Below are 72,089 nucleotides of genomic sequence, written 5' to 3' on the forward strand. Positions count from 1 at the left end.
AATCTTTTACCTAATTTGGACATTACAACTACATCGTTGAACGGGGATGTAATAATCCAATTAAGTTAATTAAAGTTATCATCCTACATATGAATCAAGTAAGGCATCTAAGTACATCCCTGTCCTAGAAGCGAAGCTCAATTCTTTATTTTATAAAAGAATAAAAACCCAAACTTTATTTATTCCCGTGTTCTATCTCCCTATTCCCTCTCCCGAGATCAAAAGGTTAACAATATATATATTCTAAGGATCGCAAATCCTTAAAATAATTAAAATAAGAATAAACAAACAACCAAATATGATAATCAAAAATTAAACGAATTTAATCCAAAATAATAGTAATCATGTTCTTGGCTTTAACCCCGGAAGGAGGGTTTTTAGCCACTAATATTCATAATCATGATCCAAATAATTAAATATATGATATGAAATATTAAAGACTAAAAATAAAATTAAAACCTAATAAACCATGGAGCCGCCTCCGGATAAACTCTCCAAAGCTGTCCAGCCGTGTAACATCGTGTTCAGGTCCATTATATATACTCCAATTTTGTTCCAAAGTTGACCAAATTTATGTCAAATTATGCTAATGTGCTCCAGCTGTATCATGTTTTTATTATAATAAAATAATGATACAAATCCATTTTTGAAATGGAATTGCAAATCCCACAAGTGTCCAATTATGAACCCACGTGCTTCCTCCTTATTTGACTTAACTTGTAGAAGTTGCACTGTGTCGGCACCTCTTCATTTTGCTTTAAAGGGATTATCAACGCGACACGTCGATAAACGCATTGGTTACATCGACGTAGCGCGTTGACTTCGCGTTGTCTCACTAAAATTTGCATTTAAAATTTTGATTAAGTGTAGAATATCCTATTCTTTACCCATGCCTTTTGTAGTGTATTTTCAATAAATTTTTGAGTCTTTTTATCATCAATATATCACCGTATTTAATTTATCAAGCCTCCTACAATATCATACACCAAATATTAAACATCAAAACAACACAATATTCTCAACATCAAATCAAAACAAGAGCTAGGATAAGGCAAATTCGCAATGATCTTTCACTCATTATCCCGACTCTTTACTTAGTCAAATTATATTTTGCACATTACAAATAAGTTATTCCACTCATAATTACACATTTAAAATATTTGGAATAAATTAAACACATTAAAATCCACCGAGATCAACTAGACGCACACCTAGCTCAAGCTAGTAAAACTAGTTTTTCGGGTTGACTCTAAATTACTCCATTAAGCGCAAAATTGTTTGAAAAATACCTTGGACATTGTAATCACACACTTGGACACTTAAATGCTTATTTTTATTAATATGAACACGTTTAAGCACACAAATTGTTCTCAAACCAAGGCAAAATAATCTATAATAATGATACAAAAGTATATAAAATCACCTCAGATCAGACCGACATACCGGGGACTGAGCTTTCCCTTCTTAATGAACCTCTTTACTCCCTTCATGGGAAAGATTTTTAAGAACACAAGATCACCGACCTCAAACTTGAGATCCTTTCTCCTCACATCTGCATATGACTTTTGTCGACTCTGGGATGCCCTAAGCCTTTCTTTGATCAACTGAACCTTCTCTAAGACATCAAACACTAAGTCAGGACCTGCTACTGCGGCCTTACACACCTCGAACCAACCAATTAGAGATATACATCTCCTACCATAAAGAGCCTCAAATTGAGCAATCTGAGTACTGGAATGATAGTTGTTATTATATGCGAATTCAATCAAAGGCAAATGGTCATCCCAACTACCTTTAAAATAAAAAACGCATGCTCTTAATATATCTTCTAGAGTCTAGATGGTCCTTTTTGGTTGGCCATCTGTTTGAGGGTAAAAGGCTGTACTGAGGTGAACTTGGGTACCAAGACCCTTTTGGAATGCTTTTCAAAAATAAGAGGTAAATTGGGTACCTCTATTTAAGATGATAGACATTGGAACACCATGTAACCTGACCAACTCTTTGATATAGAGTTTGGCGTAGTCCTCGACTGAATAAGAGGTATGAACTAGCAAGAAATGAGCAGATTTGATCATCCTGTCTACGACAACCTAAATCGAATCATGCTGATGAAGAGTATGAGGCAAACCCATCACAAAGTCCATGTTCACTTATTCCCATTCCCATGTGGGAATACTAAACTCCTGCACGGACCCACTAGGCTTCTGGTGCTCAATCATAACCTTCTGACACGTAGAGCACTTAGCTACAAAATCTACGATATCCCTCTTCATCCCACTCCACCAATAGATCTCCCGCAAATCGTAATACATCTTAGTGGAATCTGGATGAATAGAGTATCACACACCAGGCGCTTCTACAATATTCGGTTCCTCAATTTATCTACACCTGGCACACATAACGACCCTGACAACGCAACACACCATCTCCCCCCTTGGAAGAAAACCTATACTTTCTGATCTCTGACTGACTCTTTCAGCTTAACTAGATTGGGATCTCTGACCTTCTTTTTCTTTACTTTAGAAACTGGAGATGATTCTAAACTATTCTGAACCCACACACTACCTTTTGTTTAACCAACTAAGTGGATACCTAGTCGGGCAAGCTGATGAACTTCCTGAGCTAACTTCTTCTTATCATTCTCAACTTGAGTAACATTACCCATAGATAATCTACTGAGAGCATCAGCCCCTACATTGGCCTTTCCTGGATGGCATAGAACACTCATGTCATAATCTTTCAATAACACTAACCATCTTCTCTGACATAAATTCAAATCTTTCTGAGAAAAGACATACTGCAAGCTTTTTTTATATGTGAACACATTAACATGCACTCCATACAAATAATGCCTCCAAATCTTTAAGGCAAACACCACAGCTGCTAACTCAAGATCATGGGTAGGGTAATTTTTTTTAAGAGGCTTAAGCTGTCTAGAGGCATAGGCTATGACCTTTCCTCTCTACATGAGAACACAACCCAAGACTACTCTTGATGTATCACAGTACATATAACTCGTCTAAATCATCTGGTAGAGTCAAAATTAGGGTTGTAGTAAGTTGAGTCTTCAACTCCTGAAAACTCGTCTCACATAAATTTGACCACTGAAACTTGACTTTCTTCTGAGTCAATCTGGACAGAGGGATGCAATAGGCGAAAACACTTCAATAAACTGACGGTAATAGCCAGCTAAACCCAAGAAGCTCCTGATATCTAATGGAGAAATGGGTCTAGGCCAGTTTCTCACCGCTTTGGTCTTTTGAGGATCAACTCTAATTCCATCACCAAAAATAATATAACCAAGGAATGCTACTGACCTTAGCCAAAATTCGCACTTACTGAATTAGGCAAACAACTGGTGAGTTCTGAGAGTCTGAAGTACATTTCTGAGGTGATCTGCACGATCATTCTTGCTACGGGAATAAACAAGAATGTCATCGATCAAGACTATAATGAACATGTCCAGATATTGCTTGAACAAGTGATTCACTAAGTCCATGAAAGTTGTTGGGGCATTTGTAAGACCAAAGGGCATGACTAGAAACTCGAAGTGACCATACCGGGTTTGAAAAATTATTTTTAAAATGTCACATTCCCTAACTCTGAGCTGATGATAGCCTGATCTGAGGTCTATCTTAGAAAAGTAACTGGCACCCTGAGGTTAGCCAAACAAGTCATCTATTCTAGGAAGTGGGTATTTATTTTTTACCATGACTTTGTTCAACTAACGGTAATCTATACATATTCTGAGGGAACTGCCTTTCTTACGCACGAATAAGACTGGTGTACCCCATGGGAAAATACTAGGTCCTATGAACCCCTTGTCTAAAAGGTCCTTTAACTGCTCTTTTAACTCTTTAAGTTCAACTGGTCTCATTTTGTATGGCGGAATAGATATAGGCTGTGCCTGCAAGAAGGTCTATTCCGAAGTCAATTTCCTTTTTGGGAGGAACTCTAGGAAGATCTTCAGAAAACAAATCTAAGAATTCATTTACTATTGGAACTGACTCAAGACTGAGAGTCTCTGAACTAGAGTCTTTGACCCGTACAAGATGATAGATACATCCCTTGGATATCATTTTTCTCGCTCTAAGGTATAAAATCAACTGAGCTTTAAGCGTTGTAGTACTACCCTTCCATTCAAGGACTGGTTTATTTGGAAACTGAAAATAAACAATTCTATTTCTACAATCAACTTAGGCATAGCATGAATAAAGCCAATCCATGTCGAGAATGACATCAAAATCTTTCATTACTAATTCTACTAAGTCTGCTAAAGTGACTTTCTGAGATATCATAACTGGATAGTTTCTGTATACCCACCGGGCTATGATAGACTGACCCACTAGGGTAGAGACTGAGAAAGATTCTGCTAAGATTTCTAGTTTGACTTTGAAATTGACAGCTATGTAAGGAGTTATAAAAGATAGAGAAGCTCCTGGATCTAATAAGGTATACATATGTAAATGAAAGATATGTAATGTACTAGTAACCATATCAGGAGAACTTTCCTGATCTTGTCTAGACTGTAGTGAAAAAAGCCTATTTGGGTGTTGCCCACTGGTGGTACTGGAGGTAGCACCCTGCTGATTCAGGCGATCGGACTAAGCTGATGAATAATTGTACTGACCCTAAGAACCTGACTGAGGATAATCTCTGATTCTATAGCCTAGCTTGCCACACCCAAAACAAATATCACTGCCAGCTCTACAGACACCTTGTTGATTTCTTTCACACTTCTGGCAAAGAGGATTCGTTCGAGCACTGTTGATACTACCCTGAGATTTAGATCCTGGTGCCCTATCTTTGTTACCATTTATGAACTTAGGTACTAGAGCACTGGCTGAGGACAGAGCTAGAAGCAATGATTTTAGGCAGAACTGGGAACGGTTATCGCCCTCTGACTTAGGCTGAGTGAAATTGAAGCTACCTATCCCAGATCTTTTGTTCTCCCTCTTTCTCTTCTTATTCTTAGCCTCTTCTATCTACTAAGCATGAACCATGAGCCTTGAATGTCTATCTACTTAATTAGTATCACAGTTCTGCACTCATTAATCACACTCTCTAACACCCCAGATATGAACTTACTCATTCTAGACCTATTATCTGCTACTACATGGGGAGCATATCTGGCTATCTGGCTAAACTTAAGGGAATACTCTTTCATACTCATACTGCCTTGCTTGAGATTGATGAACTCTAACACTTTGTCTTCTCTCAGCTCTAAAGGAAAGAATCTATCAAGAAAAGCAGTGGCAAACTCTTCCCACTCTATGGGCTCTTCATCTGTACCCCTGTCTACCTTTCACTACTTAAACCACGTATGAGCTACATCTTGTAGCTGGTAGGCAGATAACTCAGCACTCTCATTGGAAATCACCCCCATGACATTTGTGACTTTCTGAACCTGATCGAGGAACTTTTGTAGATCCTTTTCAGACTTAGATCCTGAGAATAGGGGAGGATTCATTCGAGTGAAGTCCCAAATCCTGACTGCAGCAGTATTTGCCATTGGGTTGGTCTGAACAATAGCTAGTTGTTCATTCTTAGCTACTATAGAATTGGATAGAGTGGTAAAAGAAACTCTGAATTCTACATGGGAGACATGCTCATCCTGAGGATCTGTCTGAACGGGCTGAGGTGCTGACTGGTTTTCGATCTTTCTTTCGTTAGTATTTTTGAGAGGCATGTTTTGTAAACAGAAGGAAGGAATGAATTAGATTGAGAGTTTATCTTGAGCTCATGCTCATTCACACAACATGAATACTGAAAGAAGGGAAACTTTTTTTAAAACATCTCAGTCTCTTGTCCATAAGTATGGCGTTCTACATACACATTCACAAGACTCTACTGGACGCGGATTTCAGACTCCCTAGGACTCTGTTGAAGTTTAGGCTCTGATACTAAGTTTGTAACGCCCCGAGTCTGTACCCCGAATGCCACACGGTACTTACAACCCCAAAGGACCACAAGCTAATCCATGACTGGTACTTACTGTGAGCACTTTATAATAATACTGAAATAATATAGAAATTAGGATGAAATTCCATAAGGTTCATATTCTGAATACTGATAAATATAATAACTGAATAATAATATCTACAAGACTGAATACTGTCGAAACTAGTCTAGTCTGATAAGCCTCTAACTGAACTGTCTGAAAGTAGAGCTGATGGGATAGGCCCCCAACTAACTTCGAATACTAAAATACTGAAGCTACTGAAATACTAAAATAAAAGCATATCCTTGATAGATGAGGACTCACTACTGAATCTTCTGCTACTAACTGAATCTGTCTAAGCACGATCGAGAACCTGAGCATCCGAACCTATGATATGAGACATCATAGCGCAAAAAAAAGTATGTGTCAATACGTAGAATGTACTGGTACGCTAGATGAGGTAAGGATGAATACAATGGTTCATAAGCATGAACAGTAACTGATTGAATTATATAGAGTAACTAAATAAGAGTACATGAATAACTGAAACTATTGTAAAATACTGAGTATGCAATACTGGGTATATACATGTATACAAGCTGAGTACTGATTATTGATATTGTGTAACTAATATCTGTGATTATTGATAACTAAATTACTGATACTGAGTGAATATGTCTGACAATCCTGGTTCAGTAGAACTAAACTGAGTTCTATACTGAGACTGAAATTGAGACTGTGGGAGGTAGTTATCTAACCGACATGCCCCTCTCTGAACTGATTGGGGTCCAACCTATAACCCCAGTTGGAAGGGTGTCTGTACCATGACACAGATAAACACAAGTTGCTGAGTCACCCTCATTTGGAAGGTGCTCTGAATGAGAATGATGATAGCCTCATCTGGTAGGTAGGACACCTCATCAACCCTCAACTGGAAGGTTGATGTCTCAACCTACGCTGGCTACATAGTTTTAGAATGCAAGGACTGCTTCTAAGGATCACACCTTCTACTGGCAGGTGAGTCCCCATCCTTAGGTTCACTCGGTGTTGAATCCTACTCTCAATTGGATAGACACTAATTACTATACTGAGCTGAACTAGACTGATACTAAGTTTCATTGAGTTTTGTAACTAACTGAGTTCACTGAGTTCTATAACTGCCTGAATACTTATTGTTTTGGGACATAACTGAGACTATTCTATAACTACTGTAGCTCTAGGTAAACATCTAGATTATCGGGTATTAGATACCCCCAGAACTCGATAGAATGAAAGTAAAGCATAGCATGATCTTGAAAAGTAAAACAATGTCTAGTTGTTCATAATGCATTCACAGAGATATTTTATTAAACACTTGTAGGGCATAAGGTTGTACATATGCTAGAATGTCATGATTTCACCATTTAATTCACATGGACATTACATGAAACACATGGGAAGCACAACTTAATGCATATATTCATGCACAATATGTAAACATTGTAACTACAACACCCAAACTTTCTAATTCAAGGATTTTAACATGAAAATTACAAAATTCAATATACATGCTATTTTAATTTCATGAAATCTACAATTAATCAAGGATTGAAACTCAATTAAGGTCATGAACATGAATATAATCTAATTTCAAGCATGTAAATCATGAATCAATAATCTTGTAGTTTTAAAAATGGATTCTTGGACTCTATGGGTGAAAGGAACCCATAGATGAACACCTAACATATCTGGGAATATTAATTCTTGAAGGTTCTTGGAGGAATTCTTGAGTTTGTTCTTGATTTCTTAAAGCTAGGGTTTTGCCCTTTGAGAGAGAATGTTTTTAATCTTAATAGAAAGTGAGTGAATAATGAGATAATAGGTTATTTAGGGTTTCAATTTCTTGTTTAGATTGATTTGGGCCGTGGAAAAATACCAAATTATCCCTGGAAATAAATTCAATTTTGTCAATGAAAATCCCAAGTTTGGCCTCCACTACGATGCGGTGGCATCGCGGTGAGCCACTGGAATTGGGCTAGCACCTTTCAAAAAGGGACAAACGTGAAATGGACCCTTGGCGTGATGCGGCACTATTGCGGAACCTCACTAGAATTTGACAACTGGGAAAATGACTAGTGGCGTGACGCGGTGGGATCGCAGTGCCATACTGGAAAATGAAAATTATGAACTAGAGCATTGGCGTGACGTGCCATTATTACGGAGCTTCACTGAAAACTGACGATTGCCATTTGGATGGTCTCTACAATGCGCTGATGTGCCAGGTGGCACACTATTTTACAAAAACTGCTACAACTCCTCACCTGGATATCAGATTTGGGCAAATTTTATATCGTTGGAAAGATGACTGAATTTCCTACGCATTGGTAAGATCTAAACTGAAAAATACTGAATATTTTGAAAATTTTTTATATGAATACTTATGTATTGAGAGTTAAATTAAGCTAGGGAAATACGGGGTATTACAAAATGATAAATAAAAGTTTATTGTAATCTAGTGCCATGACCCGAACTAGGGCCTGGACGTGATGGGTATCTGAAGTCCAACGAGGATCGAAGACCACCCCCTTTGCCTAGTCAAATGGAATACAATATATATAGCAGCGAAATTCCAAAAGTAAAATGAAATAGATAAGTATGATTAGAAAAAGGTCTAAGAATCCAACAATCAAACCCAAGTTCACAGTAATCCGTAAAGCCACTAATTATAACTAAATCAATCTAAGTCGGAAAGTGCCCCTGAAGAATAGCCAAAACTAGACCAATGAAAGTATATGACATCAGGATAACAAATCATGAAATGAGGTCTTCCGAAGTATGAAAGTTCACCACTTCAATCTGACTCACGAGCTATCCCACAATCACCTAGTCACTGTGCAGGACAAGTAGAAATATTTTTTATTCCTGCATCGTATGGGTATATGGCGTCTGGAGATGGTTAGTGGAATGGGCACTAGCATGTAATTCAGGGAATAGGGATAAAATAATGCCAAGTAAAACCACAGTAAAATCCACATGCAGGTGTACATACATAATATATATCATATTGGGATAGGGAACAAGGCTTAGCATAAAAGTAAAATATTATCCTAGACTGTGTAGCTTAAACATCATAGTAGTACCTACAGGCTATATGGGCCCCAGTTCTCACCTTCTAGTCGGGCCCTAATGTGTGTAGTTGCACGAATTGAAGAATAATCATAATATATATGCATGGGGGACTCGAACCTCCCAATCATATACTAAAGTGACTTAAGCACCTTGATCATGTGATACGCGGGATCGAACCTCCTGATCATATGATATGGGGGACTCGAACCACCCAGTCATTTAGACCCCCGCATCGGCAAAAACGATTTCCAGTATTGATACCTTTGGGACCTCCATCTTCATGGCCTTGTTACATAATCTCCTTTAAGCCCAATTAAAGAATTTAACACATAAATCATTGAAGGAGTCATTCATTAAGGCATTAACAAGTTGTATCGTTATACCGACTATAGCTTTCAAGCGCACGTCATTTATCCAAATCCAACCATCCACCAAAGGAACTATAACCCAATCAGCCAATGGGACTCCAAAGTTCCAAGTAGGAACTAAACCATTAGCCAATGAGACTCTAACCCAGTCAGCCAATAGAAATCCAAAATTCTAAGTAGGAACCAAATCATCTAGCCAAAAGAGACACTAACCCAGTCAGCCAATAGGACTCCGAAGTTTTCAATTTAAAACTAATTTTACGTTCTATTAACCTTTTATGCAATGCAAGATTTCAAAAAATAGTCCAACAAGGTTGGGTTGAGGTTATACCAATTTCCATATCAAAATCATCAGTTTGGGGGAATCTACACTCCCTATGACAATTAATCATGCCCATGCACCCCAGTTAGTGCAAAACGATCAATTTAAATCATGAATAATGCACAAAAACCATGAAAAAAGCAATTCGATCAAATATGTTCAAGAGCCCTCAACCCACATTCATAATCAATAATTAAATCTCATGAATCACAATTTAAATACATACTTTTGACAAAATAAACTTTTGAGAAAGAGGTACATTCCTTAGACACACAAGAATCTGGAAATAATTTGGAACTTGGAACTCGAAAGATGAACATACGATGAAACCCTTAAGCTTTTCTTACATGTTATGTTTCAGAGTAGATTTGGGGATTGTTAATCTCTTAAAATTAAAAAAGGCTATATAGTGCCTAAGGGTCATACATAAGTGAAAAGAGCCCAATAACCCTCATCCCAAGTAATTAAAATAAAACTGAACAGATTCTGTATAGGGGCGTGGCATGGACCTTATTGCGGAGGCTAACCTTCGTGCCATGAACCCTAACATGGAGATTATCCTCCGTGACAGAGGGATATTATGGAGGCATACTGCCTCAAAACTTTAAAATAGCCCCGAACCCCTTTCAAAAATTTTGAAACTCTATAAGGACTCTTTTTTAACATATTTATACACAATTTAGGTCAAAAATTGATGTTTCAAATACAAAAAGTCCAAAAATAAAATGTTCGAAGTTTTAAGGATGTTACATTACCCCCTTAGGATCATTTATTCCCGGATGATGAGTTAGGACTTATGGCACGAGGATTAGCAAGAATACACTAGAATCAAATTATAAACTTGAAAAGTAACAAAAGAAAAATAAAACTCATACCTTAAACACTATTATCCGGGAAGAAGAATAAGAACAGATACTTGGACTTTATGTCCTCTTCAGCTTCCCAAGTAGCTTCCTCCAAGTTTTGGTTCCTCCATAGAACCTTCATTGAAGCCACATCCTTAGTCCTCAAACGACAGAATTGCCTATCCAAGATCTCAACCAGGACTTCCTCATAAGATAAGGAGTCTGAAACACCCATACTTTCCAAAGGAACAATCAAAGAGGGATCGCTTACACACTTTTTCAACATCAAAATATGAAAGATCAAATGAATGAAACCCAAACTAGAAGGCAAAGCTAATTCATAGGCCACACGACCCACTCTCTTCAAAACCAAATACGGACCCACATAATGGGGGTTGAGCTTCTCCTTCTTCATAAATTGCATTACTCCCTTCATGGGAGACACCTTCAAGAACACCGAATCACCAACGTTGAATTCCAACTCGCTTCGCATTATGTCCGTAAAGGACTTTTGATGACTTTGGGTGGTCTTAAGTTTATCTCTAATCACTTTTACCTTCTTCATAGCTTGATGAACCAAGTTAGGACCAAATAATTCAGCCTCACCAACCTCAAACCAACCAATAGGAGATCTGTACCTCTTACCATACAAAGACTCAAATGGAGCCATACCAATACTAGAGTGATAGTTGTTGCTATAAGAGAATTCGATGAGAGGAAAATGATCAACCTAACTACACCCAAAGTTAATCACACTGCCCGAAGCATATCTTCCAATGTATGAATGGTCCTTTCCGCTTATCTATCCATCTGCTGGTGGAAAGCGGTACTAAGGTTTACCTTAATGCCCTAACTTCTCTGAAACAAACTCCAAAAATGCAATAAGAACTGAGTACCGCAATCAGAAATAATAAAAACTGGAGCATCATGCAATTTCACGATCTCCTGAATGAAAAGCTTAGCATAATCATCAACCGTAGCATAATCATCAGCCGAATAATTAGTCTTCACAGGCAAGAAGTGAGAGAACTTAGTCATCCTATTCACAATGACCTAACTCGAATCAAACTGATTACGAAACCGCGGAAGACCAGTAATGAAGTTCATATTTATTACTTCCCACTTTCATATGGGAAACTCGATTTCTTCAGACAACCCATTGGGCCTCAAGTGTTCCACCTTCACTTATTGACACACTATGAACTTAGCCATAAATTTAGCCACATCTCACTTCATATTATTCCACAAATAAATTCCCTTCAAATCATGGTGCATTTTTATTGAACTAGGATAAATTATATACCGCGACTCATGAGCTTCAGCTAAAATTCTTTCTCATAACCCATCAACATCGGAAATGAATAATCTACCTTGGTACCTAAAGATACCATCACCAGCAATCTTGAAAGCCATGACTTTCTGTTGGCCCACATCATCCTTGATCTACATCAAGACAAGATCCAAAACCTGTTTCTCTTTCAACTAAATGCTAAGAGATGACTTTACCAGTTCTTGCACTATCACTCCTCCATCCTCAAAGTTAAAAAAATAAACTCCAAGATTAACCAACCGGTGAATATCTCTCACCAAATCTCATTTCTCCTCATCCACATGAGATAATATCCCCATAGATAACCTACTAAGAGCATCAACTCCTTTTGGGTGAGCAACTCAAGCCATCTCCTGTGCCTGAGATTCAACTCCTTTTGGGTGAGCATATATTGCAAACTCTTATAGTCAGAAAAGATGTCGACATGAACTACGTACAAATAGTTACGCCTGATCTTCAAAGCAAACATCATAGCCTATAACTCCAAATTATGCGCCGGATAATTCTTCTCAAGAACTTTCAGTTGCCAAGAAGCATAGGCCACAACCTTACGATGCTGCATTAATACACAACCCAGTACCACACGGGATGCATCAAAGTAAATAACAAACCCATCAGTACCCTTAGGAAGGGTCATGATCGGAGAAGAAGTCAACTTGTCTTTCAACTTCTTAAAACTACCCTCACAGGCATCTGACCATAGAAACTTCACTTTCTTCTGAGTTAGCTTTATTAACGGAGCAACAATCAAAGAGAAGCTCTCTACAAACCTCATATAATACCCGGCCAACCCTAAGAAGTTTCAAATATCAATTGGAGTCGTAGGTCTAGGCTACTTCTTCACTGCCTCAACCTTCTGTGGATCCATCATAATCCCTTCACTAGAAAAAAAATGACCCAAAAAAGTCACTGCATTCAACCAAAACTCAAACTTAGAAAACTTTGCATATAACAGCTGATCCTCAAGGGTCTGCAATACTAAACATAGGTGATTGGCATGATCCATCTCGCTCTTGGAATACACTAGAATATCATCTATAAATACAGTGACAAAAAAATCTAAGAACTGATGGAATACTTGATTCATAAGATCCATAAATGCCGTCGCGGGATTGGTCAACCCAAAAGACATGACCAAGAACTCAAATGTCCATACCGGGTACAAAAAATAGTCTTATATCCACCTCCTTAATCTCAACTGATGATAACCCGACCAAATATCAATCTTAGGAAAACACTTAGCACCCTAAAGATGGTAGAATAAATCATCAATTCTACGAAGAGGGTATTTATTCTTCACAGTCACCTTATTTAGATAGCGGTGATCTATACACATCTGAAGGGAACCATCTTTTTTACGCACAACAAGAACATGAGTACCCTATAGAGAAATACTAGGGCAGATAAAACCCTTATCAAAGAGATCTTTTAATTGCTCCTTCAATTTTTTAAACTCAGTTAGAGCTATTTAATAGGGAGGGATAGAGATAGAACAAGTGTTTGAGAGAAGATCAATCCCAAAATCAATTTCTCTATAGGAAAGGACACCAGAAGATCATTACAGAAGACCTCGGGAAATTCATTAACCATAGAAATAATTTGTAACGATGAACCCTCTGAGTTTGAATCTTTAACCCATACCAAATAATAAAGACACCCCTTAGAAATTAACTTCTGGGTTCTAAGATAAGATATGAACCTTCCCTTAGGCATTAGGGAACTTTCTTCCTACTCAATAATCGACTCATTAAAGAATTTAAAAATAACCTTATGGGTCTGACAATCAAAGAAGCATAGCCCGAACGTAGCCAATCCATCTCCAGGATAACATCAAGATTAACCATAGCCAACTCTATCAAGTCTACCAAAGTCTTTCTACCACGGACAAATACCACTAAACCTATATAGACTCTCCTAGCTACGATAGAGTCACCCACCGGGATATACACTTTGGTATCAAAGTTAAAAAGGTAGATACAGGAACATTATTAGCCCAGTAGCAACATCGCCCAAAGGATAGTTCCTCTAAAAATAGCCAAGCTGGCCATATCTGAAACACTTATTCCCCCTCCCCTCATCACAAAGCCTACGGTGCAAATCTCCATAAAATCTATAAGGAAGATAGGATGGAGCTGACTGGGCCTCACTAGCCCAAGACTGGGCATTTTATTCCTTAAACCCAGTGTTTTTCTAAAATCAATAATCACCAGATGGCTTAAGATAAGGAGCATTAACCTTTGAATAGGAACCCAAATTGCCTCACTTCTTCTTAGACCATTTTCCACCATCTCTACAACCCTACTGTTGACCTCTACCCTGATTTGAATACTTAAAATTCTTAATCTACCTCTCTCCTATATCTGTTTGCTTCTTATTTTCCTTTTCAACTTGATGCATATACACCACAAGTCTGTAGATGTCCATATCCTTATTTAGCAAGGTGGCCTTGCTCTTCAAATCAAATCACAGGATAACCCAAAAGCAAATTTTCTTATCCTATCCCTCATGCTAAACATTAACTCCAGAGCATAATAGGATAACTGATGAAATTTCAAGGCATACCCCTTCACAATCATTTTTCCTTACTTTAAATTCACAAACTCCTCAGTTTTTGCCTCCTTCAAGTCCTGAGAAAAGAAGCGATCTAGAAAGGCACTACAAAAGTCATCCCACAATGCCACCTCTGTATCATCATCCCTAGACTGATCCCACTTTTCATACCATTGATATGATATATCCTTCAACTGATAAGTAGCGAACTCCGTACCCTCTATACCAGTAACATGTATTACACGAAAGATCTTCTCTATCTCATCTATGAAACCATGAGGATCCTCCTCAACATTAGTTCCTATAAAAATTGGAGGGTTTAACCTTATAAACTACCCAACTCGAATATCCTCTAAAAAATCAAAGCAGTACCAACAGGACCCGACTGGCATGACTGAGATGTCACTAATTGGTTAATAGATGAATAGAACGTTAGAACTCAGCATTGGTAATATCTCCTGGAGGTGACTGATCAAGGGTGCCGTCAGTAGGGAGAAGGATTTGTGGAGATTGGTAGAACTATATGGGGCAATCAGAAGTAGCAACCCTAGACCGAGTCTGTACCCTATACATAGGATGAGTTCCATCCTTATTATCCTTAGGCGTGACAAACAAGGTTCCACGAGTATCAGATCTTCTGGGAAGAATAATCTGAAAGGCAAACAAATAGGAATTAGAGGAGTTTTCAAGATCTTAGACTCTATAGCTTAAAAATAAAACAACAAAAAAGGGGGAACATTCGTAAATGTCTCGTAGCCTCTCCCTTATAAGAGTGGTATGCTACACACCCATAAAAGAAACTTTACTTGATATGACTTTATGGAAACTCAACTGACCATGAACCTAGACTCTGATACCAATATTATCATAACCTGAATTAGGGTTGAGCCGTGATGGGTATCTCAAGTCCAATAAAGACCGGGGACCACCCCCTTTGCCTAGTTAAACAAAACATATTATACATATAACAAGGGAATTCTAAATGTAAAACAAGAAAAATAAGTATGACTCAAAAGAATTCTAAGAATCTAATAACTAAACCCAAGTCGACAGTAATCCACAAAGCCTTTAATAATAACAAAATAAATCTAAGCGGGACATGCTCCCAACGAATAACCAAAACTAGACCAAAAAAAGTATATGAGCTATCCCACGATCACTTAGACACTGCGTAAGACAAGTAGAAGAATTTTTGGTTCTTGCATTATGTGGGGATACAGCGTTTAGAGATAGTTCGTAGGATGAGCACAAGTATATAACTCAGGAAATAGAGATAAAATAATTCCAAGTAAAACCACAGTAATATCCATATGCATATAGTGTACATACATAATATATATCAAGCTGGGATAGGGAACAGGGCTTAGCATAAAAGTAAAACATTATCTTAGACTGGTAGCTTAACCAGCATAGTACTACCCATGGGCTATATGGGCCTCATTTCTCACTCCCTGATCGGGCCCTAGTGCGTGTAGCCGTACGAATCGGAGAATAATCATAATATACATGCACGGGGTAATCAAACCTCCCAATCATATGTTAAAGGTGACTTAGGCACCCTGATCATGTAATACGAGGGAATTGAACCTCCTGATTATATAAAATGAGGGACTCAAACCACCCGATTATTTAGACCCCTATGTCGGCAAATACGGGTTCCAATATTGATCTCATCGGGACCTTTACCTTCACAGCCTTGCTACACACTCCCCTTTAAGACTAATTAAAGCATTAAACACATAAATTATTCAAGCAGTCATTGATAGATGCATTATCAAGTGGTATTATCTATCAACTATAACTTACAAGCGCATGTCATTTAGCCAAATCAAACTATCCACCAAAGGGACTCTTACCCAATCAGCCAATGGGACTCTAAAGTTCCAAGTAGGAACTAAACCGTTAGCCAATGAGACTCTAACCCAGTCAGCCAATAAGAATCCAAAATTTCAAGTAAGAAACAAATTATCTAACCAAAGGAACTCTAAGCCAGTCAGTCAATAGGACTTCAAAGTTTTCAATTTAATACCAATTTTATGTTACATAAACCTTTTATGCAATACAAGATTTCAAACAATAGTCCAACATGCATATTCTCATATTCAAAGCAAGTTTCACAAGGTAGAGTTGAGGTTATACCAATTGCCATATAAATCATCAATTTAGGGGAATCCACAACCCCTCATGCCAATTAACCATCCCCATGCACCCTCAATTAGCTCAAAACTATAAATTTAAATCATGAATAATGCATAAAAGCCATGGAAAAAACAATTCGATCAAATATGTTCAAGAGCCCTCAACCTACATTCATAATCAGTAATTAAATCACATGAATCATAATTTAAATACATGCTTTTAATAAAATAAAATTTTGGGAAAGAGGTATATGCCTTAGACATACAAGAATTTGGAAGCAATTTGAAACTTGAAACCCAGAAGATAAACATATGATGAAACCCTTAAGGTTTTCTTGGGTTTTGTGCTTTAAAGTGGAATTGGGGATTATTAATCTCTTAAAACTGAAAAAATAGGTTGTATAATGCCTAAGGGTCATACATAGGTGATAATAATCCAATATCCCTCATCCTAAGTAATTAAAATAAAACTGCATAGATTGTATACTGCGGCATGGCACAGACCTTATCGTGGAGGCTAACCTCTGTGCCACAGACCTAAAATACCTTGGCTTTTGACTCACAAAAAAATTTCTAGAAATTTGTATTCTGGACAACATACGACTTAGGGTATAAGTCGTATGATGTGATAGGGGTTAGGGGACTTTAACTCATATGTAAATTAGTGTATTTTATGACACTTTTTGTCTAAGGTACGAATGGACTCCTTACCAGAAGTATGTTAAGGTATGATTCATATGTGGTTAAGTCATATGATGCCTCTAAGTTATTCTAAATAATTCTACTTGGGGTATGGATTATAGGGTACTTCTCGTATGTTAGGATACGAGTTAAACCTTGGTGATCGTATGTAGGTTAGTATAGGGGCCCAAGGTGAGGTCTAAGGTACGAGACAAGGGTACCACTCATACCTGATGGTACGGATTATTGGGTATGGTCGTACCCTCCTGCAAGTTAGTTTTCAATTTTTAAGCTGAGGGTATTCTATACATTTCCCACCCCAAAACCCTTAAGGCCCCACATCTTAAAACATTTCGTGGACTCTCATAACACACTATTAGAAGGTTAAACACTCCAAAAATACTCTCTTGAAGAGTGGGGCTAGGGTTCTTTAAAGGTAGTCATCTCGAGGCTTAAGAGTCAAATTTCTTTCGTGAATCTTTTTGAATAAAACATGTGACTCTTCCCTCATTGTTAGTTCTCAGATATCATGTGTTTTAAAGTGTGATTATTATTCTTAAATAATGTTTTTGAAAATCAAAATTGAGGGTTTTGTTTCATATGGTTGAGTATATCTTGGTTTAAACATATGTTTATGCGTGTTTTTTTATCATGGTTTGCAAATGTGAGTGCTTGGTAACTATGATTTAACAAATGGGTCATGGGTTACCCTAAATTGATGGTTTTTACCTTGATTTTGATCTTGATAATAGCATTCTCTCAAAGTGTTTGTGAAAATGTCTAAGAGAATAAAATAGTCACATGACACTGGTGTTTTAAACTAAGGCTTGGCCTAATGACTATAAATAGTTGGTAATTAGTTTTGTGAAGGACTTGTTGGCCAAGTAATGATTTAAATGGTAACCTTGGTGGTTTAAGTTGTTAAATGGATTTGAGTTCTTAAATATTAACTTTACTTATATCTTTGTTAGATAATGGGTTCGAGTCCCTAAACTGTGAATTGAACAAGTGTCTTTGTTAGATGATGGGCTCGAGTCCCAAAGTCAATTGAATGAATGGCTAATTAATAATGGTAATGGCATGTGGTGTACTTGTAAGTAGTGTTGGTATGACGATACCAACGAAGTGTCTTTGGTAAGTAATTGACTAAATGGTTATGTATGTGGAATGATGATTTTAAATTGGGCTTTAAAGTAGGATGTGTAGCTGGACAGTGAAAGTGGAGTCCAAAGAACTAACACTGGAAACCATATTAGCCGGTGTGGGTATCTTATGATCGGGTGGTTTGAGTCCCTCGAATAAATATATGAATGTGAGGTTTGAGTCCTCCATAATAGATGTAATAGTGCTTAAGTCACCTTGATTATGCCGGGAGGTTCGAGTCCCCCATAAAGGCATATACTGATATAGATATTCTCTGATTTGTGTGGCTACACATACTGGGGCCCTTCTAGCTAGGGAAGAGTTGGTCCTATATAGCCCGCGGGTGCCTTGTTCTATGACGGTCATGCTACATAGCCCAGGTTAAGGTTTTTAAAGTTCATGTTAATCTTGTTCCCTATCTTGACATGGTATATATGTATATGTATGTATTGCATTGGTTACATGTATTGGTTGATTATTTTTTGAACTATTGGCACTATTTTATCTTTATTCTTGAGTTACATGCAAGCCCTCTAACCGCTAAACACAATTTAGGTCAAAAATTGACGTTTCAAACATGAAAATGCCAAAAAAGAAAAATCTCAATGTTTTGAGGGTGTTACATTTAGTCACAAAGAAGCCCCTTTTAGGGGTGGTTAGATGGATTTTTTTAAGAGAAAGTCTATTGTAAGTGACTTCTTCTGTTTATTTTTAAATTTAAAGTAAAGTTTTTGTCTTTGACAAACACTTTTAAAATTAATTATAAAAAAGCTTAAAATGAGAAAATAGACAAAAACATCCTCAATCTATATTTGAATTTTCAACTACACATTTATACTTCATAGGAGTCCTACTACCCCCTAAAACTTTCTAAAATCAAAATTATTACGTCCCTAAAAATCCACAACTACCTTGTTTGGTGAAATTCACTCGCTTGACACGTGTTTACCACGTGTAAATTTTATTAAAAATATTTTTTTATTCCACCATGTGTAAATTTTATTAAAAATATTTTTTTATTATTTCTTTATTTTAATTAATTATTTTTAAAACTCCATGGAAGATCAAAAAGTCAAAATGTGTCGATGGGTGTTGTAAGACCCTGCAAAGTTCCCTCGTAGTCTGAACCTTAGAGCGTGTTAAGTGAAGTGTAATCTGGCCCTAAAAAATTGAGAAGTGACTTCCCAAGTGATTGGTGTTTAAACCATATAAAATTTTCATAAACTTGACTTTTTTTCATGTAGATAATTGAATTACCTTTTAAACGATACCAATTTCGTTCAAATCCGGCATCGGGGTGAGAATAAATGGCCGTTTTACTGAGAGTTGTCAGAATCGCCCAGGTGCAACAGACGATCCGACAGACTGTCGAGTCTGCGATGGACCATCTCTCGGCCTGTCGTAACCAAGGAAGTAACTCCCTTTTCTATCCCAAGTGCGACGTCCAGGACGACAGACCATCAAGGCTGTGACAGACCGTCGCTGAGACCGTTGCCACTGAGGCAGTATGGTTTTATCCTGGCCAATGTACGATAGACAATCTGATGTACCTTCAAGACTATGATGGAACATCGCTTTGACCATCATATCGAGGCAGTGTGTTCTTTTCCGACCAGCGTACGACGAATGATCGACGGACTATCAGGCTAGCGACAGACCATTGCTCCGACCATCGCAGCCCCCGTTCTATATTTTAAGTCATTTTTAAAAGGGACTCTTCGGTCTTTCCACTCTTTTATCAACTAGATATATTTCAAGCGAAGCAAATGACTTCATTCATCATCCAAAACACAAGAGAGCTAGGGTTTCTCCCTCAAGATCAAATCTAAAACCCTTCTCCGAGAAATCCAAGAACTCACCATAGATTCTACAAATTGAGTTGAGATTTGAATTCCCCAAGTTCAAGGGTTCCAAGAACCCTCTCTCAAGAGTAAGAAGAGGTGTTTGAAGCAAGTTTGTTCATCAAATTTCACAATCTAAGGTATGTGGGGTTTTGAACAAGGGTAATCCTTTCACCCTTGTGCCCAAAGTCTTATTTAAACTATAATTTTCTGCAATCTATGCAATTTTACATGATATTGAATTGGGTTTTTCATTCATTGTTATTCATTGCAATATCTTGATGTTTTACATGAATTAAAAGTCAAATAGCATGATTTTGCAAATTTTCTTAAGAAATTGAAGTTGGGTTTATACCCTATGTTGTTACTCCTTGAGAATTTAAGAGTTTAAATGTTCTAGAAATTAAAGTATATGAGTATATTGATATTTTGAGACAAATTGCTGTAACTTCCAGATTTCTACATGAATTATGAATCTATATGCTATCTATTATGCATTATGATGAGTTTTAACTTGAGATTGAATTATGGGTCACTAAACGCTACTTGAGACTTACAATTTTATGAACTATTGTTCTATAAGCACCCATGATTTGAGTATTTTAGATTATTAAGAAATGTTTTGACCTAATGGTCATAGAGTTTTGAAATCCACTCTACCACATGAGATTACAGATTTGATTGTTGGGTTCTTATGAACTATGAGCTTATTTTGAAAGTGGATTTCGATAAGATGAGCGAGATAAATTAAAGAGAGTAGTATTTAGCACCGAGTTGGGTAAGTTACCATGGTTTCTTCTCCAGAACTACGTGCCACCGTAGGTTTGAGATTTTGGGCCTGAGGCCAAGATGATTGGACCGAGGCCGAGATAAGTCATCACTAAGTTGAGGTTATACTCCTTGGAAAGAGTATGACGCCTCTCCCCAACATGAGGTTTCTTCCTTAAGAGGACAAGACGTTGGACTCCATGTAGCTCGCATGGTTTATGTCGGTTAAGAGAACCTCCCAAAAATAAAGTATTTTCCATTGAGATAGAATATTTTCCCTAAAGCTTTGAGATAAGATATTTTCTAAAACGAATGAACTGCTTTGAGTAATTTCCAAAGAAGGAAGTATTTTTCTCTACTAATACGAGTTGATCACCGATTTTCAAACCAAAGTTATATGATTCCGAGTTTCAAGTGTTTGAGTTCAAAAGAGTTATAAGTTCTTGAGCATTAAAGAAGTTTTACTCCCCATGAGATATATGCATGAGTTGAAAGTATTGTTTAAAGTTTCCTTCAGTCTTTGAGTAATGAGAATAAGAGAAGAGTACAGATTTTAAAGCTAAAGTATAATAATTCACGAGATTTGTGTTACATGCTTCGTCATACATGATTTATGACCTTTACATTTTGACTTATTCAAGCCATGTGAGTCATTCCTATTGCATGCATAATTTGACTAAAGAGTATTGATATTATTTTATATAAATGCATAAACCGCCACATACTCAATAAATTCCTAAGTGCTGATCCACATATATGTCTATATGCTACATTGTCTTATAATGTAGGTTCAGGTGCTCAGTCTCAGCCTCGTTAGTGATTCTCGAGTACCTTTGTCTACATTCCAGTGGTGAGTCCTCATGGTTCGAGGGACTATCTTCAGATATTTTAGTATTTGAGTGGTTATGTGATTACTTTCAATGCAGTTTGAGTCAGTTGAGGATCTATCCCAATGGCTCTCTAGTTCATAGAGTAGTAGAGGCTTTGTCAGACTAGCTATCAGATTATGGTTGTGTTGAGATTTCTAGTATTGTGGTCGTTAAGATCGAGTATTATCTTCGTACTTCCTTTTATTTAATATGATAGTACCAGTGTTTTTGTATATTTCTTCTTGAAATGAGTTATTATAAGAAGTGATAGGCTCAAAGGGTAAGTTTGGGGCTACTTGCAGCCCTAAGCATCGTGTGACATCTCGGGAGGTGATTTCAGATCGTTACGAACATGGTATCAAAGTCTAAGGTTTTAAAGTAGTCCTAGGGAGTCTGACAAGCCGCGTTGAGTAGTGTCTTGATCATCAATGTGTAGCGCACCACATCTGTAAGCAATTGGCTATAAGATGTTTTTGGAAAACTTGTTTCTTTCTTTTAGATTCCATTGTTCCTGCAGTTGTCCCTCTTATCTAATAATTCATGCTCTGCTATTTTAGAAAATGCCTCTCCAAAGAGCGAATGCCCATGGAAATAATGATGAACAACCCCTACCTGTTGATCTTTTGAATGAAACTGTGTCTCATGTTTAGTTTCGGGCGGCCTTTCAGGCATTATCCCAAGTAGTCACCGCTAATGTTCGTGCCAATAACTAGGCCGCAGTTGCAAATCAGCAAGGAGGTCATATAGCTGCTTCTAGGATCTGTGATTTTATGCAGATGAATCCACCATAGTTTTATAGGTCCAAGGCAAGTGAGGACCCACAGTTTTACCTTAAGGAGGTAAGAAAAATCATGTAGGTGATGCATGTTTCTGAGGAAGAAAATGTTGAGTTGGCGTCTTACAGGTTGAAGGACATATCTTATGACTGGGTTGTATCATAGAGGAAGGGTAGAGATGAGGATATCGCTTTTATGACTTGGCAGGTGTTCCAAGATGCATTCTTGGACAAGTTCTTTCCACTTGAGATGAGAGAATCAAAGATTGGGGAGTTTATGAACTTGAGGGAGGGATCTATGACTATTAAGTAGTACTGCTTGAAGTTCAACTTGTTGGCCAGGTATGCTCCTGATTTGATTTTTAACACCCGAGCTAGTATGAGTAAATTCGTGACAGGCGTTTCTAGTTTGGTGCTGAAAGAGTGTAAGACTGCGATATTGCATAGAGATATGGATCTGGCTAGGTTGATGATGTATGCATAGCGGATAAAGGCAGATAAGATAAGGGAGAGAGATAGAGTGAGGGGTAACAAAAGGGCTAAATCTGAGCAGCATGAGTATAGTCAGCCTAGGTTCTATGGAGGAAACTGCCCTCAGTTTTAGAGACGTATTCCCATGCCTTCATCAGCTAGTTCTCCCGTGCCTAGAGACAAGCAGGAGTAAGAGAGCAGGTCTTTTATGTCTAGGTCGCAGAACAGTGTTGATAATAGGCCCCGTTATCCTCCTTGTGCTTAGTGTGGTAGAAATCATCCTAGTGAGTGTTTCACGGATTTGAGGGGTTATTTTGGTTGTGGAAAGTAGGGCCACAGACTTAGAGATTATCCGCATGCTAGGCAGGGGACCAGAGATGCCCGACCTCACGCACAGACTACTAGTGCACCAGCTTCTATACCTCATCCCGCCCCTGTTCAGGGTGCTTCATCTAGCACTACTGGCGACCAACGCCAGAATATATTCTATGCCTTACCATTCTGTCAGGAGCAGGAGGACTCTCCCGATGTTGTTACTGGTATGCTCCGCGTATTTTGTTTTGATGTTTATGTGTTGTTGGACCCTGGGTCAAGTCTCTCCTACGTGACCCCACTTGTGGCTGGGAATTTCAAAATGAGTCCCAAAAAAATTCCTGAACCTCTCCTAGTCTCCATACCAGTAGGGGAGTCAATTATTGCTAAATAAGTGTATAGAGACTATCCTATTACTATTCTTTATAGAGTCAAACTTGCTGATTTGATAGAGTTAGACATGGTGGATTTTAACCTTATTATGGGTATAGATTGGCTTTATTCTTGTTATGCATCTATAGACTGTCGTACCCGTGTGGTCAAGTTTCAGTTTCCTGATGAGCCAATTTTTGAGTGGTTCGGGAGTTTGATATCTTCCAAGATTCATTTTATCTTCTATCTCAAAGCCAAAAAGCTAATATCCAAGGGTTCCATCTATCACCTAGTTAGAGTCAAAAACACTAAGTTCGAGGCTCTAATTATTCAGTCAGTCGATAATGTTAAAGCGTTTCCAAATATTTTTTTGAAAGATCTCCCAGGGGTACCTCCTAATAGAGAGATAAAGTTTAGGATTGACCTTTTTCCCAACACTCGTCCCATTTCTATTTTGCTATACCGTATGGCACCTGCAGAGCTTAAGGATTTGAAAGAGCAACTCAAAGATCTTTTATACAAAGGTTTCATAAGGCCCAGTATTTCTTCTTGAGGCACACCTGTTCTATTTGTGCGGAAGAAAGATGGTTCTTTGCATATGTGCATTGACTATCATCAGCTTAACAAGGTCACAGTAAAAATAAGTATCCTCTTTCGAGAATTGATGACCTGTCTGATCAGTTTCAAGGTGCAAGTTATTTCTCCAAGATAGACCTTAGATCCGGCTATCACCAGCTTAAAGTGAGGGAATGTGATATTCCAAAGACAGCCTTTCGAATCAGCTATGGTCACTTTGAGTTTCTAGTCATGTCTTTCGGGCTAACCAATGCCCCAGCAACTTTATGGACCTCATGAATCAAGTGTTCAAGCAATATCTTAATATGTTTGTCATAGTGTTCATAGATGACATCCTTGTCTACTCCTGAAGTGAGCATGATCATGCAGATCACCTTAAAATTGTCTTAGAAACTCAGAGAGGTCACCAGTTTTTTGCTAAATTCAGTAAGTGTGAATTTTGGCTAAGGTCTGTAGCCTTTCTGGGCCATATTATTTCAGCCGAAGGTATTAGAGTTGATCCCCAAAAGACAGAAGCTATAAGAAATTGGCCTAGACCTATCTCTCCATCTGATATTAGAAGTTTCTTGGGTCTAGTAGGCTACTACCGTCGTTTTGTTGAAGGTTTCTCCTCTATTGTATCTCCTATGACCCGGTTGACCCAAAAATAGTTAAGTTACAGTGGTCAAATTCTTGTGAGAAGAGTTTTCAGGAGTTGAAGACTCGACTTACTTCAGCCCCCATGTTGACTTTGCCTGATGGTACAAATGGTTTGGTGGTGTATTTTGATGCCTCTAGAATTGGTTTGGGTTGTGTGCTGATGCAAAGAGGTAAGGTTATAGCCTATGCCTCTAGACAGTTAAAGTCGCATGAGAAGAATTACCCAACCCATTCTCTTAAGTTAGCTGCTATAGACTTTGCTTTGAAAATTTGGAGATACTACTTTTATGGTGTTCATGTTAATGTGTTTACTGATCATAAGAGCCTGCAGTATGTGTTCACTCAGAGGGAGTTGAATCTTAGGCAGAGGAGGTGGTTAGATTTGTTAAAAAACTATCATATGAGTGTGTTGTATCACCTGGGTAAGGTCAATGTAGTGGTGGATACCCTTAGTAGATTGTCTATGGGTAGTGCTGCTTATATAGAGGAAGGTAAGAAAGAGTTAGGTCATGATGTGCATTGTTTGGCTAGATTGGGTGTTAGGTTGCTTGATTCAACTGAGGGAAGTACTTTGGTGCAAAGTAGTTTCGAATCCTCTTTAGTTTTGGAAGTAAAGGAGAAGCAAGATAGAGATCCTAGTTTGGTCAGACTAAAGGAGGCAATTAAGGACCAAAAGGTAGAGGTTTTCTTGCAAAGGGGAGATGGTAGGGTAGATTGTCTGTTCTGTGTGTTGATGATCTGAGGCAGAGAATTATGGCTGAAGTGCATGGCGCGCGATATTCTATTCATCCCGTCACTACCAAGATGTACCGCGACTTGCGGGAAATCTATTGGTGGAATGGTATGAAGAAAGATATAACTTAGTTTGTAGCAAAGTGTGCAACGTGCCAACAGGTTAAGGTAGAGCACCAAAGACTTGGTGGTGTGATGCAAGAGTTTGGTATACCCACTTAGAAGTGGGAGATGGTGAATATAGACTTCGTGACTGGGTTACCTCTTTCACGCCATCATCATGATTCCATTTGGGTTGTCGTAGACAGGCTGACTAAGTCTGCGCACTTATTGCCCACGCATACCTCTTATATAGCTGAGGATAATGCTAGATTATATATCTGGGAGTTAGTCAGGCTGCACGGAGTTCCCTCGTCTATCATTTCAGATAGGTGTACTCAATTTACTTCTTAATTTTGAAGGGCGTTTCAGCAGGGTCTTGGTACCCAAGTTCTTTTGAGTTTCGCTTTTCATCCGCAGACAGATGGTCAGGCTGAGAGGACCATTTAGACCCTAGAAGACATATTTAGGGCGTGTGCCATTGATTTCAAAGGAAGTTGGGATGAGCATTTGCCATTGATAGATTTTACCTATAACATAGTTACCATGCTAGCATCGGGATGGCACCATTTGAGGCCTTGTATAGTAGAAGATGTAGATCACCTACAGGTTGGTTTGAAGTGGGTGAAGCTACCGTGATTGGGCCTGATGCAGTGTTTGAAGCTATGGAGAAAGTTAAGTTGATTAGAGAGAGGTTAAAGACAGCTCAGAGTCGTCAAAAGTCATATGCTGATGTGAGGAGAAGAGATCTTGAATTTGAGGTGGCTGATTTGGTGTACTTGAAGATTTCACCCATGAAAGAGGTGAAGAGGTTTGGTAAAAAGAGAAAGCTTGGTCCCCGTTATGTTGGCCCGTATGAAGTCTTGAGCCATTTTGGTAAAGTAGCCTATGAGGTTGAGTTGCCCGCAGAATTGTCAGCCGTTCATCCTATTTTTCATGTCTCCATGCTTAAAAATCCTATTGGTGATTCTGTTGTAGTAGATCCCTCAAAGAGTGTTGATATTCATAATAGTCTTTCATTCGATGAGATTTCTATTGAGATCCTAGATTTTCTGATCCGTAGACTAAGGAACAAAGAGGTTCCCTTGGTCAAAGTGTTATGGCAGAACTAGTCAGTTGAGGGCGCTACTTGGGAGGCAAAAGCAGACATGCGAGCCAAGTACCCGCATCTCTTTTTAGCGAGTTCAGATCGATCTGAAGGTATTATTCTACCTTAATTCATCCCTTCTAATCTAAAGTTCAGCTATATATCTATTCTTGCATGAGTTCTTACAATTTTCGAGGTATTCAAGAGTTTAGAAAGATTTTGAGCCCGTTTAGCAAATTGCTTCAACTATGTGTACTTTGCTTTCCTGTGTTCCTAGTCTAACTAGTGACATTCGAGGATGAATGTTTTCAAGGGGGAGATATTGTAAGATCCAGCAAAGTTCCCTCTTAATCTGAACCTTAGAGCGTGTCAAGTGAAGTATAATTCCTGCCTTAAAAGATTGAGAAGTGACTTCCCAAGTGATTGGTATTTAAACCATATAGAATTTTCTTAAACTTGACTTTTTGCCACATAGAGAATTAAATTAGCTTTCCAATGATACTAATTTCGTCCAAATCCGGCATCGGGGTGAGAAGTTATGGCCGTTTTACTGAGAGTTGTCGGAATCGCCTAGGTGTGACGGATGATCCGACGGACTGTCAAGTCTACGACGGACCATCGCAACCAAGAAAGTAACTCCCTTTTCTGGCCCAAGTACGACGTCCAAGACGACGGACTGTCAAGGCTGCGACGGATCATCACTGAGACTGTCGCCACTGAGGCAATGTGGTCTCATCCTGGTCAAAGTGCAACGGATGATCCGATGGACCATCAAGTAGCAATGGACTGTTTCTTCGATCATCACATCGAGGCACTGTGTTCTTTTTTCGACCGGCTTGCAACGGATGATCCGACGGACCGTCAGGCTCACGACGGACCGTTGCTCCAACCATCGCAGCCCCCCTTAAGTATTTTAAGTCATTTTTAAAAGGGACTCTTCGGTGTTTCCACTCTTTTATCAACCAGATATATTCCAAGCGAAGCAGATGACTTCATTCATCATCCCAAAAAAAAGAGAGCCATGGTTTCTCCCTCAAGAAATCCAAGAACTCACCATAGATTCTACAAATTGAGTTGAGATTTAAATTCCCCAAGTTCAAGGGTAGCAAGAACCCTCTCTCAAGAGTAAGAAGAGGAGTTTGAAGCAAGCTTGTTTATCCAATTTCACAATCTAAGGTATGTGGGGTTTAGAACAAGGATAATCCTTTCACCCTTGTGCCAAAGGCTTATTTAAACTATAATTTTCTACAATCTATGAGATTTTACATGATATTGAATTAGGGTTTTTCACCCATTGTTATTGATTGCAACATCTTGATGTTTCCCATGAATTGAAAGTCAAATAGCATGATTTTGCATGTTTTCTTAAGAAATTGAAGCTGGGTTTATACCCTATGTTGTTACTCCTTCAGAATTAAAGAGTTTCAATGTTCTAGAAATTGAAGTATATGAGTATGTTGATATTTTGAGACAAATTGTTGTAACTTCCAGATTTCTACATGAATTGTGAATCTATATGCTATCTATTATGCATTATGATGAGTTTTAACTTGAGATTGAATTATGGGTCATTAAGCCCTACTTGAGACTTGCAATTTTATGAACTATTGTGCTATAAGCACCCATGATTTGAGTATTTTGAGATTATTGAGAAATGTTTGACCTAATGGTCATAGAGTTTTGAAATCCACTCTACCACATGAGATTACAGATTTGATTGTTGGGTTCTTATGAACCATGAGCTTATTTTGAAAGTGGATTTCCATAAGATGAGCAAGATAAACTAAAGGGAGTAGTATTTAGTACCGAGTTGGCTAAGTTACCACGGTTTCTTCCCCCAGAACTACGTGCCATTTTAGGTTTGAGATTTTGGGACTGAGGTCGAGATGATTTGGCCCGAGGCCGAGATAAGTGATCACTGAGTTGAGGTTATACTCTTTGGCAAGAGTATGACGCCTCTCCCCAACGTGAGGTTTCTTTCTTAAGAGGACAAGACGTTGGACTTCATGTAGCTCACATGGTTTATGTCGGTTAAGAGAACTTCCCTAAACTTAAATATTTTTCATTGAGATAGAATATTTTCCCTAAAGCTTTGAGATGAGATATTTTCTAAAATGAATGAACTGCTTTGAGTATTTTCTAAGGAAGGAAGTAGTTTTCTCTACTAATACAAGTTGATCACCGATTTTCAAACTAAAGTTATATGATTCCGAGTTTCAAGTGTTTGAGTTCAAAAGAGTTATAAGTTCTTGAGCATTAAAGAAGTTTTACTCCCCATGAGATATATGCATGAGTTGAAAGTATTGTTTAAAGTTTCCTTCAGTCTTTGAGTAATGAGAATAAGAGAAGAGTACAGATTTTAAAGCTAAAGTATAATAATTCACGAGATTTGTGTTACATGCTTCATCATATATGATTTATGAGCTTTACATTTTGAGTAATTCAAGCTAGGTGAGTCATTCCTATTGCAAGCATGATTTGACTAAAGAGTATTGATATTGTTTTATGTAAATGCATACACCCCCACATACTCCACATATACGTCTATGTGCTACATTGTCTTATAATGTAGGTTCAGGTGCTCAGTCCCAGCCTCGTCAGTGATTTTCGAGTACTTTTGTCTATATTTCTCCAGTGGTGAGTTCTCATGGTTCGAGGGCCTATCTTCAAATATTTCAGTATTTGAGTGGTTATGTTATTACTTTCAGTGCAGTTTGAGTTAGTTGGGGATATGTCCCAATGGCTCTCTAGTTCATGGAGTAGTAGAGGCTTTGTCAGACTAGCTATCAGATTGTGGTTGTGTTGAGATTTCCAGTATTGTGGTTGTTAGGATCGAGTATTATTTTCGTACTTCCTTTCATTTGATATGACAGTACCAGTATTTTTGTATATTTCTTCTTAAAATGAGTTATTATGAGAAGTAATAGGCTCAAAGGGTTAGCTTGGGGCTACTTGTAGCCCTAAGCAGCTTGTGACGTTCCAGGAGGTGATTTTGGGTCATTACAGGTGTTTTGTATCTTCAAATTTAAAAATTCTTGATTGAATTGTTGGTTGGTAATTATTTGAAGCATAAAATATTGGGTTGAGTGAGTTTGAAAATATAGCAACGATTTTTGGATATGAAGAATGCCGAAACTCCATGAAAATCAACGACCTTACATATACAATTTTCGAATCTATATTCTTGAATTGGGAGCAACTTGATTGGTTGATGGTTTTAAAAGTATATCATTGTTTGGAGTTTTTATGGGACTAAAAATGAAGCTCGAGGTTGAAAATGTAAAGGCGAAAATCACCGCTAACACTTTTTCAAAAGTTTGAGTTTCAATTTTGACTTTCCACTAATGAGCTTCATTTTTAGTGGATAATATATCAAAAGAACTGAAATGTTGAGGGAAGTTCGTATCTAAAATCTGAAAAGAAGTTTAGATGATTTTGCATCTAATTTTCAGAGAAGTCGTACAAAATAATGAAGCACGGCATCTGCATTTTCATATTTTCAGGAAAATGACAAGTTATGAAAATCAGTCGAGAATATTGTTTGGAACTAAATTTAAGTTTATCCATTAGACTGATTGGCTGAAATTTGAAGAAATCTTGAAAAACACCATATGGAGTTTGAGCTTCAAACCTGAAAGAAATTAGATCACAACACATGTAATTAATAATAAAATTCCAGTGAGTGGTTGGATATTTATATAGAATCACAAATTTTTCTAATATTGAAAATTTATTGACAAAATTAGTTGGGTGTCACTATATTAAACTTATTCAATCTTAAATTTATGATTTGAAAGATTTTGGATCTATAATTTCTAATTTTAGAGAGTGAAATTGTTGAGTAAAATTATTGTCAATGGTTTGTATTGTGTTGATCAACTATGGTGCTGGTGTTTTTACGAAGAATGATGATAAAATTTAGTAGCTGCCATGGATGAGCATTAAATTGCTAGGAAGAAGAAAAAATATTAGAGAAAAAAATAATAAAAGTATAATTTTAAACAATTCAAGCAGTGATAAAATCTTTGTGAAGTTGAAATATGTAGTTAAAAATTTAAATAAGGGAGTTTTTAACTATTTTCTCGCTTAAAAATCAAAAACACTTTTCTATATATTAGAAGAGGTGGTTTCAACATGTGAACTTTTTGTCTTTAAATTTCATATTGAGGGTATTAAGGTCTTTAAAATAAATTCTAAGCTCAATTTAATAATCTTTTGTGCTTTGTTTTTTGAACCTCCCTTAAAAGTTTAAATAAAAGTTCATTCTTTTCTCTTTAATTACCAATAATACCATATAAAAAATATACAATAATGCCATCACATGTGGATATGTGGGCCTATCTTTCATTTATTTTTCATTTTTATTTATATTTTTTTTATGTATAAAATTATTTCAAATATATTATATTTAAGTAAATTGATTAGTAATATGATAATTTATTGTAAAAATTAATTATTGATACAATTAAATAAATTTTATTCTTTATTTAATTTCATACCAAACATATAATTTACTTTTTTTCTTACTTGTTACTACAATTTCACCAAATTTAATTTTTTTTTCCTAATATATAGAAGAGAACATTTCGATATGTCTGCTTATGTTGTCTTCTTCAACTGCTTCAATTGTGATTTTATTATATTTTTCCTAATTAATTATTATAAGTCATTTATATATTAAAAATAATAATATTTAATTTTAAAAAAAATACGACATTTATGACATGTCTATTTCAGTTGTTTCAATCATAATTTTACTTTCTATTACATCATTTTTAATGAATTATTACGAATTATTTATATATTAAAAAATTAATAATATTTAATATAAAAAGTAAAATAAACATTTATGACATGTCTGCTTCAGCTGTTTTAATCGTAATTTTAATAAATATCATCCCTAATTAATTATTATAAGTCATCTAAGTATTTAAAGCAGCTCTCCGTCGATCTGTCGGCTTCAGTTGTTTGCTCTGTGATTTTACTATATCATTCCTAAGTAATTATTATAAATTATTTACATATTAAAAGATTAATAATATCTAATTAAACAATAGAATACACATTTATGACATGTCTGCATCAGCTGCTTTAATCATAATTTTACTAAATATCACCTCTAATTAATTATTATAAGTCATCTAAGCATTAAATAAATAAATAAATAAATAAATAATATTTAATTAAAAAGGTAAAATAGATATAAAATGATAAGTTAACTCTTGATGTTTTAAAATAACTTGACGTCTTAAATGAAATTTCACTTACTTTTTTTTTCACAAGTATCTTTTATAGTAATTTTGTTATATCACTTCTAATTTGTTGTTGTGGGTCATTTAAGACATGTCTATTTCGCTGCTTCAATCGTGATTTTACTATATCACCTCTAATTAATTATTATGGTATCTAAGCATCATGTCACTTAAATTGGAGTAGAAAAAAGTTTTACGCAATAATTAAAAATTTAAATTATTTAGAAAATATAATTGACTATCAGTGACACAAAACTCTGGACAAGGAGAGTAGCGTATATTTTTTAAAAATTACATAAAAAATATTATAAATTACAATAATTAAAAATTTAAAATATCTAAAAATAATTTAATATATTATATATTTTTATAAAATACTTAAAAAATACTATAAATCACAATAATTAACAACTTAAAATAATTAAATATTTGGTTGACTCTCTAAATTGTATCAATTTCACTTAAATTGAAATAGAAGAAAAATATTATAAATCACAACAATTAAAATTTTAAATTATTTTAAAAATACAATTGACTATCAATGCCACAAAAGTTTGAATAGAGAGAGTAACATATGTTATTTAAATTTACATAAAAATATTATAGATTACAATATTAACAACTTAAAATATTTAAAAACATATTAAAAGTATGATTGATTATCTAAATTTAATTTGTGTCATAAAAATTGAGACAAAAAAAATATATATTGAGCTCATGCTAGATCCCGGATGACTCTTAGGATGTATATGCAATCCAAACTTTTTTTTTAGCTTTTGTTTAAATAAATCAAAATTGAAAATACAAGTTCTAATACAGTACATCAAACAGTGCATAAGAAATAATATTAGCATAAATAATACCAATATTATTAATACAAGCATTAGTAATGCAAACATTATTAATACATTCAATCGGCATTATTTTTGTACACTCTAACAAAAGACTCCACGTTTCAATGTAAGGAACATATACAAAAATAAAGTTCAATAAAATATCTACATAAGTATATTTTATCATGTTCTCAAAGTCAAATAATTTAAATTAATATGAAAGATGGTAACTTATAGTTTTCTTTTCTATATAATTTTTGAAACACTTAAAATTTGAATTTAAAATATTTTTTTAGTTTAACTTCAAAGAACAAGGTAACAAATAAAAGAGAAGGAAAAAATGAAAGCAAATGATGTTTATGGCGGCTTAGTAAGGGAATATAATGCGGATTATTAATTGCAATTCACATGTGATGTAATATGTAATGACTAGATAACTTTTTTTCTTTTCCAACACTTATTCTCAAGTCTTATGTATCATTTTTAATCTCAAATTTTCTACTTAATGTAGCAAATCTCAATCATATGATTAAAGATATAAACTTTTAAATGCATCAAATTTTATTATTTATATGAGTAAGTTATACATAATAATCTTGTAAGACTTAACTCCATAAACAATACTACCAAGTTGTTAATATATTTTATAATTCATATTTTATAATTCATAATTCAAATTAATATCAATTTAATTTACTGTACATAATAAAAATATCTTTAACATTAAACCCGTATTGACACAGGCCATGTTCTTCTAATTGAAAAATAACTCATTCAAAATACCTCTTAAATCCTTTCCTGTAAAATAAAACCTCCGTTAAACCGCTCCTCTCTGCTCACTCACTAGCACACAGATCCTCGTGAAAATTGGGCGAACCGAGAAGAAAAAAGAAAGTTCTTGAAGGTCCGATTCTCTGTCTTATATGTGTTTTTTTTCTTTAATCCTCAGTTAACTTCATGCTCGTTCTCTTGGGTTCTGTTAATTCGTTCCTGTTACCTTCATCGATTTTTCTTTTTCCTTCTGTACAAGTTTACAAGTAGTATGTATCTAAATTGTTCATCTTATTAGTTTTAATTTTTGTAGTTCTTGTTTTTATGTCCAAAAAATAAATATATTAAAGAGGAAAATATCATGTTGTTCTTACTAATTATCGTTGTTGTCAGTTTTTTTCATCTGTTTGGAATCGAGGGCCTGTCAGAAACAATCTTTCCTTCTTTTTAACGAAGAGGTAAGGTCTAAGGTCTGCATATACACATTCTTTTCAAAACCCACTTATAGAATTATATTGGGTATGTTGTTCTTCTTGAAATAGAAGAAAGGAAAACCCCCAAATTTTAAAACCCTTAAACACCCATTCTGCCGTAACCCTAGCACATCCAAACCCAAATGTTTGCTTTCTCTTCCCCTTTTGACTACATTTAACTTAATTGTTTGCTGTATCTTCCCCAGTGTAATTTCACACACACACACACACATATACATGTGTATATATATATACACACATACACACACACGAGATAAATTGGTTCTGAACGATTGAGATCATGATTTTTTTGATCATTATTGTCGTGTTTATGCTGTTGTTGTAAATTGATTTGCGTAAATCGGTTGTTTTTGATATATAGTCCCATCTTGGCACAATTATCCTTTTACATGACTCCCTTTAAGTCACGTATATTTTGGTAATGTGTTTTGGGCACAGTTAATTATTGTCAAGTCCTTAATGCCGTTACCGTCGAAACACGTAAGTTTTATTTGTTTCTCTGTTAATGCAAAGTTGTAAGAAGGAGACGAGTAAAATTGAATATGATTAAAATTGCAAGAACACGTGGTTTGAGTATTTATATATATTCCCTTTTTTCAAGCTATGTGATGTAGTCAGATATATAGTTTAAGATAAAAATAAAGGTTCTTTAAGCTTGTATGGCTATATAGCTTTATTAAAAAAGTATTTTTGTGGCTATAAAGTTAAGTGTTTCTAATAAGGAAATGATGTAATGGAAACTGAAATGAAGAGAATATTGAACTAATATCCATGTTATAAAAGATCTTGTGCTGGATAGAGTGTGTAAATCTTTCCATGGTTGGATATTTTGGTTTTCTGTCGTTACTGTTTATTTTCAAGAATAAACTTGTAAGTAGTAATTAGCTCAACTTTTTTTACTTTATTATCTTTATTACTTTTTCTATCATACTTAATATTGTCATCATAGCATCTTTACTCTTGTATTTTTTTTCATACTTGTTCTGAAAAAACAATTTTCTTGGGCTAAGGTTCTATGGGAAATATCTTACAAAGGTGGAGGAAAGGTAAGGGTACACTTCATCCTCTCTAGACCCCACTTATGAAACCCACACAGAGTATGTTATCGTTGTAATTAGCTCAATTTTAATATCATAATTCCATGTTTTCATCATATAAATTCTCGTTCAGGTTTTCTTTCTTGTTTCCAAATACAAACACATTTCAGAAAACAAACGACCTAAAGGAAATGGATGTTGAGAAGAAGATATGGGCAGCATCCGCTATGCTTTTCTTGACTGTGGGTATGGGCTCTCTTGGTCACGCAGCATTGCTTGTTGGCACAGTTGTCGCAACACTACTGGGCGGACTTTTTTAAGTCCGTGATTTTCCTCCAGTACTGAATATTAGGCCTCCCATTGAATGTTTGTAACATTGAATTTAGAAGTTTGCAATGTAAATTGCATTGGATTATAATTTTTAACTTGCGACTAGGATTTTGATCGGTGCTTAGGTTTTTGTCATTTTTGTCTGTTGTTTAATCTGTTTGGAACGACAATGAAAATATGCAGTCATTGGGGGTGTGTTTGGTATGATGGTAAATGTTTTTCATCGAAAATAAGTTGATTTTCTATTTATTTTTTTCATGTTTGGTTGGTGAGTAGAAAATATTTTTTGGAAAATATTTTATGGTGTTTGGTTGGTTAGCAAAAAATATTTTTCAAAAAATATCTTTTAGTATTTGGTTGGTGAGGAAAAAAAAATATTTAAAAAAAAATACTATTAATAGTTAAATTGTATATCACGGCCACTAGCAAATAAACAATCTGTAGGAACTAATTTAAGCATAGCAAATAAAATTAATATCAAGTACTAAAATATTACAAGTCACTAAAATTTAAGCAACTACTAATTATATAATTCAAGCTTTCTAATCAATATTTCCTTAAATACACAAAAGAGAGAAGTTTGATAGCGAATAAACAATATATTATCAAAAATAAAAGTTCATCAATAATAATTGCTTTCAAACTTTGTGAAGCTAAGTTCTTCCAACCCATAGGTGTCACTATTGTTGTTGCTTGAATCGTTCCAAACACACCTTACGAAGATTTTGATTTTTTTTGTCATGAATGCGTTAGCTAAAGTGTCGCTTTGAACCAAATAATTAAAAGCATCATCGAGGAACTCTTCCTCATAACCTTTCATTGCCATAACTTCTTCGTACAACTTTGTCACATCTAGACGACTATCAACCAACCTACCAATTGTCGTTGCCACTTCTCCAAATTTTATTGATATATCACCTACAATATCTTGCACCTCAAAAGAACGTTTTCTTTTGTGACTTGTCTTGACTTGAGAAGCTTCAGTCACTTGCACATTCTTTTTTGTGGATGGTCCTTCAGTGTCACTATCATTATCTTTCTCAGAAAAACACTCAAAATCTATATCTTCAAATGACTTAGCACAGTCTCCCCTAGCTTGATCATTCCCACACACAAGAGAAATTTATTAAACATATTAATTTTTTTGTTGATGAACTCATCATGATTGGGATGTGCCTACAATACAAAGATTAGAGAAATTTTGATATCAAGTTCATTTGATTCTAATGAGTTAATGTAACATAAACAGACTGTTAGGGAATGTGAAGTTTTGATAATGGACATATGAATGAAACATGTTGTGTAAGTTGTTCCACACAAGTGAACAAGTTACAAGTAAGACCACACTGGAAAGATGATACTGCATAAAAATAAGAGTGGATAAGTATCATGTTCTTAACACTTATCACATCAGATGAAGTAGATACAAAGAAGAAGATAAGTGTAACATCTAGAAGTTGAGTTGATCAAGAAGTCCTGCAGAGATTATGAGATAAAAGAGAAGAGTTCTATTCAAACAAAAAGAGAGAGAGACAGCAACAAAGAGTGAGTGAAACTTCCTGGGAGTCCTAATGAAGATAGAAGAGTACATCAACTAAAATACTCCATCAGGAGATGGCTTAAATACAATAAATGATAATCAAGTATTTCACTCAAACACTAAAAAGATAGTCAACGATCAGCAAATCACTTCTACAACTTGAAGGAGCTAGTGAAGCAATCTGGTCCTTTACTTAGAGTCTTAGACTTTGTGTAATAGGTTGGTTATTGAGTCATATTGAGTTGTAATCTCTAGTCTCAGTGAAGTATAAACTGAGTTAGGATTAACCTCTTCAAGTTGGGGAACTCGAAGACTTGGGAACACTTATCTTGGGAAGATTAGTGTTTTACAGTAGTAAGAGTTAAAAGTTTTAATTCCTAGTTTACAAGAATTCTTGTAATTTGTTGATTGTTGAGGCTCAAGAGTTATAGTGAAGTTGGGGTTAAATCATGTAGAGGTACAGGTCGTGGTTTTTTACACCTTTCTTAAGCTGAGTGTTTTTTCCATAAAAATACTGTGCTCAAGTTATACTTTTGTGAACCACGTTAGCTAACTTTTTCCAATGATAGGCAACCAGTAGAGTAAAATATTAAAATGGGTAGGGCACGCACTCTAACAAGTGGTATCAAAGCGAGGTTGCCTTAAATAAGGCTAGACCTAAGATAAAATTACAATGATGAATTTCGCACCTCCTACTAGTCATAGTGAAGGTCAGTCAACCACTAGACCTCCACTCTTTGATGGATCTCACTTTATCTGGTGGAAAGCAAGGATGGAGATGTTCATCCGAGGTGAAGACTATGAATTGTGGGATAAGATTGCCGATGGTCCTACCATTTCAATGAAGATGATTGATGGTGAACAAGTCAGAAAGGTAAGGAGTGAATTTACTGCTATGACTTGGTAGCTCTTAGGAAAAATGCAAAAACTAAGAACATCCTAGTCTGTGGATTAAAACCTGCTGAATATAGCAGGGTGACAACTTGCACCACTGCTAAGAAAATTTGGGATGCATTGGTAAATGCACATGAGGGTACCTCTCAGGTAAGGAAATTTAGAATTTCCCTTCTCTTTACTGAGTACGAGGCTTTCAAGATGAAGGAACAAGTTGAAAAGGTTCTAAGGGTACTACCAAAAATAAAATAGAATGTTAAGGTAACTGCAATTAGGGAGGCTAATAAGGATTTTACGGCATTACTTTGGATAAACTAGTTGGAAATTTGAGAACTTATGAAATGGAAGTTGATGGAACCAAAGAACAAGCTGCTCCAGAGAAAATCTTGGCATTGAAGGCTTTTGATAGTGATGATGAATTTGAACTTGATAAGGAACAGGTTGCCTTTATAACTAAGAACTTTAGAAAATTCTTCAAAAAGAAGAAGGGAACAAGTAGCAAGAAGCGTTCAAATGACAATCCAAATGGATGCTACAAGTGTGGTAATAATGATCATCAGATCAGAGATTGTCCAGTCTAGGAAATAGAGTGGAAAAGGGAAAGGGCTGAAAAGGAACTAAAAGAAAAGGCAAAAAGGAAGGAGGAACATGCAATGATAGCAGCTTTAGGATCTGACTCAGATGATGATGAAGCTGATGAAACTGCATTCATGGAACTTGGAGACTCAGACTTTGATGAAGAAGATGATACTACTGAGGTAAGCATACTTGAACTTAAAGAAAAACTACACTTGTTTTCTAAATCAAAACTTGTTTCCTTGATGAGTGCACTAATTTATGATTTCCAAAAATAAACTTTTGATAGGGATGAGCTGTTCAATAGTTTTTCAAGCCTTAAATTTGATCTCATTGAATTAAAGGCCTGCAAAGTTACAGTTGACAGTGAAAATTGCACTCTCAAGAAACAGGTTGCAGAACTTGATTCTTCTAATAATGATCTTAAGTCTGAAATCCTTAAACTGACTCTCACTAAAAATGAAAAGAAAAAAAAGTCATAAGTAATGAACAAGAAAGTGCTGAACTTGAACTAGATAAGTGTAAACTAGAGTGCAGCAATGCAGCTGACATAATAAACAGATTGATTCAAGAATATCTAAACTAAAACTTGATCTTGAAAGAGAAAATAGGTGGACAAATTCATCAAGAATTATTCATAAACTGAGTGAGAGAACTCACAGTGAAAAGGTTGGTTTGGGATTCCACAAAGGTAGTGCTGATGTTAAAGATCTATGCTATATCTGTGGCAACCTTGGACATCCAACTACTGAATGTCCAGTAGCTACTAAAAGCAGATCAAATAGTCAAAACCTAACAAATAAAATCTCTTAGACCAAAAAGAAAAAAACTAGTTCAGGTCAGAGAAACAGGTTGCACTACATGTTGCCAGCATGGACTAGAAGAAATTTGATCTATCCTTTTACTCATAAAACAGTACCCAAGTTTGTCTAGGTTCCTAAGACTAACCATTGATTTCTTTTGCAAAAGAAAGTGAAAGGAAGCAAAAGGCATTGGTACTTGGACAGTGCTTGCTCTAGACACATGACTAGTGATAAGAAAAAGTTCCTTTCACTTTAAAAAATCAATTGAGGAGGAGTTTCTTTTAGTGATGGAAAAAAGGGAATCATTATTATAGTTGGAAAAATTGGCTCATCTGAGTCAAGAGCATTGGAAGATGTCTATCTTGTAGAAGGATTGAAGCATAACCTGCTGAGCATTTTACAGCTGTTTGATAAAGGTAATAAAGTTATTTTCACTTCTGCAGGTGTCAAAGTTAAGAAAATAGACACTAAGGAGATTGTGCTCACTACTAAAAAATACAAAAATGTATACAAAGCTGACATAATGGCAATACTAGGATCAGAGTTAACTTGTCTAAGTGCAATTAAAAATGATCCCATCCTTTGGCACAGAAGACTTGGACATGCAAGTCTGAAATAACTAAATACACTTTCCTTTAAAAATATGGTATTGGGATTACCCAAGACCAAATTTAAAGAGGAAAAGTTATGTAGTGCTTGTGTAAGAGGGAAGCAGGTAAGATCTTTCCTTAAGTCAAAAAACCATTTTAGCACTACTAAGTGTCTTGACCTGGTTCATATGGATCTGTGTGGACCAATGAGACTTCAAAGCAGAGGGGGGAAAAGGTATGTTTTATAATTGTTGATGATTATTCCAAGTTCACCTAAACTTTGTTTCTAGCCTCTAAAGAAGATGCCTTTGATGTCTTTGCAATTTTTATCAAGAAAATTAAAAAAAAAACTAGGCACTTCATTAATTGTCATAAGATCTGACCATGGTACAGAATTTGAGAATGTCAAGTTCTTAGAATTTTGTTCAGCAAATGATATATATCATAATTTTTCTACTCCTAGAACACCACAACAAAATAGAGTGGTGAAAAGGAAAAATAGAACCTTGGAAGATATGGCTAGAACAATGATGCTTGTAGCCAATGTTGCTAAAAACCTTTGGGCTGAGGCAATAAGTACTGTTGCATATATCATAAATAGGTGCATGATCAAACCTATGTTAGAGAAGACTCCATATGAATTACTTAAAGGAAAAAAGCCAAACATTTCTCATTTTCGAACCTTCGGTTGTAAATGTTTCATACATAATAATGGAAAGGATAATTTGGGAAAATTTGATGCCAAAAGTGATGAGGAAATCTTCTTAGGTTATTCACTTCATAGTAAGGCTTATAGGGTTTTAAACATTAGAACAAACTATGTTAAAGAAAGCATGCATGTAGTTTTTGATGAATCCTGTGTTAAGACTAACCTACAAGAAGGAAGTGACTCTGAAGAACATGTTACACAACCTGATTCATTAACTGGAGCTACCAAGAATGGAGACACTTCAACAGGGGGAACTGAATCTGGAGGCACAGTAACAGGGGGAACTGAGCCACCAACTACCCCATCTTAGAACATCAGTAGTGATCCTAGTAGTTCAATAGGCTTGTTCCCTAAAGGATACAAGTATCAAGGGTCATATCCTATTGAGAATCTTCTCACTAATCTCACTTTTGGGATCACCACTAGGTCTGGATTAAGAAGTATGTATGCCTTCAAGGCATTTCTATCAGAGAGTGATCCAAAGAAGGTAACTGAGGCATTACTTAATTTTGATTGGATCATAGCCATATAGGAAGAGTTGAACCAGTTTGAAAGAAGCAAAGTATGACACTTAGTCCCTCTTCCAAAAGATAGAACAGTAATTGAGACTAAGTGGGTATACAAAAATAAAGTTGATGAGCACGGAATAGTTACAAGGAACAAGAAAAGACTGGTGGTCCAAGGATACAATCAAAAAGAAGGCATAGATTTTGATGAGACCTTTGCTCCTGTGGCTAGAATTGAGGCTATTAGATTACATTTTGCATTTGCTTCCTATAAGGAGTTTATTCTTTATCAAATGGATGTTATAAGTACATTCTTAAATGGTATACTTAAAGAGAAAGTGTATGTTAAACGACCTCCAGGGATTGAAAGCAAGGAGTTTCCTAATCATGTGTATAAACTGGATAAGGCCTTGTATGGGTTGAAACAATCCCCTAGAGCTTGGTATGAGAGACTTTCAAAGTTCCTACTAGATCATAGACATACTAGAGGTAAAATTGACAACGTTCTTTTCTTGAAATCTGATGAAAAAGAATTATTGGTGGTGCAGGTGTATGTAGATGACATTATCTTTGGCTCTACAAACATGAACATGACTCATGACTTTGCCAAACTTATGAGTTGTGAATTTGAGATGAGCGTGATGGGGGAGCTAAACTACTTCTTAGGACTGCAATTAAAAAAAACAACATAAGGAACAATGATCCATCAGTAGAAGTATGTAAAAGAACTTCTCAAGAGATTCTCCATGGAAGAGGCAAAAGAAATAAGCACTCCAATTGCCACTGCTACAAAGCTTGATTTGGATGAAACAGGTCCTGATGTGGAGCAAAAGATGTACAGAGGAATGATAGGGTCATTGCTATATCTTACTGCTAGCAAGCCTGATACAGTGTTTAGTGTAGGATTATGTGCTAGATTTTAAGCAAATCCTAAGGAGTCTCATCTAAAATCTGTAAAAGGGATTTTTAGATATCTCAAAGGAACCAGTGATCTTAGTTTATGGTATTCAAAAGGTAGTAATTTTAACTTGGTTGATTATTCTGATGCTGATTATGCAGGATACTTGGTTGATAGGAAGAGCACTACATGCATGGCACACTTCCTTGGATGATGTTTAATTACCTGGTCCACTAAGAAGCAAAATTCAGTCGCATTGTCTACTGCTGAAGTTGAATATGTTGTTGAAGGTTCTTGTTGTGCTCAATTATTATGGATTAAGCAAAAATTTATGGATTTTGTCATAGATGTTGGATGTGTTCCTATTTTCTGTGATAATACAAGTGCTATTAACATAGCCAAAAATTTTGTTCAACACAAAAGAACTAAGCATATTGATGTTAGACATCACTTTCTTAGAGATAATGTTGAAAAATATCATATATCAATTATGTTTTTTCTACTGAGAAACAAATTGTTGACATATTCACTAAGACTTTGAGTAGGGAACACTTTGAAAAAAATAGGTTAGCCTTGGGGATGATTAAAATTATATAAATATCCCTCAATGATTGACTGGAATAAGCTGATCCTAAGTTATTGTTGATTAATTCAGTCTTACACATTTAGTTGTGTATCCTAATTCTAAGATTTTAGGGTAAATTGACTCAGCTATGTGTTGATCTTACAGATAGACTGGAACATCAAGGCAATTTTGTTCATTGACTACTCAAAAATCAGGTATGATTATTGCTTGCCCATAGTATCTTAAAGAGAAACAGGTTGTCTACATGTTTCCTTCCATTACACTTAAACAGTCAAAACCAAAAGTCCTTCCTCCTTCAAAAAGGCTGTCAGACCTTTCCCATCAGAACAGAACCCCTTCATCATTACATTTCTTCCACCACATACACTCCCATCACGTTTCACCTTCCTTCTTTCCTTCTTAAATATGCTTCTTCCCTCTCCTTACTCTTCATTTCATCTTCAACCTCTGCAAATTAAAACAAAATTCTTCTTCTTCAATGGCGTCTTCCTCGTCTTCTTCCTCCTCTAAATCTGCTACCAGTCCTTCCACTGCCATCATCCTTCATCCAAACATCACCCTGCCTCCACTTATTCCACCCTCAATCTCCATCAAACTGTCAGACTTTGCGATGTTCAAGAACCTTCAAAACCTCTTTGCCAATTTTTTTTCAAATCCATCACCATCATCTGAACCTTCACTACCACCTCCAATTCCTCTTCAAATTATTGATCAAGATGTTATTTCCATTGATCAAGATACATTCCCATTGTTGACCTAATTCCTAGAAGGTCCAGATCCAAACTTAAGTGAAAACCCTCCTCTGTCACCATCGATGTCGATGACGATGCTCCAGTGGAGCCTTCCCCTATTGTCCCTTCTCCTCGAACTCCACATACACGAGGTAAAAAGCAAAGGGAAGATTCTTCCTTGGTAAAAGCACTTAAGGCAAGTAAAATAAAATGGGTAGCCACTTCTACTTCTCCACCTCCTTGTGATTCCTCTCCTAATATTCTTCTTTGATCCAAAATAAAGAAGAAGACAATCATTGCTAAAGTCCCAAAACCCTCTTTGTCTCATAAATCATCATCTCCACCTACTTCAAAGACTTTTTCTTCCTCAAAATCCACCCATCCTGTCAAAGCCTCTTCATCCTCTAAAGTTGCTCCTAAGAAGTCCACTTCTCGTCCAAAGAAATAGATAAACAAATATGTTCCTTATCACTCATCTAAATTAGACTCTGAGTTTCTTCCTGATACTCCCCCTGCTCCTTCTACTGAGATTGACCCTAATCTTGATTTCGATATTGATGTTAATACCCCTACTGACAAAACTTCTCAGTCAGCCTATATTCTTCACTTTCAAAAATGAAATTTGGCTAGGGGACGAGTTGTAACTAGTTTTTGGGGCCCTGATATGGATATATTAGTCACAAAGTTGACAGTTCAAGGGTGGTCACACTTGTTTCTGCAAGATGTTCATCAAAAAAAGTTTGAAAAAGATAAAGTTTATGAGTTTTACATAAATGGGGTTGCCATTAGGGAGATTTTCTCAACCACTGTTCATGGGAAAATGATCAATCTATATCCTGCTTATCTGGCTAGAATTCTGAATGTTCTTACTGGGGGTTGGGGTCATTATGTGAAGGGTACTTAGCCTCCTCTTGATAATCTTCTATTAGCTCTTGATATTTCTAGGAAATTCTCTGGAAATCCCTATCTTATTACTCACCGTAGGGTCTTAAAGAATGAGAATCCCCCCTCTATCAGTTTTATTTTGATGAGGTTCACAAAGTGATCCTTCATAGATAAGAAAGACGAACAGTTGCCAATTTCCTTGATCTTACTCTGATGGAACTGGTAGATACTGAAATTCCAATAGACCTTCCTCGACTCATCATCAAGCACATGCAAAGGGTATTAGTCCAAGATGCACATGGTCATGATTTACCATATGAATTCTAGCTTGTATCTACCTTTGAGGATTTTAATGTACCTGTTAAAGTGTGGTCCCTACAGACCACAAAGGATGTCATTGGATCTGTGAACCATACTATGCTACCTGCTGCTATGAAGAGTGTTGACAACCTAGTGCAAAGATTGAGGAATTCCCTTGCTACAAAGCAGGGTGAGGTGGAGGTCTTGAAGGCTGCCCAGGCTGCACATGAGGAAGAAAAAAGGGTCTCTCAAGCTCAGATTACTTCCCTCACAGCTACTTTGGAAAAAGAACGAGCTGAGAATTTTGATGTTATTAAAAAGTTGGTCTCCCTTATTCCCTCCTCCTCATCCACTTAACCCCCCTTCTTAGTATCTTCATCCTATTCTTTGTTGTTTTCTCGTCCCTGTTGTCTCTTTTTTTGCTGTTATTGGGTTATGATAATTGTATCTGGTGCTGTGAATGAAATGGAATTTTTTTTGCTTTATATGATCTAATTTTGTTTATTTTAATGCATTGTTGTTCTCTTGCCCTGAGTCTTGATTATTTTAGTGATAGCCCAGTGGCCATGAATTATTAAACTATTTTCACTTATTGGTCCAGCTTTTTTATGATGTCAAAAGAGGGAAGAATAAATTATACAATGCTTATAACTCAATTAACTAACCTATTTCATTCTGTGATCTTCTATTTGAATCTTTTACTGGGTATATCAGGATTAAGAGAATGATACTGAGCTGTTGAGTTTGTCATCAGCAAAAACGGGGAATTTTTTAGGGAATGTGAAGTTTTGATGATGTACATATGAATGAAACACGTTGTGCAAGCTGTTCCACATAAGTGAACAAGTTACAGGCAAGACCATACTGGAAAGATGACACTGCATAAAAATAAGAGTGGATAAGTATCATGCTCTTAACACTTATCACATCAGATGAAGTAGATACAAAAAATAAGATAAGTGCAGCATCTAGAAGTTGAGTTGATCAAGAAGTCCTACAGAGATTATGAGATAAAAGAGAAGAGTCATATTCAAACAAGAAAAGAGAGAGACGACAACAAAGAGTGAGTGAAACTACCTGGGAGTCCTAGTGAAGATAGAAGAGTACATCAACTAAAGGACTCCATCAGGAGATGGCTTAAATACAATAAACGATAATCAAGTATTTCACTCAAGCACTAAAAAAATAGTCAACAATCAGTAAATCACTTCTACAAATTGAAGGAGCTAGTGAAGCAACCTGGTCCTTTACTTATAGTCTTAGACTTTGTGTAATAGGTTGGTTATTGAGTCATATTGAGTTGTAATCTCTAGTCTCAGTGAAGTATAAACTGAGTTAGGATTAACGTCTTCAAGTTGGGGAACTCGAAGACTTGGGAACACTTATCTTAGGAAGATTAGTGTTTTGCGGTAATAGGAGTTAGAAGTTTTGATTCCTAGTTTACAAAAAGTCATGTAATTTGTTGATTGTTGAGGCTCAAGAGTTATAGTGAAGTTTGGGTTAAATAATGTAGAAGTACAGATCATGGTTTCTTACACCTTTCTTGAGTCGGGTGTTTTCCACGTAAAATACTGTGTTCAAGTTTTACTTCTATGAACCACATTAGCTAACTTGTTTCACTGTTAGGCAATCAGTAGAGTAAAATATTAAAATTGATAGGGCACGCACTCTAACACAGACCATAACAAGCACCAAAACTAAATAAAGTGGACACAATAAAACATAAAAAAAATTCTCAACCAAAAACTAGACGGGGAACCACCTCCAAGCAAATTCTACTTTTGTTCTCCAACCATCGTATTTCATAGTTCTTCGTTTTATTGCTTTGCCTGTTATGCTTATTATTTCCTTTTTATATTCTTCTTTTCTCTTCTTGGTTTCTAAAGGAAATGTGGGAAATAGGTAACAAGATTTAGCCATTTCTGTTAGCTTACATATTTATAAGTGTTACAATCTATGTACTTCACTACAAGGTCAAAGAAAAGCCTCTTAACAGAAATTTGATACAAGACCATAGATACTAAGAAAGACCCTTGTGGTCGGTCTCTTCCCTTGACCCTGTACATAATGGGAGCTTTAGTTTAACGTAACATTACACACAATTGATAGTATTACAATGTTAATACCCTTGTTTAACTTTAAGCAAGTTGTTAAAAAGGGAATTGCCTAGTGCAATTTACCTCTCTTTTATATTTTGTGAGCTATTAAACTGGAACATAATTTACCTTGTACACATCTAAAGGATAACAAGGAAAGAAACCAAATAACTTACCCTTGAATTAGGTTCCTGAGTTTCAGTAACATGACTATCAACTGGAAGTTTATCTTCCACAGTATCAACAACACCAGTAGCTGCTTTCATCATGAATCGAGGTGTCTCCAATTGGTGCAATGAAAGTTGTTGTTTCTGAAGAAAGGAGGAGAATTGGTGGGAAGATGAATTGAGTTTTTGTTTAAGCAAGATTTTTTCATTTTGTTTAAAGAATTAAGCTTTTGTATTTGATAGATATGAGAGAATTGATGGATTGAATTGCATGGAATTAGGGGTTGCTATTTCTGTTTCAGTAGTAAGCTAAAATGTTGAATATTGATGATGCACTTGAAGATAACACTCATCTGTTTTCTCCTAAGCAGTTTCTAAAGTAGGATAACATAAAAAAAAATAGATGTTGGTGCACTAAAATTTTTGTTATGTTCATGATGTTGGGAAGAGTCAGACTATAAGGATATAATATACACAATCTTGTCCTATAGTTTCTACTAGCACGCGATGCAAAGAAGTTTTGGAGGCGTTAATCTTTGGTAATTTGGTGCTAAATAGTTGGCCTCTTGAACTAATTTTAATGACAGGTGGTAGGTAAGATAACACTATTTTTTTATTTTAGTTTTTATAACTGTTGTGTTTGAGCCATCTTGAGCTTACCCTGACTAGTTTTATAAGTACCTGTTACCTCCCACCGAATCTTGTAAATCAGATTATTGGCCAGCATTAAATAGACCACAACATCAACATTTGTAGCCTTATTAAAATACTCATTGTACTTTCCTGTAAATCCTATATTGATTCCATGGTGAACATACAACATAGAAGTTATAACATCAAATCAAAATCTATCAAACTTTTACTTTTCTAGCCATTACCTCAAGTTGGAAAGTAGGAAACGAAGAACCTCCCAACTGGCATAGTTGAACAACCTACTATCTCCCAACTTATGGTACCCTCGCTCTCCAGTATGAAAGTAGAATTCTTGAAAACTTTGGGCGATATCAAAGCCATCAGTGACATTGTTGCTTGCATGATTGTGAACTACATCCACGAAAACTTGTAAACCTAAGCTGTGTTTTATCTATCAGATGCTTTAGGTCCTCTAGGTTTCCAAATCTACTGCTCACAGCAAAAACGTGTGTAACATGATATCCAAATGATCCATAGTAAGAATGTTCCATTACAACCATCAAATGAACAGTGTTGTAGTTATTTGCCTTGATTCGGGTAAAATATTATCTGGAAACTCCTATCACCAAGTCTTAAAACTTGTGTCGGGGTGAGCGCAAGTTGGCTTGAATTCAATGGTTATAAAAACTAAAATAAAAAGAGTAGTGTTCATCTCACCTACCACCTCTCAACCAGTTACATATACTGGGGATATGATAATATACGTGATATTGTTGTCTTTCTAAAAATTAAAGAAATGTCTAAGCAAGCATAATGCTCAATTTATAACTGACAAATAACAAACTGCAAGAGAATTCTCAAGATACTACTCTAAGTAACAAAATGCAAGAAGTTTGAAACAAATAACTATCATCTCTAGAGAAAATTATTTAAAAAAAATTGTTAGCTGAAGAACTAGTTCGTGGGGCTCTATAGTTCATGGGGCTGTATTGTGAAATCCATATCTCTTCAGTTTGAAAGAATAGAACACAATTCACTATACACTCATTATGATTGCTCAAGTACAGATTCGAGCAGTATTTTCTTAAAATCACAAAAGAAACATGTAAATAGACTTTATCGATGACATATAAAAATGTGTGCTTGGAGAAAATTGCATACACCAAGTTCTCTCCATCGATTATAAGTAAGAAACTAAGTTCTCTTCGCAATATAATAGAACTACCAACCAGAATTTCAGAAAGAAATCAATACCAGGTAAAACAAATAAAAAAAAACAAGAAAATAAGCTAACAACCACATTTTACCTGAATATTGACATCATAGACTTCAAGATTGGCAGTAATTATCTTCAAGTTGTCATCCCATCCAAAACCACTTTTGTTTAGTAGAGTTTGGATTGTACTCCAAGTGCTTCTTATTGTTTTAAGATAATTCTCCACATGCTTAGATGAACAATCCATTCCTAGTTGTTCGTTAATGGCATTCACAACACAATTGAATGAGCTGGCCTTAAACTTATTAGTCGATTTATTCCCTTGTTTCACTTCATCATCTAGAATCTCCAACATAAAATATTTCAAATTGATTTTGACCACCTAAATGTTTCTCTCCTTTTTTTCCATGATTTAATATACAAGTCAAGAAACTATGTTGAACAAGTCATACTCAACAGAACACAAATATGAATTAGTAGAAATTTGTGAACTCTCCTATACCAAATAAAAAGAGGAAAAGAAGAACATTCATAGCTAACAGAAAAACAATAATGAACATAAAAGTATTTCTTTCATAAAGGATTTGACCAATAACTACAACAGGAAGAAGAAATAAGGAAATATCAAAAGCAAAAAACAAGCAGCATTATCTATTTAGCTATCAAGGTTTCTTAATACACTAAAGTCCCTCATTCCTTCGCCTATCATAATTTATAAACATGGCATGAGCAATTACATCTCTTTTTGATAATCATTATCTAGCTTCTTCACGCCTTTTCTCTTTGTCTTATAGCTTTGAATTCCTTAAGAATTTTGAGTAATTTGAACATTTTAAGGATAAATTAATGCTTCAATATCTGCTTCTTGTATTATCATGTCATTTGGCTCCAAATCAACTATGTGAATATATAAAATGCACGATGCTAATACCATATCCACTTGTGTCTTAAAATCTCCAAGGGATTCCTTGTCAATCACACAAAATCGTCTCTTGAGAATAGCGAAGGTACGTTCAACTAAGAATCTCAATGATGCATGACGAAGATTGAATAGTTCTTTTCTATTTTGGAGAGTACAATCACTACACTCTTGCAAGTGATAGTGTATTCCATGATAAGGAGGAATAAATCTATTACGAAGTTCATATCCTGAAATTCAAACTAAAGTTAATTAATATACATTGTTCACCTACTTTTCCTATAAACTAATTTATTTTGAATAAGATACATCATGGCATTTAGAGACCATTTGGTTTCTCTAATGCATAATTTAATATACGAGAATCATGTGCAGATCCTTCCCAACCAGCAAGCACATATATGAACTTTAAATTAAAGTTGATGGCAACTAATACATTTTGTGTTGTTGTGTCTTTTCGGCCTCGAAATCTATTTTGTTGCTCAATAGGAATAGATGCAAATACATGTGTTTCATCTATTGCTCCTATACATCTTATATACAACTTAAGTTAATAATATGTAGTATTTTTCATAAAATAACTTAAAATATGAAATATTAGTATATTACTTACGGTAAATCAGAGATAATATCGATGATTGTTCATTATCTGTGATTAGATGGTTCCATCTGGTGATTTTATAAGGATTGGATAGAGCTTCAAAAGTGTTTGAAGTATAGTGTGGAAGCATCGATGAATAGACTCGATTTACCTGTAAAAGTATGATCTAATCTTCCGAAATTATTTATTAAAATCAACAATCTCTAAAAATATCAATACTTGTTCTTGAACAGGCATCTTTTTGGTTGAACACAATAAACTATTTTTTTCTAAGAGCATTGCATAATTCATAAAACACATGCTTACTCATTCTTATCTGACCTACATAATAAACATCACTTCCATTCAAAATACTATTCATTTAGAATTCTCTTTCTTGATCTTTATTAACATAAGGTTCTCTAGGAATGCTACTTTAATGTTCGTAGGCAACAATTATTGTAACTCCGGCAACTAAAACAGATGTGGCTGTAGCTTCGATTATTGCATCATCTTCATCTTGATTAGTCGAATTCATTTGTTATACTGACCAATGTAATTTCATTTACTATATAATAGAGGAAAAGCATACAAATATGGAAGTCCTAAGATACTCATATAGCTTGAGTCTACTGCTAATCGCTCAATTACCTCAGAATAATTTACCAGTTTATATTGAAAGTTAAACTCAGATTTCAATTTTCAAACAAACTTGAACTCAAATAAAAGTTGATAACTGATTTACCAGACAATTTATGTTTACGTGGGGTTCTCATTTTGTCCAGATAAGATTTATGAAATCATAATTTATCAAGAACATACAAATGAACCATCGAGATATTCATTCAGCTAATGCTTTAACTCAGTTGCCTAACACCAGACTTCAACACGTAGATGTTACAAACTAGAAATTTTAAATATCTTTTCAATAGCAGAAAATTCAATACGTTCACATTACAACATTCAAGTTGTTTAAAAGGTAGTCCAGTTTAATCCTAATATAAAATTATATGACATTCATCTCTGATATATGTATTTGCTTTTTCGTTGATAGTAAAATGACATGGAGAATTCGTTAAGATCTTAAACTAATTAGACCTGCAAAGGACACTTGGGTGATTTACCATTACAACTATATACAGATACAATCACCTTCCAATAATATGTAGTTGTAGCCCACAAATTAGTCAGCATAACATCAACTTTAGTATTATAATCTTTTTCCTTAATCTTTTTTCCTGGTAATTTCAGACAGAATTATGCTTCAAACTCAAGTTCAGTAAATCTTTTCTTTTATTTTTTTTAAGAGGATCAACAACATTCCTTATTACCCGTTAACGTAACTCGAATCAACAACCTACCAGCTAATGATAGAGGTGATCAACCACTTAAACAAGCCTCAAATTATGGTGACCTAGCTAATAAATTTCAGAGGTCCAAGCTATCTTTGACTACACTATCCACTTATCATTTCGAAACTCCTTCTGACTAATTTATCAATTAGACATATACATCTACAATTTCTTAAAACTAAATTATTTCTTTTTACATATGTTTCTTTCTGAACTTAGCCAAATAAATGATGCAGCCACCACCTTTGTTAATCAAGTTGATAGGTCACTTTTACATCATAAAAGGATAATCTCCTTTATCATTATAATCGGTTGTTAATGCTACTACTCTAAATGACTGCAGTATCTTCATCTTTTTTGAAAATTAAACCCAATTTTTAATTTTAAAACAAAAATAAACTCAAATCATAAACCCAAACAAGCAAAAGAAGAAAAATTTGAAGAAATTTTGACCAAAATCTTAGAAGAAATTAATTATGAAACATACCTTGAGATTCTTGTAAAAATCGCAGTGGAGAGAAAAGAGATGAAAATCCTAAAATTGGGAGAATAGTAATAGTGAAGTGCGCTTCTGAAATTTGGGACAAGGGTTAGTGTGAGTTGAGTGCTGTTGGGGGTGGGGGAATAACTCACGCCACAATTTTTTTTCTTCAGAAAATGACTTTCCTTGGCCCATCAGGAAGTCATTTTCTATCAAATGGAGGAAAATTAGTTACTTTAGAAAATATTTTTCCAACATTTTATTACAACCAAATAAGGAAAAATAGAAAAACATTTTCAATCATACCAAACACACACTGGGTGTAAATCATGAACATGGAGGAGAGAAAATCATGGATATAAAGTTAGGGATGGAATTTAGGTTCTTAGGTTTAGTTTATCAAACTTTCATCTGAATTTTTGATAGTTGGTTATAGAAAAATGTGCACCGAACGTCAAATCCTTTGATTCAGTTTAATTTTTTTTCCCCATTCAATTCGTTTTTTTTTTCTTTTCTAACACGACTTTTTTGAGTGAATCTATTATTGTTTTACACCTTATCTATTTTTTAATATTTTTTACCTGGACTGTATTTTATCTTGATTTGAGCATTTATTCTCTCAAAATTTCACCATGTAAAAATGCATCGAATATGTTGACTTTTTCGATGTATTCGAAAATCTATTAGAAATAGTCTCTCTACTCGCTTCTAATGCAACCAAAGTATGAAAGTAAGAAAAAAATGAAAACTGAATTAATTTAGTCGGAATTAATTTTTTTGATATTTATGAATTATGTCCACCCCTTATTTTTATTTTGGGTGAAAAAACTGTAGTAGGGAACGAGCAAAATCATGAATACAAACATGCAGTGTATTTTATTTAAATACTCTGTCCTGTTCAAAATAATTGAATTGTTACATATGTCACACATATAACGAAAAATAATTAAGAACATAAATTGTATACTATTTTTCATTTTTATTCTTTTAATTATTCTTAACCTATTCTTTCTAAAAAAATGTGAAATGGTTAATAACCTCATTAAATAAAAAGGATAAATATGAAAAAAAAAATTCAACAAGTTTCTTAAACTTCGAAAAGTACCTCAACAATTTAATTATTTTTGAATAAAAGAGGGTAAGATTTTTAATATTTTATCATCAAAATATTGCTATATAATTTACAAAGGTAAAATGCCCCCGTAAGAATTCAAGTTTTTGCCACTAACGTATAAAATATTTTTCATTATCAGTCAAACTTAATTACTTAATTTAGTATTTCAGATTAAAAAATTAAATAACCGGTAATATTCAAATTTACCTGATAAAATATAAATTCACCTTTTAAACCCTTTTCCATACAATAAAACCACCGTAAAACCCCTCTCTTTTCTATGCCTCACTAACAGAGAAGAAAATACAAGTCCTCGAAAGGTGCATTTCTGTTTTAATACTCCTTTTGTTTCGTTTTAATTGATATTTTTTAAAAAAATATTTGTTTTAATTTAGTTGTCTTTGATGAAATCAAAAAAAAATTATTATGTTCTTCCTATACTATTCTTAACATTAAATGACTAAATAAAGTGTATTTACTCAAATTTATATTTTCAAAACATAATTAATAAGACTAATTTAGTAAAATAAACCCTCTAATTAATATTTATTTAATGAGTGTACCAAATCCATAGGGACCAATTAATATGAAACGGAGTGAGTATGTAATTTTTTGCGTTAATTTTTAGTCAATTTCATGCTCATTCTCATGGGGTCTGTTAATACATTTCCTCTTCACTTAAATCGATTTTTTTCTTTCTATTGTTCTTATTAGGTTTTTTTTTTTTTCACTTGAGCTGGGATCTTTCGGAAATTGCCTCTTTAGTCTCGGTCTTAATGAGGTAGTGATAAGGTTTATGTACACTTTCCCCTCCTCAAACTCCACTTATGAGATTTGTTGGGTATGGTGCTGTCGTTGTTGGATTAGTTTTGATTTTTTTGTAGTTCTTATTTTAGGAAGGCTTAAAATGATCATATATATATATATATACTAGTTCAGGTGTATGCGTCTCGCGCGTGTATCTCACTTTAATGAGTTCAGACATTACATTAAATGGGATATTCGTTTAAATAATAAAAATGAATACAATAATTAAGTTCAATATCTTTTGAGTATGTAAAGATGGAGAATTTATTTACTAAACCTAACTTTTACCAAAAATATTTCTCGACATTCATTTACCACTTGTAAACTACAATAAAATCATATAATGATAGAGACATCAAAACAATACAATTAAGTTTAATCTTTACACACAATTAAACTTAAAGTTTACACAACAATTAAACCTAACATTTACACAAGAAATTCTTCAAAGCCAACCGATATTCATCTACGACCTGTAAACTAAAACAAAACAATACAATAGTGATCACAAAGCTTCGATTTTGATGAAAATAATTCTTGTCTAAGCGAAAACTTTGACCCTAAAGAATGACTTGAATGAAAATAAAGAAATACATATTTACACACACGTTGAATTCTATTATGTTGACAAAAACAGTGAAGAATTAACCTAGATCCGCAACCGAATCAAGTTAGATGGGCATCAATCATATTCTCCCAATAGAAAAAAAAAATAACCTTAATTGATCAAAGTATAACCACAAAGTTAAAAAATCAATAGAGCATCAAATTGACAAAATACTCCATAAGAACATACATAATTCAATAACTATAAATATTAATGTGGTATACTTACAACAACGTCAAGATGCATATAAGAAAGCATCAACCTCAACTTCCGTGACAAAGCAAAAACAAAAGAACATATATAAATGTGAAATAGACCATACAAATATTGAGAATTATATTAATTAACTTGGGGGAAAAAAGAAGTAATAAAGATGCAAATTGAACCCAAATCTCAATTGTCCGTGGACGAATTTATCTTTACCATATATAACAGTTCATAGAATAATTTCATAAGGCAAAAAAGAAAGAAGACTTACTTACAATTTAAGAGGTATATATATCTTATTACTTATATTTATTGAAGTATTTTTTTAATAGAGTCCTATTTTAGGAGTATTTTTCTAGTTGAACAGTAAAAAGAAAAATAATAATTAATTCTCCTTCCATATATTTTAGGAGGTTTAGTTAGTATAATAAAAAATAAATAAATACTATAATAAATTAAAAAAATAGTGAAAAGACAGTTTTTTTTTAAAAAAGAGTCTTTTAGTGGAGGACAAAAAGTTCAAATTACTTTTCCAAGGGTCTTTCCACTTTTAATATACTATAGATTTTATATATATATATATATATATATATATGTGTGTGTGTGTGTGTGTAATGTGTTTCATTTCTCTATTAATGCGAGGTTATTACATAACACTAGGAAGGAGTGTATTGTCTTGTTGTTCATACTATTAGTCCTAATATTATTTTTGTAGTTTTTTGTTCTACAATTTCTGTTACTATCTATTATTTCGTGTAGTTTGGTTATATAGTATTATTTTGGCTTTTTTTTATAGACTATTTTATATTGAATTGAGGGTCTATCAGAAAAAATCTTTTTACCTCTGAGGTAGAAATATGATTTGCGTACAGCATATCCTCCCCGAATTCTATTTTATAAGACTATGTTGGATGTATTGTTATTGTTGTTGTTAATGCGAGGTTGTAGTGAGAAGGAGATGAGTTGGTAATAGTAATGTTTACCAAGAATTCAAGTATGAAGTTGGACCCATTGAACAAGTTACTATATATTGAATACGATTAAAATTGCGAGAACACGTGGTTGGAGTATCGATATATATTTCCTTTTTCTCAATTTATTTGATATAGTTTGACTCCACACACATAGTTTAAGATAGAATAAAGAAATTAAAGTTTGAAATTTTAAACATATATAACTTTTGTGCAGCTATAACTTTGTAAAAAAGTCATTTCATTGTTATGGAATGAAAGAGACAAGAAAGAAAATTGAACAGAAATTGAATGAAAACTCTTGATTGATTCTTTTTCTTGATTTAAATAGAAGAGTAATCTCTATTTATAAGAAACTAAATAAAATAAATAAGAAAAATATTATAGTTATAAGACTAAATATTCTTTAATTAATAAACTCTAGACTTAAAAGGAAATAAATAATGTAAAATCTTTTTAGACTAAAAATGGAAAAAAAAAATATTCTACCATTAATAAAAATGATAAAATAGAAGGAAGGTAAATCTCAACATTTCAGTGGCTATAAACTTAATTGTTTCTAATAAGGATGATGTAACATATACTAGAATGAAGAGAATATTGAATTAATATCCATGTTACAAAGGGTCTCCTGCTGAATAGAATGTACGTCTTCCCATGGTTTGAAATTTTAGTTTTCTGTGGTTACTGTTTTAATTCTTCAATGTTTTCATCAGAGCATTTTTACTCTTAGTATTTTTAACAAACTTGTTCTGAAAAACAATTTTCTTGGGCGAGTGTCCATGTTGTTATAGCAGTAATTACCTCAATTTTAGTATCATAATTACGTGTTTTCATCATATGAATTCTTGTTCTGATTTTCTTCTTGTTTCCAAATACGAGCACATTTTAGAAACAAGACGTAAAGGAAATGGATCTTGAGAAGAAGATATGGGCTGCATCCACGGTGCTTTTCTTGTTTGTGGGTATGGCTGCTCTTGGCCACGCAGCGTGGCTTGTTGGCCCAGTTATGGCAATAGTACTACTGGGCGGATATTTTGTAGTCTCTGGTTTTCTTCGAGTACTGAACATTGGGGCTGTCCCTGTTGGTTCTTTTGATGGTCTAGGACTGGCGGTTTCTTGGCTCTTCTTGTTGCCGCTCCTGAGCCTGCAGAAAGAAAACCCTCATGCTCATGTAACTTTGTTCCTCTTAATGTGTACTGCGAGTTTTTTCTGTGTGCTCATGATGGTTAGGCCTCTCAATACTGATTTTGGAGTTCTCTATGGACTCTGTTACCTTACTGCTTCCTTTGCCAGTGAAGAGTTCGGAACTGGATGGCAAACTTGGCTAGCTATCAGCCTTGGCACGTTGATGATATCTCTTCGAGCGATCATGGAGATACGGGCTAGAGGAGATTAGTATTTATGAGTTATGAATTACTAAAGGTCCAAAATTGGAGAAATCCTACCACTGCTACATGCTATGAAACAACTCAATAAGTGTATGCATCTAAGAAAGTCAATTCTAACTTCTGTTTCTTTGGTACGAGCTTAGAGATCCATAACTTCCGTAATATCCTCGCTAAAATTTCAGCATACACAGAAATTTATTGAAATACGATATGATTATTTATTTCATATTAGATGATTGAAATTTGTCTCACTTATTCTTCTTTACAATTAAACATACTATGAGTTGTATTTGTCGTATAATTTCTTTCCCTTTTGAGTTTAGTTATTAATTGTGGCCTTTACACTTCGATATTCATTATATCCTGTTATGACTACTGTTTAAGATGATTTGTTAGGTGTCTTATAGTATAGTCTTTTGTCATGACTGTCTCCACTTTTGTTATTTCTTTTTCTATACTTTTTTGGACTGTTTTTCTTTTTTTGCTTGAGGAAAGGGTCTGTTGGAAAAAACCTCTCTATCTCTGAATTATGGTATGATTTGTGTATACTTTACCCTCCCTAAACCCTACTTTGTGGGATTTTACTAATATGTTGTATAATATGATTTTACATACTGCAGATTAGGATGTTGAATCAATGCGTTGCTACTCGTTAGCCCAATCAGAAATAATAATAATTTAAAAAAAAAAAAAAAAAAAACATAATTAAGGCGCCTTATACTTTTCTCAATTACAGATGAAGTGGCAACATCCTACACTTGAGAAAACTCAAAACAGAGATATATATAGTAGGCATGTCAAGGTACCATACTGTTTCTACAACCTTCTAGCATAGATTGATCCCAGGAGGCTTCTAAGTTTACAAGTCTAAATCTTGAAACCTTAACATCAAATCAACTCCAATCAGGATGTCTTGATTTTTGTGTCAGAATGCTTTATAAATGATTTGATTATTTATAATCCATGGGTTAGCAAAGCAATGGCTATCCCATAGAACACAGAACACCCACCTTTAGCAGCGCCGTTGGATATCATCATTCTCCGCCTCCAAATTATGCTAGCTCTTCCCTCCCAACAACATGCCTAACAATAATGAATCCCAAAACTCGATACTAAGCTCATAAACCTAGGTGTAAAATTAGCTCATTAAAGTATGACCTAGCCAACTTGTTTAAGTTTGGACGGTTAATTATAAAGATTCAGATGAGGGGGTCAAAAGATGATTATATTAAATCTAGCAACAAGTTTTTGAATTCATAATCTTTTTTCTTTGGTTTCCCATCCGGTGTCCGGTGCCCGCATTGAAGTCACAATAAGTACATATATTACCCAATTCATAATCTACAACTAACTGAAACTAAAGTGGAGGACACTATCTGCTAAAGAAGCTCCATGACAATAGGAACTAATAACTATTCTTAAATATGTTCCAAATATCAGGAGACCTATTCAAACTCTAACAAATTAGCAACAAGAGATTAATAAAACAACATCCTATGAGTTAGTAAAAGCAACCAGAAGATAAGATAGTTAATACACCCGTTCACAACATTGCCTTACTTGGAACGATACCTAGTAAAAGTTGATTTAAGCCATGGCTTGGTGAAGGTAGCAATAAGTTGATCACAAGCATAAGTATGAGTAACATGAACTCGATGAGCTTGAACCTGGTCACGGACATTATGCAAACTCTATAGTAACATATTTAATAGGGGCATGAAACATTGGGTTGTGAGATACATAAGTAACTCCAACATTGTCACATTAGATTGTTGGCCTCTTCGAAATGGTGACAAATGACACGTAACTCATGAAGAAAGTTTCACACCCAAGACGATCTCAGCAAGTTCATTGGCGACTTATTTATATTCTGCCTTGGTGGATGGGTAAACCATTGAACGTTGCTTTCTTGATAACCAACTGGCTGTTAGAAAAATAAGTTCTATATCTCAAAAATAAGTTGAACATTTTATTCTTTACTAGCCATAATTAATAACCATTAATCATTTGTATTACTCATTATAATATACTCTTTATTTCGCTATAGTAATAGACCATTTATTAACCTTTATTATTCCCTTTCATGAGTATCTACCATTGAAATTTTGTAAATTTAGCTGCTATTCAAAACTGACCTCTTGAATAGCCATTATTATTTTTCTTTATACCTTATTGTGAATTTGTGAACATGTTTCCTTACGAAGCAGATGTCCATTTTGGACTATGTAAGTTCTTTTTCTGAGTTCACTCTACAAAGAAGGAAGAAACTCTTCTCTTCTTCTTCTTCAGTGCTGGGTTTCAACTTATTTGAATCTTTGTCTATTTTGTGCTCCTAGTTTTAAATTAGAATTGAATTTTGGGAGATACACTTATACTGGGTGAATATCGTTAAGGACAATATTTTTGATATGTCTCAAGCTTTGATGAATTCCCTAAAATAGTCGTGGTCATTTTCAGTAAGATTTCCAACACTGAATGGATTTGGTTCAAAGAAAAGTACATGTAACCTGATGTAGAGATTCTATCATTCGGATCGCTAGCCTAGTCCGCTGGTAGCCGAATCAGTTCCAATCTTTCGAGATCTATGCTTCATGGTCAACCCTAAGGAACAAAGACTTGAGCACCTTAGGGAAACAAGGACGTCTTTTGGATGATAGCTTGGAGCAACAGAGGAGTTATATTTGATGATACAATCTAAGGAACCATTGAAAAACATCATATTTGGACGATAGCTTGAAGCAAAAAAAGTGCATCGCCAAAGTATCGCCCTTTTGGGCAATTGGTATTTAGGGGCCACTTTTGGGCCATTTGGCATTTAAGCTCACTTTTGAAACTATTTTGTAATAAGTAACCCATGACTATAAATAGCTAGGATTTTTATTTTCTTTCATAGATGATTTTGGATGAAAATTACACGTGGGAGTGTTTTAGCTTGTTGGAAGCTTTGTTGACTCTGTTTAGAAACGTTGGTTGTGAGTGGATTAACTTTTCTCCCGGACTTTGTAGGAGTTAGGAACTTATATTAGGTTAAACGTTGGACGTCATTTGGTTTAATATATCTTTGATTGCTTATGTTTTCTCTTCTTGTGTTTATCTATCGATCTTTTCTTTATTATTATTCAATTTCTATACTTTGTTTTCGATTTTGTATTTTCTTTGGTATCATTTTGGTATTAGAACTGAGCATAGGATCATTCAAACGATTCTAGTCTAGGATTTGTATCACGAAAATAGAAAAAAGTCACAAAAATATTTTGAGAATTTTTGAAAATTTTGATGCTTGATTTTTGTGTCTTCTTGAGTTTCTTATGCTAGATTTGTATCCTCTAACATGATTAAGTCTTGATCTGAGGAGTTGATTTGGAAATTCTACCATTGTTGGGACCTTGAAGTTTGAAGAAGAAGAAGTCAGTTCTTAGATCCGGACTAAATTGGGCATTTATTTGTGTTGTGGTTTGTTCTCCTAATCATTTGGAGCTTGAATCTAAAATTAGAGCGAAAATGGTGAAGAAATTCATTGGGGTTTAATTTGGTGTTCTTCATGTTCATGTTGTTCTTCATAACTTGAAGAAAAATTGAAATGGATTTCAAGATCTGAAAATTTTGACTTGAAATTTGAGGCTAAAAAGTATTGAAGATTGTTTGCCATGACAAAGTTGTGAATTTTGGAATTTCATATTTATTCTTGATATTCTTGAAGAATTTTCATATCTTCAAGAAAAAAATTCATTGAAATAGGTGGTTTGATCCAAAAAGGAAGGGTAAAAAAAAGGTGTATTTGTATACTAAAGAAATATTCCAAAAGAGAAAAAATTCAAAGAAAAGAAGTACAAAGAGAGCCCACAGAAGCATAAAATTTGGAGGTTATAGCTGACTGTTTGAGGGCATCTGTGCCCGCATCTGCATGAGTAGGTGGTCCACTTGTGGGAACAGATGGCCTTTGTGGGTCACTACCAGAGTTTCTGACAGGTGACATGCAGCCTCATCTGCGTGGGCATATCCCAAGATACATCTACACGACTCAAAATGCAACTGAACAGTCCTAAATACAACTTTTCTTTGGTTCTAACATCTTAGTTTCATTAATTTGATTCCTAATCACTTTCTTTGATTCCTATATTAATTAACAATTAGTAATCACCCTACTTAGTTGTGATCAGTTCTTGAGTCCATTTCTTTCTCCGTTCATTCTCTTGAGTACTTTAATCTTTTGTTTCTTATTTTGAGTCCTTTTATTTTTAATCGAGCCGTCTGTATTTGCTTCGTTCCGTTCCTCAAGCTTACTAAGGATCATGGATGGAGCAACCCTTGATACCATCTTGGAGGCACTCCTTGAAATGCAACAAGTTGTAAAGAAAATGAGTGGAACCTGCCATGCATTGAAGGTACAATGATGCATATGGAAGGCAAGATGGCAAACATGAAGAATCAACTCCATAGCCAAACTACCATCACCACACCGAGATTTATCCATCAAAATTGTTCTCGAAGACCTCAACAACATGTTCTCTCACTCCAAACCAATATAAATCGAGCTCCACAAAACGTTGTTCGACCACTTCAAATTCAATTAAGCTAAGATGGTCTCCACATTAGGTCCACTAACCTCGATACTAGTATTTTACCTAGTATCACTTTTTCTATTGTGTAGCTTCATGAACAAATACTTTCAAAGAAGGGTGTAAGGTGACTTAGGAAAATAGGTTTTGAAGGCCTAACAGAGTTCTTCCCAAAAGATTTCAAACTTGAAAATTGTAATGGCAAGTCAACAAAAGATTTGAATTTGAGGTCGAATCCTTTTCAAGAGAGGGAACGGGGATGATAAAACCGTATCAGTTCCAATCTTTCAAGATTTATGCTTCATGGTCAACACTTAAGGATCAAAGAATTGATCACCTTAGGGAAACAAGGACGTATTTAGGTGATAGCTTGGAGCACGAGAGGAGCTATATTCGAAGATACAATTCAATGAATCATTGAGCAGCATCATGTTTGAATGAGAGGCGCATCACCAAAGTGCCAAAGTATTGCCCTTTTGGACAATTGATATTTAGGGGCCACTTTTAGGTCATTTGGCATTTAAGAACATTTTTGGGCCTATGTTGTAATAAATAGGCCACGGCTATAAATAATTAGGATTTTTCTTTTCTTCCATGGATGATTTTGGATGAAACTTACACTTAGAGTGCTTTTAGCTTGTTGGGAGCTTTGTTGACTTTGTGTAGAAACACTGATTGTGAGTGGATTAGTTTTCCTCTCAGACTTCGTAGGAGTTAGGTACTTGTATTACGTTAAACGTTGGAGGTCAGTGATTTAACATACGTTTGGTTACTTACATTTTCTCTTCTTGTATCTATCTTTGCTTAATTATCTTCCGATTTACATACTTTATTTTCATTTTTGTATTTTGTTTGGTACCATCCGCATTGGCATACATATACAAATCAGAGTCAAAGTTGCGAAGGATGCGAAGTCCGAGACTCACGGTTTGCTTGCCATACAGCAGTACTCTTTTAACCGCTTTCCAATGTTCATCAATCGGAGCATGCATAAATTGCAAATTTGTTGTTTGCATGATATTTTTGGCCGAGTGAGGGACAAATACTGCAGTTTGCCAAGGGTGCGTTGATAGCGTGTGGCACAATAGGGCGAACCATCGGCAGCTCGAAGTGGTACATTAGTATAAAATTAAGAGTAAATAAAGACAATTTTTTTAATCTGAATTCTAAAAATATCAAAAAGAAAAGAAAAGAAAAAGAAGAGAAGAAAGATCAGCAAAAAAAATTACATGAAAGAAAGTTGGCATCAGATACAAGAATAAAAGACTTGAAAGCTTTTAGCCGTTATAACGGACTTTTTCAAAGAATGAAGGCAAGAAGGCAAGAAGGCAAGAAGGCAAGAATTCAAAACATTAAATGATGACTGGATTACCTTCATTACAATGGATGAAAAAGACTATAAAGTAGCAGTATGAGTTGATTCGTATTTGACCTACTTTTAAATAATTGAATATCCAATCCGTTTAAAATAGGTTCTGTTGAGCGAATTATTATAAATTTTACCAATTTTGTCACCCCTATAGATCTCCGGTTATGTCCAAATGAGGGTCAATTTTGAAATTTCCTTTTGTTTTTTTTTGTTTTCCATCCGGTATCTGGTACCCGCATTAGAGCCCAACTAATCCGGATTCGCGGCGGGTAGGGCCCTATTCGGAGGTAGCGCTCCGTACTAAGGATTTTTCTATACCTAGGACCCGGACCCAAGAGGAAGAAGCAACCCCATCCACTACACCACGTCCTTTGGTGTGGTAAATTTCCTCTTTATTATTCCCTACAAGTTTTAGAAGTATATCATTTTTATTTGATCATTTGGTATGCATTGACCTCATTAATCCCCACATACGTAGAGCTTATGGCTCAACCTCATACCTCGATTAAATATTTAATACTCTCTAAAAATTAGTCTGTTGCTCCCAAAGAAATTAATTCACCAATAGAAAGTTGTAGAAGATACATAATGCATCGCAAACAAGCTACAGAGATCTTACAAATGCAAAGGAAACGAACTGACTGGCAGAAAGAAAACGCATAAAGCAAGGAAGAAAGAGATATTCATTTGACAAATGTCATTGCCAATAGTCGTTTTCTTTTTCAACGTGTAGTAACTATGACAAGTTAATTAGCAGTTTTGAAAGGAGCGTACTTGAAAATTATACAGTAAACTACGGACTAAACCATAACATAAGAATTTTCTAATAGCTCCTAGGCTATTAACTTTCTCAACATGTACAACTCCTTTGGCTTAATGTACTACCATTAGTCACATATCGCCCAGAAAAAAATTGTTCCTAAAAGCTAAAATATCAGTAGTAAAAAATGGATAAAACAAAAGAGAGTTAAGAAAATGGAAAGTAGATTGTGACACGGGCAAAACGAAAAAGAGACAACGGATGCATCCATTATTTCTAGCTCAAGCATGTCCATAATTTTTTTGGATCAGGTTCAAACATGTCCATAATTAATACTTAGACATCCTTTTGTTAAGATATCAACATAATGAATACTTGTATCGGACAAGCTAATAACATAAAAATGCGTCAAGATTAGTAAGAAAGAAAGATTGGCTATCTGATCGACAGCTGCAAAAAATCCATAATCTTAACATGCTATACAAATTTGATTGGTGGTGGATGGTTATATTTCCATAATGATGTTAAGTAATCCACAGCAGAGGCGGATCTAGGGGTCCTATTGAGGGTTCCCGGGAACCCAGTAACTTTCGTACGGATCTAGTATTTATATAGAGAAATATAGTAAATATATAAAAATTATAAGTTGGGAATCCATAACCAAAGTGTATTATTGGTCTAGTGGAGTAGAGAGACTTGTAAAAATTTTATTGGTTACTATTTATTTTTATTTTTATTTAATGGCCCTTTCTGACTTCCTCTGATAATCAGATTGGAGTTGTTTACTGTCAAATGTGCTTACTAGCTTACTAGCTTAAATGTTTTTCTTCAAAATGTAAGTTGCAGGAAACCCCATTCATTCAAATGCTTTAAATATGGGTTGCTGGATTGGACAAAGATCATTAAAATTGCCTGCAGTTTTATTTTACAGCATATTCCATGAAATTATCACAATTAGCAGAACTCTTGACTGCAGAAATAATGTATTTGAACACGGAGTTATTCTTATACGGGTCATAGTTGATGTCACACGTGTAGCAGTACTGGTGATAGCATGAACTAAGACAAGGTAATGTAACAATTACATCAAAAAAGAAAAGAAAAAGACAAATCTGTAAACTTTCTGGATGAGAGGTATCATCTTATATTGGTGGGTATGCTTGGGCTGCAGAAAGACTGGCAATAGAGGAGGTGGGACGAATGGATTTTAATTTCACGATTGCCAGTTCGACTATAGATTGTTCACCAGAAAAGCAGGAACAAATAGCAAAACCTGGACTTGTGATTTGCCTTATAGCTTTTCACTTTTTTCTTCCATGAATTGTTCTACATTCTCATGTACTTCTCTACAGCACATTCAACGTCTTCAATTCCTATCACTTGCTTCTGTAAGGTATCAGTTATGTCGACAACCTGCATAAGAAAAAAATGGAGCCATAAATATGTCTTCAACATTAGATATAGCGATATTTTTCAGCAAAAGCAAAGGGTGGAAGAGAAGAAATCAAGTGAGAGCAGTGCCCTAATTAGGTAGAAAACACAGTTGCAAGAAAGAACAGATCAATTCAAAAAACTAAAAGAAAGAATATACCAATGCAGTAAAAAAAATGCGTCCAGCAAAGTTGTAATAAGGAATTATCATGATCTTGATGCAAATACATATTTGGCAACATAGCAGCATGAGAACACAAAACATACCTCAATGAAGTGAAAATTGGACGGACTCGTTCAAAAATCTCTTCCTGAGTTCCAGTACCATCGACCTGCATGAATTTGTCTGTGAGCAAAAACTGATACACCAATAAGTAGCTTGTCCAGCTGAGTAGGATAAGTCAGCAGAAACCACCGACAAAATTATAGCATCTTTTGTAACATGAAAGGGGAACAAGGGGGATAATAAAAGAGCCTGTCGAACATAAATTTAGGTCATTTTTAAACTAGTTGTCACCCTTTGAAAGAGTACCTTATAAAGCTTTCCTTTCTTGGCATAGTGGTTGACTACTGGAAGTGTTGTACCTTTATATACTTTTAGGCGCTCCTTGACTGTATGTTCATTGTCATCAACTCGCCCCTGAAAACACAACACTATATTATCTTTTTCCTCTTCAGAACGAAACTAAAACATAGAAGCATATGCTTTCTTTTTTTACAAGTATCAACATCACCTCATTCCGGTTCAATACTCGTTTGACCATTACTTCTTCAGGGCAATCAAAGAAAAGCACAAAGTTTGGTTCAGCACCAACCTGCATTCACATCTGAACTTCATAATCTTAACAATCAACCACAAGATTACTGAGTTTACAGTGCAGTGGGTAGCTGGCAAAAGTTCCTTTTAAACAACTTAACATTCCTAGAGAATATCTTAATAGATAATGCTCATTACAATAAAGAAACTTACAATCCTCTCATACGCCATTCGATTCTCTTCACTTCTTGGAAAACCATCTATTAGAAACTTACGATTTTCAGCTGATTCAATTGCCTTTTTAATCAGCTTGACAGTCACCTCTGATGGAGCAATACTTCCCTCCTTCATCAACTTTTGAATCATGTCACTGAATTCAGACTGAACGATTTTACAAATTCTTTCGGGATAACTAAAGATCAACAATGGGAAACGTGGAATTCATACCCATTCTCAGATCCAGAATACATCTCTTTCCTCAGTAGATCTCCTGCACCTATGTGTTCGAACCCAAAAGTTTCAGCAATCTTAAGGCATTGAGTACCTTTACCACTACCAGGACCTCCTAAAAGGACAGAAAAACTGCTCAGTAATTCCGTATTTTACCTAAATAATGTAGGAAATAGTACAACCATTTCGTGTACTCTCATGTATAATCATGTTCTTTAGAAAAAACTACCATTAAGGAGAAAAGAATCAACTAGTGTCCTCATAGTCATTAAACAAGACGATATTATAGGTTGTCTAGAAAGGAACCTATTCTTATTTACTTTCCACTACAAACTAGCAAAGAATGAGATAAAAGTAGACTCTTTAGCAAACTCGACAAATTTCTAATCACACGAGCATGCGGAAGATTGACTAAATATCGCAAAATTTAAGCTTAAACACTAGTTTAAACCAAAAAAAAATAAGTGATATGAGCATAGGTAGCTTAACAACAGACATAAAAAGCAATATCACATGTTATTCTTACTTCTAGACGTATTCTCTTCATTCCAACAAGAGTGTCCTAATCAGTATCAAGAAAATGTCCACTTTGCCTTAAGGAAATCGGTTGTACCTCATTATCTTTTGCTTAGTGTTATACATGATTAAAAACAACCAGTATTAGTATCCAAGGGCGTGGTCTAGTGGTTAATGAAGTGAGTTGAGAATCATGAGGTATCAAGTTCAAATACCAGCAGAAACAGAAAACGCTAGGTGTTTTCTTCACATCTGTCATATCCTTGGTGAACAGAGTTACCTAGTACATATTGTTGTCGTGGAATTAGTCAAGGTGCATGATAGCTGACCGGAGACACCATGGTTATCAACCAAAAAAAAAAAACTAGTATCAAAATTCTCTTTAACAAAAAAAAAAAAAAAAAAAAACTTGTTCCATCCCCTCTCACCTCCTCCCGGGACCAAAACCTCCCCAAAAAATGGAGAAAAATCAAATATTTTAACAAAAAACAAAAGAGTGGCAGAGTATACTTAAAAGGTTGGAGTGATATGTATCTCAGATGAGCTGCAATCAGTACAAATTTAACATGGATCACAATCACATTATAGATTAATTAATCAAAAATTCAACGAGATAAACGTAAATAAACTTAATATGGGAATAGTGCGCAATTAATAGTAATAGACAAAAAAGGTGGAAACGAATTACCCAAAACAAAAGCGACAAAAGGGCTATTTCTCCTGTAATGGCTTTCAGCTTCTACCTACACGCGTACAAACGCAAAATTAGCAAGCATCAATAGAAAAATAATTCACTGTAAAGAATGGTAAAAACAAATACAACAGAAACAAACCAAAAAAAAAATCGAAGGACATGGACGATATTGAGAGGGAGAATATGTATTAATACCGGTGGTTTGGTGATATCAGTACAAAATGCTTGACAAATCTTCAGCTCATCAGCTCGTCTTATCTATTTACAGTATATAAAATTCAGAACAATATTGAAGAGATTGTAAGAAATTGGGAAGGAAAAGTACCTGACGAAGATGGGAGAGTGAAGTCAAACGCCTCCACATTTCTGATTCTTTTTTCTGATTTGGATTTCAATGCTGATAGAAGCTTTGTATAAAGCACGTCGAGTGTGTTTGAGTGGAGTATTGAGTCCCATAAACAATACCCTCTCTGCACGTTGAGTTGCACAAACTCTGCAACACTTTCGGGGCCCGGTTAGACACATGGGTTTGGTCCTTCCCATTCTTCAATGATTTGGAAAATTCATTGAGGTCAACAAATTTGAGTTTCTAAAAATTTCATGTTTTTTTTTTTCATCCGATGTTCCGTGCATGTATTGAAGCCCCGACTAATTTGGATCGTGCGTTGCAGCTCTCAACAGAATTTTCTCCATATTCAGGTTGAATCCTCGACCTTTGGTTAAGGATAGAGCAGCCCACATCTCATGTTGGTAAAAATTTCATGTTATTGTATTGGGAAAACAACATAAATCTAAGATGTTAGCCAATTAATTATGTTCTCTCTTGAATTTATTATTTAGTTTTTCTCTTTACCGGATTATAAATATTCATATACATTGCTTCGCGTTATTATACACTTTAATGTATGTATATGTGTTAACCGTTTTAACGATATTTAAGGAAGTAAATGAATTTAATAATTATTCAAGATTATACCTTATTAATGTGTAATTAATAAATTCATTAATTATGTAAATTTTTCAAAAAATATACTCCTAAAAGAAAATTTACCACATAAATCACCCATAAAATTTTAGAACCAAAGAAAAAAAAACACTAATGAAATAAAGGAACATTGTTATAAAATAACTAATGAATAAAGAAGAAGGATAGAGAGAATAGAGAGTAATTCTTATTTCTCTTGAGGGATGAAAGATCATATGATTGAGAATACAATAAACAAAACTCTTTTATTTATAAGGAAAAATACTCCTAGTTTCTGATTAAAAGTCAGATACTTCAAATCCCGATAGATATCAACTAGATCTTATTAGATTTTGATAGACATTCACTATAATGTAAATACATTTATAACACTCTCCCTTGAATGTCTAGATAGATAATATGTCTCGTTAAAACCTTACTAGAAAAAATCCAGTAGGAAAAAAAAATCTAATGAAGGAAAAAGAGTACACATCTCTAACAATACGCATATCGGTTGTCTCATTAAAAACCTTACAAGGAAAATCCAGTGGGATAAAACCTCGTAAGAAAAAAAGAGTACAGCGCGTATTAACTCCCCCTAATGAGAACATCCTTGAATCTTTGCATCCCGATCTTGTGCATCATCTTCTTAAAAGTTGTAATTAGAGAAGACTTGGTGAATAAATCAGCCGCATTTTTACTTGAACGAATCCGTTGCATGTTGATATCATCATTCTTTTGTAGCTCATGTATATAGAAAAGTTTTGATGAAGTGTTATTCGCTTTATCTCCTTTTATGAATCCTCTATTAAGATGTGTTATGCATGATGTATTATCTCCGTATAAAATTGTGGGTAGATTGTCATATTTCACACCATATTTTTCTCGAATGAGATGTATCATGGACCTCAACCATACACATTCTCGGCTTGCTCCATGAATAACTATTATCTTAGCATGGTTCCATGAAGTGGTTACGATAGAATGTTTTGTATATCTCCAAGATATTGCAGTACCACCACATATGAACACATAGCCTATTTGAGACCAAGCTTTATGTAGGTCAGATAAGTACCCAAAATTAGCATGACCAATAAGATCGGGACTGCAAACTTGCTAACAAATTAACTAAAAAAAAAGGCTATATCAGGCCTTGTAGTATTTGCAAGATATATTAGTGCATCAAATGCACTAAGATATGGTACTTCATAACCAAGGAGTTCCTCATTCTTTTCTTGAGATCGAAATAGATCCTTATTCAAATTTTGCATGTTTCTCATTTAAGCAAATACTCTATTACTTTTGAAAACTCTCCAAGAGTTTCAGTGATATTCAAATCATCAAATTATATCTTATGAGGATAATAAAAAGTTTCCCAGAAACTTTATATGCTTCAGGCATTTTGAATCCTTTAGGGATTTTCATATAGATGTTTGTCAAGTAACAATAGCCAACATGTCAAGTGTGACATCTTCAAGTGTTTGGACTGCAAATCAAATAAATTTTAAGCTTACCAAAATGTATCCTTTCAGTTCACTTGATAAATGTTTCTATATCAACATGCTTAAATTAATGTAGAATTCAGATCATTTAAATTAATGTAGAATTCAGATTATCATAATCTTTTACAATATTGCGCCAATATTATATCAAAGATATTGTCGACGATTTCTTATTTTGTATCGGTCACAACGTGACATAACATTTTGAGATCTCATCACTTTATTATTTTCAGGTATCTAAAACTCTCATAAGGTTTCATGAAGTGTTATGTCGTAGGCTCTTCAAAAGCACATTGCCTTCTTATCATGATTATTTGTTCCTTATCCTTTTCAAGGATTATTTCATTTGGAATCGATTGGTCTATCATGCTTCACGCATGCATAGACTTTATCCTTTAAGGACACAAAATAGGAGCACTTGCAGCTAAATATAAGATGCTTTCGGCATTTGACTTGAATTATATTTTGAATGAGGATCTGATGATAATTCCTAACATATTTTATAGCTGCTCATAATCTCCCCCTTATGTTAGAAAAACTAACATACATCCTCCATCTTCTTTGAGGAATCCATCTTTGTGTATCATGGTATATTTATTAATCGTATATCACACATCAAAATTATTAGATGGAATAGTTGGTTTCTGACCTTGAACCAATTGAGAGGGAAGAAATAATCATAATATATTGATCTTATGCATACAAGTTCTATTGTATGCAATATATCATATTTCATGCCAATACATGAAACTTTATTCTCATTAGTAATGGTTCAACTATTTATTGGAGGCATTCAATACTAAACCATCATCATCAAGATGAATTATCTTGATTACACAATCTGAAAAATATGCTCAATTTATATTGAACAAGTAACTTTATGAATGTCAAACGTAGGTTGACCATGAATGTACATGTGATCATCTTATTGATGCATCTTTTCAACATATCACATGATAGGTGAACGAGCCCTTATTCACCTTTTATTTTTTTTAGATTTTGAGGGACCCAATCCAAAAATTAGTTGGTCCAACCAACTTATCATGAGAACAAACAACATTAAAGTTCATGAAGAATTTTCTAATTCTTCAATATATGTTCAATATTCAGCATGCACATCTTCGGGATATCACAATCGTTCATGTCAACTTATGAACTTTTAATCTAGTAAACTCCAAGTTTACCATGATATGTATTTTTGCTTTAGTAAATTTCAGATTTACTATTATATGAATAAATTTTAGATTTACTACTTCAGAAGTAGATTTCAAAATAACTCATCTAAGCGATTCTGCCTCTTTCGGAGGTGAGTTGTCACACCATCACAATCAAGTACACGTTTATATTAATAAGCTTCACTAAATATTATCACATTCACCCCAGGAAATGGATCTGTGCTTATAATAATCAAAATTATCATTCCCAAAGAATGGAATATAATCCTATCTTAAGCCTATCAAATTATGATAGCTTATATATCTTATAACCTCTTTCGTCACATTGCTACTTCAGGAGCAAATTAAGGCATACATATGATGTAGAGAATTTTTCTCTAGCATATCTTATAATCATAATAAGCGTGTGAAAATACTATCACTTTTGATGATTATTATCATATTATCTCTCCACGCTTATATTTGTGCATTCAATCACTTGTCTTCTTTCAACAATAAAGCAAGTTGTCAACTTTCAGATTTATGCTACCATATTCACTTCATGGAATAGAGCATATTAATGAGATATGTTTCATGACCTTTTATTAAACACCCATTATTTTGCCTTACCCATCATAATATCATCAATATGGTGTATTGAGATTCAAACTCAACATCTTATTCACATAA

General features: G+C 34.8%; 2 protein-coding genes and 1 long non-coding RNA gene across 3 annotated transcripts; 2 read left to right on the forward strand and 1 right to left on the reverse strand.

Annotated features, from left to right (window-relative positions):
* The first annotated feature begins 33,819 nt into the window (after positions 1-33,819).
* On the forward strand, positions 33,820-35,779 carry LOC124896754. The gene is made up of 2 exons (XR_007053178.1): positions 33,820-33,956; positions 35,488-35,779. It is a non-coding gene; the product is annotated as an uncharacterized LOC124896754 (long non-coding RNA).
* Positions 35,780-56,418: 20,639 nt separating this feature from the next.
* Positions 56,419-57,555, forward strand: LOC124896755. Its single transcript, XM_047408561.1, has 2 exons — positions 56,419-56,497; positions 56,745-57,555. Exon 2 carries the CDS (start codon positions 56,763-56,765, stop codon positions 57,249-57,251), a length of 489 nt encoding a protein of 162 aa, XP_047264517.1. The 5' UTR covers positions 56,419-56,497; positions 56,745-56,762; the 3' UTR covers positions 57,252-57,555.
* Positions 57,556-64,910: 7,355 nt separating this feature from the next.
* On the reverse strand, positions 64,911-68,330 carry LOC107863418 (UMP-CMP kinase). The gene is made up of 9 exons (XM_016709325.2): positions 68,105-68,330; positions 67,975-68,037; positions 67,774-67,828; positions 66,567-66,684; positions 66,333-66,489; positions 66,097-66,177; positions 65,895-66,002; positions 65,630-65,694; positions 64,911-65,344 (listed from the first exon to the last, which is right to left on the reverse strand). The coding sequence occupies exons 1-9, from the start codon at positions 68,141-68,143 to the stop codon at positions 65,332-65,334; spliced, it is 699 nt and encodes a 232-aa protein (XP_016564811.1). The 5' UTR covers positions 68,144-68,330; the 3' UTR covers positions 64,911-65,331.
* Positions 68,331-72,089: the final 3,759 nt, after the last annotated feature.

Source organism: Capsicum annuum, chromosome 3 (genome assembly GCF_002878395.1).
Source record: "Capsicum annuum cultivar UCD-10X-F1 chromosome 3, UCD10Xv1.1, whole genome shotgun sequence".
In the NCBI taxonomy this organism is placed as follows: Eukaryota; Viridiplantae; Streptophyta; class Magnoliopsida; order Solanales; family Solanaceae; genus Capsicum; species Capsicum annuum.

Excerpts from the sequence above, each read along its gene's own strand:
- LOC124896755 (XM_047408561.1), top strand. The coding sequence starts at position 56,763 with ATGGATCTTGAGAAGAAGATATGGGCTGCATCCACGGTGCTTTTCTTG.
- LOC107863418 (XM_016709325.2), bottom strand. The coding sequence starts at position 68,143 with ATGTGGAGGCGTTTGACTTCACTCTCCCATCTTCGTCAG. Across the intron at positions 67,829-67,974 it reads CTGATATCACCAAACCACCG|GTAGAAGCTGAAAGCCATTA; the intron begins GTATTAATACAT and ends GTACGCGTGTAG. Across the intron at positions 66,003-66,096 it reads GAGTATTGAACCGGAATGAG|GGGCGAGTTGATGACAATGA; the intron begins GTGATGTTGATA and ends TTGTGTTTTCAG.